This window comes from Pocillopora damicornis, chromosome 5, assembly GCF_964200805.1.
Source record: "Pocillopora damicornis chromosome 5, jaPocDami1.2, whole genome shotgun sequence".
In the NCBI taxonomy this organism is placed as follows: domain Eukaryota; kingdom Metazoa; phylum Cnidaria; class Anthozoa; order Scleractinia; family Pocilloporidae; genus Pocillopora; species Pocillopora damicornis.
Genome location: NC_142674.1, coordinates 11,156,624 through 11,220,457, shown reverse-complemented (window position 1 = coordinate 11,220,457; position 63,834 = coordinate 11,156,624). Strand labels below are relative to the sequence as shown.

General features: G+C 37.1%; 2 protein-coding genes, 2 long non-coding RNA genes and 1 pseudogene across 17 annotated transcripts; 2 read left to right on the top strand and 3 right to left on the bottom strand.

The window, feature by feature from the left end:
* Positions 1 to 3,098: 3,098 nt before the first annotated feature.
* On the bottom strand, positions 3,099 to 4,722 carry LOC149045213 (uncharacterized; annotated as a pseudogene).
* A 7,138-nt stretch (positions 4,723 to 11,860) lies between these two features.
* On the top strand, positions 11,861 to 12,847 carry LOC149045212 (uncharacterized). Its single transcript, XM_089205865.1, has 2 exons — positions 11,861 to 12,349; positions 12,451 to 12,847. The coding sequence occupies exons 1-2, from the start codon at positions 12,162 to 12,164 to the stop codon at positions 12,845 to 12,847; spliced, it is 585 nt and encodes a 194-aa protein (XP_089061991.1). The 5' UTR covers positions 11,861 to 12,161.
* A 3,361-nt stretch (positions 12,848 to 16,208) lies between these two features.
* LOC149045210 (uncharacterized) lies at positions 16,209 to 37,626 on the bottom strand. 14 transcript variants are annotated; one of them, XR_016187149.1, is made up of 5 exons: positions 36,511 to 37,626; positions 20,229 to 20,348; positions 20,023 to 20,058; positions 18,867 to 18,931; positions 18,370 to 18,465 (listed from the first exon to the last, which is right to left on the bottom strand). It is a non-coding gene; the product is annotated as an uncharacterized LOC149045210 (long non-coding RNA). The 14 variants fall into 14 exon arrangements; XR_016187141.1 differs by lacking the exon at positions 36,511 to 37,626 and adding an exon at positions 21,784 to 22,052 and having other exon boundaries at positions 20,229 to 21,201; XR_016187139.1 differs by lacking the exon at positions 36,511 to 37,626 and adding an exon at positions 21,784 to 22,032 and having other exon boundaries at positions 18,867 to 18,934.
* LOC149045211 (uncharacterized) lies at positions 26,022 to 28,476 on the top strand. Its single transcript, XR_016186836.1, has 3 exons — positions 26,022 to 26,351; positions 27,116 to 27,175; positions 27,341 to 28,476. It is a non-coding gene; the product is annotated as an uncharacterized LOC149045211 (long non-coding RNA).
* LOC113683033 (uncharacterized) lies at positions 30,090 to 31,521 on the bottom strand. The gene is made up of 2 exons (XM_027200226.2): positions 31,226 to 31,521; positions 30,090 to 30,919 (listed from the first exon to the last, which is right to left on the bottom strand). Exons 1-2 carry the CDS (start codon positions 31,499 to 31,501, stop codon positions 30,458 to 30,460), a joined length of 738 nt encoding a protein of 245 aa, XP_027056027.2. The 5' UTR covers positions 31,502 to 31,521; the 3' UTR covers positions 30,090 to 30,457.
* Positions 37,627 to 63,834: the final 26,208 nt, after the last annotated feature.

The window sequence follows — 63,834 nt, the reverse complement described above, 5'->3', positions numbered from 1 at the left end:
TCTGATGTCCTCTTATTGGCTCGCTTCAAAGTGAAGTCATAAACATTTAAAGAATATAGTAATTGGATTCTGAAATGCATTCTTATGCAAAATCCATGTCGTCCTCTTCCTTTTCATTTTTTGTTATCACGTAACGAGGTTTTATATTTAGCGCCTCTCCACTTTTTGGGAATGACCAATTTTTTTTAACAGAAGGAAACAGCTGAGAAAAGTATTATTATGATATCACTTGTTTTCTTCTGGTATTGTTCGGATCACTAAAACATGTTTCATTCTAGGCCTATTATTGTTTAATTCAATTGTCAAAGTGCGCTGTGTATAATCAATTTTCGTCGACGATCTTCACCCATTTTTTTTTATTCTGCCGATTGAATTTACCATGATGCACTTAGGTCAATTGCATCGTAGGGTTTTTAATTTTATCCGTTGTTGGTCGTTGAAAATGGCTAAACGCTTCTCAATTGCTTATAACTGCAAAAAAAAACAAAACAAAACAAAACACGAAATGAAAACGGTTACGCAAAAAAAAAAAAAAACAAAAAAAATACGAGAAACAAAACTCGACAGAAAAAAGATAAACTAAATATGAATCGTTCGTAAATTTGCTAAATCTCCAGAGTTTCTAAAGCACCAGTTTTGACAGCTATTGGTTACAACAGTCCAGTGACGCTAGTAAAACAATTATGTTATTTGTGACCGGATGGTTGCAAGCGTAAACGATCTCTTACTTGATTGGCTCATTTGAAATAATGATGATGCCCAAAGACAAGTTTTTTTTAGAGACGATTGTGGCAAATAAAAGCAAAATAAGTTTTCCATTAGCTTCGGCAGTGAGTTGAAATTAATTTACAATAAACTCAGAACTGTTTAGAAGGGAAACAGTTTAAATAAACTATTTTTAGTTAACACGCACTTAATTCTACACCAGATGGTTGCAATGAAACAATTTTGATGTCCTCTTATTGGCTCGCTTCAAAGCAAAGAAAATAGTCATTGTATTAAAAATGCATTCTTATGCAAAATCCATGTCCTCTTCCTTTTTATTGTTTATGTTACCACGTAACGAGTTTTTATAACTAGCAAATAACCACTTCGTTTCGAAATGATCAATTTTTCAACAGAAGGAAAAGTTGAAAAAGGTATTATTATCATATTATTTGTTTTCTTCTGCAAGTATCAAAACTCGACAGAAAAAGATAAACGAAATATTAAACTGGTCGTTATACTACAATCTCCAGAGTTTCTAAAAGGACCAACTTTGATAGCTATCGGTTTCAACAGTCTAATGACGCTGGTAAAATAATTATGCTTCTCGTCACCAGATGGTTGCAAGCGTTAACAATCTCTTACTTGATTGGCTTATTTGAAATAGTTATAATGCCTAAAGAATTTTTTTTTGGAGCACGATTACGGCAAATACATTCAACGGTAGTTTTATTTTGCGCATTAAAAATAAAGGAGATCTTAGGATTCAGCGGTGTCCCTGAAAGGTAATGATTAAAACAAAAAATAAGTTTTCCATTATCTTTGGCAGTGAGTTGAAACTGTTTAAATAAACTACTTTTCATTCTAGGCAATAGCTTTGGCAGTGAACTGAAATTTATTTACAAGTAGTTTAAAACTGTTTAGAGGGGAAAAACTGTTTAAATAAACTACTTTTAGTCAACACTAAATTCTACGCCAGATGGTTGCCATGGGACGATTTTACCGTCCTCTTATTGGCTCGCTTCGAAGTGAAGTCATAAACATTCCGAGAATATAGTTATTGGTTCTGAAATACATTCTTATGCAAAATATTCGTCATCTTCATCCTTTTTTTTTTTAATCTCCACTTTGTTTGGGAAGGCTTTTTAATTTTATATGTTGTTGGTCGCTAGAAATAAATGAACGCTCCTCAATTGCTGATAACTGCTGAAAAAACAGTCCAGTGACGTCAGTAAGCTAATCATGGTATTTGTTACCAGATGGTTGTACGCACTAAAGATGTATTACTTGATTGGCATTTTTTAACATAATAATGATGTCATAAGTTTAAATTGTGATGAACCGAAAGAATAATATGCTTTTTTGAAGATTGCTCGTCGAGCTAGGAAAAAATTAAAGCAACATGATTATTTAGATGTCTATAAATCATTACTATTTATATCATCCTCATAAATGATTTTTTTTCATTATTACCAATATCCTCATCATTATAATTATATAAATTCTCATGATCACCATTGTCTTTTCTATCTCAACAGAACAGTAACGGAGGATTTATTTTAGGAAATATGTAGCACCAGAGGTAAATGCTCATTTGAAACGCGTCTAACTTTTACATTGATGTTCAACGGTGCTTTATCAAGTTTCGTTATAAATTTCCCTGTTATTTTCGATATGATTTTTTATTTTTACACCGAACAAATTGGTTATAAAATTCCAGTGTAACTTGTCTAATTAGAATTTACTATAGATGGCTTTGACGAACAAATAACACTAATAATCAAAGCGTGACTAATTGAAGTCCTATCCTCAAGTGTTCCAGTTCCGTTTGAAAAACGCTCCGATTTCACCGTTAGCAATGTTTTTATTCTTGCAGATTGTGCAAGCGTTTTGAGTCACTGCTAAGGTGCAAGAAAGGTGAGGTGCTCCTTTTTCATTGCCACTTACATGTTTATCAGAAGTGCTACAATATCACCAGAGGTGGCCGTAAATTAGTGACAAATTAATAACCCAGTGTGCTAAAAAATTAAAGAGAGAGAGAAATTCGCACGCAGATCACACATTAAATTGATAAAGTTTCCAAAAATTTTGCGGATGTTCGAAATGTGTTTTTTGGTTCTTTTTCCTCTAAATTTGTAGCAAGAAAATTCAATCACATTGCATTGGGTTATTGAGCAAAGTGGTTTCGAATATATGGGAGTAGAAGAAGATAAACTTCTGATTCAGTACCCATTTCGTGTTATTAGGTGTGGTCCGAAAATATATCTTAGACACACCCAAAAAATTTAATAGCTTCCTTGGTGGTTGGGTGGTGATCGCCTATGTAGAGATATTGTAAATGCGGGTTTTGCCTACATAAAATCTCGACTAAAATGGGGGGGGGCGGGGGGCGGAGGGGGGGTTAGTTAGAAAAGAGGGATTCAGGCGGATTTTGAAAAAACCTTGATCTTTAAGACAACTCATGAGATTTAATCTTGATTTCAAGTCCACCTTGAAATCAACTTTGAATTCAAAAAACAGTTCTTGCATATTCTGGGGACAACCTCGATTTCAAGAAAATTCGAATTTTTCACCGGTGAATAATAATTCACAATGTCTCACTCGTGAGGTCTGAAGAGGATGTGAATATTATCATCTCGAATGATCCTCATGTCACGCCATCGGAGTGTCGGAGGGCGTTGATTGTTCGTGTGCAGATTTTCAAATATCAATGTTGTATCTTCTCGCAAAAATGTTGTGGCGTGCCTTGATTTGTTCTTCTGTTAAAATCGCGCCTCTGTAAATGAGAAGTTATTTCATTAATAAGTCACGCTTTCCAGCCCACGGTTAATGATGATGAGCTGAGCATCCGAGAGGATGAAGATATGACATTCAACATTCCCTGAACCCTATGCTTTCCTGTTAATTCCGAGCTCAACTTCTTTTTTATTCACCAATTTCAATCCACTTCCATGAAGATCCTTGTCTCTCATACTCCTGAGATCGATAAAAAGAGCGAATCTGTTTCTAGCGTAAAAGTCTGTTGCATTTATCGCGCTGTTTTCCTTACCAAATCTTCTGAAGACACTGATGCCCTCATTGATGATTGTGTCTAATCCCTTATCTGCTGAGATTGTCTTGAGTGACGTGCTCACGCATGAATCTCTTTCCGATTTTTGTGGTTAGACAAGGCCTCATCAGCGAGTTCTTGACTACGAATGACTTCATACTCAAGCTAATTTTATTCAATTCATAGGCAAGCTGCGTCTTGTCAGATCCTATTAGAACATTACTGGCAGGTGCAAGCCTGAGCTCGAAAAAAAGTTCACCAGAAAGAGCTCTTGGGAAGAATCCATGATCCTTCAGAATCTCACGATGGAATTCAATATTTGTTCTGATAAACGATTGAGCTTATTCTCATTGTCAACTCCTGATTTCTTCTTATCTTCAGCATTGCATCTGATCTTTCAAAGATCAAGAGACTGAATAACTTCTCTGAACATGTTCGCCCTCTCATCCTCAGTCAAGGAGGAGTCCTTATAGAGCTTGCATAGATCATAAACATCATTGTTCTGTGCGATTATTTCTGCGAATTTCACAGTCAATCTGTCAACAAGAGCTCTTGAAACATTGTTCACGATATAACTGTTTGCGTGACCACTAACTGCTGAGTCAAAGATAGGTTGAAAAGGTCCTGGCACGAGGACATCTCTGTTATTATGCTTTGGAACTGGGACTCTAAGGACTTCAGCTGAAGATGCCCTATTAGGGTTAAATGTTACTCTGTGAATTGCGCGGTCAGCCTTGAGGGTGTTTGACGTCTTTTTTATTTCAAAATTTGGGTTGGTTTTTTTCACTGACTTTCATTTTGAAATAATAGATATTTTACTTAAGAATGGATGAGTTTGGAGATACTGATCCTCTTTTAGAGCACAGTGACGGTGATGATGATGATGAGAGGTCCGACCCCAAGTTGTTTCCCTGGCGGTCTGCTGTCGAACAGGTCTCCCCTTGTGTTTCTTGATCGTTAGTATCCATGCTTCACAAATTTCGATTCCATTATCCTTGTTGATGTTATCAGGGAGAAGTCTCATGTGAATAGCTTCCTTGACTCTTCTGGTGTACCAGTGTGAGTCTCGATCAATAAATTTCCAAGTTGTTGGCGCGCGCAGAAACGGCGGAGGTCTGGGTACAGGCTAAACGTATATCCCTCTCGTGTTCTTTTCTCCTCACTTGCTTAGGTCTTCCCATTTCACCAATGTTTTGCCGCATTCACAGGGAATCGTGTAAACCACACTGTCCTACCTAGCTGGATTTACAATGTCCTTTGATCGTACTAAATGTAATTGGCGTCTCGGACTTGAAGACTGCGCAGATGCCTTGCTGTTTTAGGCAACGGCGAAGAGGCTCTGATACACCTTTTACATAGGGCAAAACGCTGAAGACTTGAACTACGTCACAGGCCCTCGGCTTAGGGAGGAGTTTCTTGTTTTCGTAATGTTCTGTACAAAGGAGGGAAAACCGTTAGAAACAAGAACTGATGATAAATGTCTCTGTTCCTTGATGACTGATGATTTTTTCGCGAGACACTTCGCCCGGTCATGCAAACACTTAACAATACCGCGTATTTCTTATTGAGGGTGGTGTGAATCATGCGCTAAGTACTGATTTGTGTGAGTTGGTTTTCTGTAGACACTGTTGGTCAGGCGTCTGTATGGTTCCCTCGTAACTCACGATTCGAGAAAGACAATCTTGTTGTCTTTCTCAGTTTCCATGGTGAATCGGATGGTAGGTTGTTGGCTGTTGAGATGCTGTAAGAGACAGCCGAGATAACTGCGATCTAGGATGGTGATGGTTTCATCAACGTAGTGCTTCCAGATCTTCGGTTTCTGTGTTGTGGATTCTATTGCTTGTTCTTCAAATACCTCCATGTAGAGGTTTGCAATAACTGCCGAAATCGGGCTCTGCGCCCATACTTCAGGTCAATATCCGGTAAAAGAGGTTATTGCTCATCGTGGTGGCAAGTAATAATAAACTGTTTAATAGTTTGTCTCTCGATGTAGTCACTTGAGATGTAGATGGCGACATTTCGATCGCCGTGATACAAATGGTAACGCGTGAGCAGTCAACCCCATCGCCTGATGAAGACCAGCAGGAAGCAGCCGAAACGTCGCGATCTACACCTCAAGCGATTACAACGTGAGACAAACGATTATTAAAATCAAGGTTTTTTCCAAATACGTCAGAATCCCCATTTTCTGTGTACGGGGGAGGGGGGGGAAGGGGGGGGGGAAGTGCTTATTTAAAGAAAGGCGCTTAATCGAGAGGGGCGCTTATTCAGTTTTTTTTTTCAACGTTATTGTAACTTTATATGGCTAAGTCTTAAATAGAAATACAACAAGAAGTATGCCACATAATCTACGAAGACGTTATGTCGATATCAACATCTTTCAAGGGGAAAGACTTATTTGCTTAAAAAAAGATGACAGATGATAATGTAACTGGAACTTACAAATTGAAGCAGTTTAAAGCCTGTTGGTCACATTTTGATTGAGCTATAATTCTTCATCAACTGTTTTATCTAAACGCATACCAATAACTTTATAAACGTAGAAGTTACTGATCCTCGAGAATGGTCTGGTTGTGCCTGGGAAGTTAAGACCATTTACTAAGAGCGGAGCAATAGAAAAAAATTCAAGCGCATAGATAATGCAAATAGACGAACTCTGGAAGAACACGGATATAGGGATAACTGGAGTGTAAAAGACACTATTATTCTTACTGTTACCGCTTTAAATGCGGGTTAAAAATAAATAAATTGGCAATAGAAAAAGCCTTTTTTTTTTGTATCCCTACTAATTAAGAAAGTGAGGAGGGGAGTGGGAGGGGCACATATTTGAGGGTAGGGGTCTTATTTGACATTTTGGCCCAAGAGTGGAGGCTTATTCGGGGGAGGGCTCTTACGCAAGAAAATATGGTACTTGAAAAATTCCAAAGAGTGTTGATCAAACATTACACCTTTGTAATCTTTAGTTCCTTTAATTACAAGGGAACTCGTGGGAGATGGTATTACCATGATCCTTAGAAACTGCCACAAATGTGTTTAAATTCGTTTTCAGGGAAAGAAAGTAGTGAAAAGATCTTTCTTTGAAAAGCTATAAGCTTTGTTTGAGTCCTTGTCAATTCCACACACTTTTGGTCCGTTCAGCTCATCACAAGATGGATTTTGAAAACGGAACAACATTCATTTCCTTTAAATAAATATGCTAATGTGGACAGTTTCAAACTGAAAATTGGAGTTTTCTGTCGGCCACATTTATCTAGATTTGAAGACGTGTTTTCTCGGTAACTGTTCGTTGGAAATTTGATTTCTCAAGGAAATAATATCACCTTCTCACTAAAAAAATTGAAATTACCCCAATAATTCTTTAATTTCAATCGTTTTTTATTACCAGTTTTTCTTTTTTGTTATCGGTAAGAATGATTGATTTGGTAACGCAACAGTCGGCGAATTACTTAATTTATTCCTTACCTAAACATGGAACGATTCGACACCCTACAATCCTTTTTTTTAATTACTTTCTTTATTACTTTTTGTTTCCATGGAGATTGTCATGAATCCTCAGGCTGTTCTATTGCTCACACTGGTAGCCGTTCCATGCACATCTGCGAGTATGTTACCCCGTTTTTTTGTATGTTAAATTACTACTTTAATCATTTCCAAGGAAATAAGTTTTTTAAGAAAACACAGTCTAACGGTGATGTTCTGCTTGGCTAAGGCATCATTAAACATAAAAGTCTCACTCCTGTTAGCGGCAAATTGACAGAACGCAAGCATTACAGTATACCACGGGGGATAGCTTTATTTAAAAACGTCATGGAAAATACATGTAGGTCAGTACATAAAGGGAAAAACATTTTGCAATAACGCAAAGTCAGGAGTATGATGTCATTAAGAACATATATCCGGCAAAGCCCACTCTAAACTTTCGTTGGAGCCTTCGAGAGAAAAGAAAGAAAACCATGGAAAACTATATCTCAATAAGAAGTTTATTTTATGAGAATTTAGTAAAATTAAAAGAATAAAAAGAAAAAAATCAACGAACGCCACTCCGTCGAAGTTAAAAAGTTAACAAACGTGATCTCTAATGAAATGTAACTGCACAGTTTCAATCACAAAAAAAAAACATAGAAATAAAAACTTTAAAAGTAAGCTGCGAACTGCCCTTTCATATCACAAGATTCTCAATACTAACAGCGCGAGCGTGAGGTGAGACGCAACCTTCACAGTCAATGTGATTGTGTAAAGACATATAGTTAGTGTAAACAATTGGTCACGATTCGTGTGATTCTTTTGATCATCTAGTAACTTGTAAAGACCATCAGTTTGCTTGTGCAAATCAAAAAAAGTGTATCCATGCGTCTCAACGCTGCGACACCCGCTGGGACTGTAGCGATAGATCAGACGAAGATTGCAGTGAGTATTGTACATTTTTCTTTTTACATTTGTTGTGGGCTGAGCCTATCACACTCCTAAAGTAATTTCAAAATAAGTTATTATTACAAATGATTTTCTGAAAAAAAAAAAAAAAAAAAAAAAGAGAGAGAGAGAGAGAGAGAGAGAGAGAGAGAGAGAGACAAAAGAATTGTTTACCGAGAAACCCACATTTACAATAACATCTCCAGAACAGAGAAATATAAATATAAACTTTGACGCACGTTACATGCAATGAATTTTGCATCCGTCCATCTTTGGATAGAGAGCTTCGATGTTATGGACAAGATTCTTGTGATGGCTACAATCACTTTAACAACGAATGAAGTAAACCGAAATTTGTTGAATGAGGCAGTATTAATTTATGTGATGTATTGAGCTATTTCATCGTTGATGTATTACTTTGAAATTAATAATTTTAGAAATCATCCATTGACATTGCCTTAATCGACTATCAAAATTAATCATAATACTAGTAGACCATTTCAATAAGTTTTCGTTTTCTTTCATGTTTCACCTGGACGAATCAGTTAACCGTAAGTACTTTAAATTCAGATTGTGATCTATTTACGTGTCATCTCAATATGTACTGATACAATGACAGCATGAACCAACTGTCGTATAAGTGGTTTTTAGTCTTTTTAAGTGCTTCACATGTAGCCATCAGGGACAATTAAACATGACTGAAGTATGAAAAAGGGTTTTTTTTAGAGGAATAATGAAAAAGAATGAGGCATCATCATCATCATCAGGTCGAGTTTGCTCGGTATTCCATGACACGCTCCCTCCACCTTTCTCTGTCTTCCATTGCAATTGCTAGTTGTTCAATTCTGCATCCTGTGTCATCCATCAATTGGTCAATGTAGGTCTTTTTTTGGGCGTCTTCTCGGCTGATGTCCATTTCTTGGCTTCCAGAGTGATGCCTCACCTGCTAGTTCTTGTTTACTGTGGCATAACAAAAGAAAATTTAGCTGCTGTCCTCCTGCTTGATAGGGAGGATAAAAACAAGAAAATTAAATCCAACTAGTTTTTCTTCAATTTCATTTTTTTTTATCATTATTTCCTTTGCCTTATTCAAGAAAGCTGATCGAAATTCATGGAAACTCTTTTGAAAGTAGTGTGGTGTCCCTTCCTTTTTCCTTATCAACCCTCTTTTAATTCCCAAATGCCCTTTTTTAAACTTCTTGCCTTTTCCTAACAAATGTTATGATTGTAAGCCCTTAAACCTACGTAAAAGTTCATCCATTATTAAACAAAAAAAAAATAGAAAATAAAAAAAAGAGGCAAGGCTAAGGGTAAGCAGCAGCCTTCTACTTTCTGAAGACAATGTGGGTTAAATTTTACAAGGTGGCACCGCTGTAACAACAGTAATTTGATAACAATAAACAGATATGTCGTAGAATAGGCTATTAGTAGTGGTAAATAACACTTCAAAGGGGAATATAATTGTTTGTCTCACGATGTGGTCACTTCGGTGTGGATCGCGACGTTGTGACTGCATTTTGCCAGTTTTCTTCAGGAGATGAGGTCGATTGAGTACGCTTCACCTATGTGCTGTTGACCGCAGCAAAACTATTTAACGGATAAAAAACTCAGTAGCCTCTATCCGAAACAATATGATAATCTATTTGTCCCTGGACATCGTTGTTCTTAGAATCTCACATTTTTCGAACTTTGCTTTCAGAAATCTGTTTATTCTCGAACAAACCATGTCCGCGGACTAATATCCAAGACTATTTTAGCACCAAAAGGAGGCTAATGGTTATTAATAATTGGAGAGTCAAACTGAACGTTGCATTGTGCACCACCATGTCTTGACTTTCAGTTTTTGGTTCTTCATTTCCTTTGTCTTACGAGCAGAGGCTCAATGTTGCATGTCTTTCAATAAGCAATCATTGGGTGAGCTTGAGCAGGATAAAATAAATTATGAAAACGAAAACCCGTCGAGGTCTGAGTTATTAACACAGACACAAGGTTTGATGATTTATGATCTCATGCGAAAACCAAATAACCCATTTCAGAATCGTTGAGTGCCTGCATCGAATTCTCGCGTGAGAGCGAGGCTAGGTGCTCACTTAGCGGCGCGAAAATATAAGTGTTCTTTAGAATTTCTAGAAGTTGTAACGCAAAAAATAAGAAAAAAAATGACTAAGCACAATATGGTTTGTTGCTCAGAAGCTTTGTATCGGTAAAGTAATCGTAACCTGGAAGACCTGTCTTTCTTCGATTTCCTATGGACAAACGATTTTCTGTGTTTTTTAAGTTGAAATTCTGCCGTAGAGCTAATAGCAAGTTAGAAGAAGAGCAAAGAGAGGAAATAACTGGCGAGGAACATAACTTAAGGAATTATAACGAGTACTCTGCTGATGACTCTCACTGAAAACACTCAACGGTTGACGTGTCTTAAACGGTTATGCAACACCAGCAACATTTCAAATCTACGAAAAAACTGAAAAAAGAATGAAAGTTGAGATAAAGGTACTGAAAAACCATCCTGGCCGAAAGGTCCTATGTCAAATAAAAAAAAAATTAACAAAAATGTAAAGCACAGCCATTGGTAAACTATGCCAGCTGGTCTCATGAGCAGATCAAGCTCTGACGAAATTTGACAGTTTTGAAGTTTTAAGCGGATGCAAAAATCGAGACAAAAATTCGTCATGACACAATTTGTCCTTTGATTTTTTCAAGAGAATTCTGGTTTTGTCTGCTATTTCAGATAGCCCAGATAGGCACTTACGAACCAATTTTTAGTTAAATAATAGCCTTCACTCTCGAGAAATTGCAAATATATTACTCATGTGATACGAATGCAACTTAAATTCCGAAAACTTAAAAAACATCTCCAGTCAGTCTAACTTTCTTTTACTGCCTCACATTTTCCCTTGTGCTGTGGCTGTGAACAAGCTCTTTCATCGCATTTCTAATGCTTCTTAAAGTGTTCAGAACATACCACTAACTGTTATATCTTTTTCCATATCGTGGTCAAACTGACCGTAACGAAACAAAATTAACTTGTAATCGAGGATTTCGCTGGATAGCTGGTAGTACTTCAAATAACTCGATACGTCGTCCCAGGAGAGAAATCAGGGCTTAAATATCCAAAGCCACCCCAATCTTTGCTTTCTACGAATCAAGTAAACCTTTTTAAAAGTTAAAATTCTCATTAAAATGTAATTCAGTCCATTTTAATAACTTTCGATTCTAATTTGTTACACTAACGGCCATATGGCAAGGGGAAAGATTTGCACAATCACGTCACGCAATATATCAAGCTGGGTTTGTCCAGTTGATTTTGATGGTCGCAGAGAAATGTCGAGTTTCTCGCTCAAAAACGTTGCGGTCCATAAGAGCGTAACATCATTAGTGATGGAACAAATCTGCGGAAAGGAGGGTTAGTTCATCGGGTTCCGTATACTAAATCTCGGGAGAAAACTGCAGGAATTATTTCAGAGTGTATGCGTGTTGTTTTGTAAATATAAACACTGCAACCTATTTTAACTCGTTTTTGTGTCCTTTCAAGCCGCGCGATATGTCTGTTATGGCCAGAGTGCCAATTTTATTCTTTAATTTTGATCTTCTCCACGCTGTGCACAGTTCATGGCCTGATATTTCAACGTATATTATCGGGAAGGCGCCTTCCGATCACCTTTGTCTACTTTGTATGTCGCGCAAGCGCGCAAGCGTTATGACCGATCACGTTTACGCAACGTTTTAGGACAGCTCGGCATCTAATCTCCATTCAGTTGCTGTGAAAACCTAAAATCCTCAACGTAGAAGATAAACGAACGAAGTTTGAACTGTCAAAAGGAGATCTTGGTCAATTCCAAGAATCATGCAAATGATCTTTGACACGAGCGCAATAGCTCTTATCGGAGTTGAGCACGCCACCCAAACAATCCAGCGGTATTCTTGTGAGTAAACATCAAAGCGAGGCTATCGGGTCAACATCGATCAGATTGGTGTGAGAAAGTGAGGAAAACTTATGGAGTGTTCCACAAATCTTCCACAAGCGGCCTTTTTTTCCGCTGAGGAGAAAGTGCAGTTGATAAGTGGTAATTGCCCACGGCATATTACTAAAGAAAGACTCAAAGAATGGTTGTCATTCCGCAAAGGGACGGCTAAAGATGGTAGTGCACGGTCTGAAGCAACGAAGGCTGAGTTATCTCAAAGGTACACAGATTGCAATATTTTTTGTCCCTTATGATTATTGCCATTGCTTGAAGGGAATATCGAAGCATAAGTTCTATATCGATTTGTTTTACCTGCCGCAGGGTCATCAGTTATATAAAAAATGGTTGGGAGAATAATTTTACGGAGAAGTGGCAACACTTGGCGGCAAGTAAACCACTGGAGCAAACGGCGACCGTCAATTGTGATTTCCCTGGATCTGCACAATGGGTTTCGCTGGTTGACGCGAAGGACGATGTCCCTTCATTTAATATTCAGAACATCGTGTCTTACTTTATTGAAAGAAAAGCTAACGACAATGAATCCAACAAAGATTTCAAGAATGTCAGTAGCAAAGCTTTCGGTTTGTTTCGACATGGTCATATCCAAAAACTGTCACCATACAGGGTTGAAACAAATGAAATCCCCCCTTTTGGTACAATACCAACCAAGGCTTTCAGGGTGTTACTTTTTTTGTATATAGAAAATGTTACTTGTTGAGCCTCTGGGTTGTTTGGCTTTTCGATGTATATCTCTGTAGCATCAATTAATAGAGTAGTTGTTGAATACTTTTTGCAAAAAACATTCAGGCAGGTGTAATTTAACAATCTCTTTGGAAGGAAATACATCAAGTTCTTTGAATCTGAAATAAATAAACTTGATCCAGGTATTAATAATTTGGGAAACCACACTTTGGGAAACTCCAACTTGGAGATTGAATCTGAGTGATAAGTCTTCTTCAAGCAACCCCACTTTCAAATGACAAAGTACCAGAAAAAATTCATTTTCGATATTCAAAGCCCTACTTGGCCCAGGTTTATATTTGTGCTTGATTTCTCTTAAATTTTCCGTGTTTTGGTAGTCCAAGCTGTCTCCCTCCCCAGAAAGTCAAGAACCATTGAAAACACTTCATAGTTTTCAAATCCAGTGTAAAATCTTAATAATTTATCATTTTCCTTTACAGTTTCGATGCTGAAGGCTTTCTTCTTGATTAATAATTCCAGCTCCTTTCTGGCACTTCTTTCTTCTTCAAGTTGATTCTCCAGCTCTTGTATTTTTTTGTTCAGTTCGCGCTCCTTAGTTTGCCATTTCTCAAGTAAACATGAGATTTCGTCATTCTTTAACTGAAGTTGATGTTCCCAGTTTTCATCTACAATTTGAAATAAACCTTCACTTTCGAGATGTTCAGTTTCCATACCATCTGAAACAGATTTAAAATCGGTGTTTTCAATGTTTATCGGTTCGGGGGCTGAATGCTGCTGCGATTTCTCTATTTTTGTTTTCTTTGTGTTCATCGTTGCTCGATCAGCGGGCTCTTTCCTCTTTGGTTTTTCAACAGTAAATATAAACTTTGTCGGTAAGGAATCTGGCTTCAAGCGAATTCTTTGTCCTCCCATTGGTTTTATGAAGCAATTAGCTTCAAAATGCTGACTACAGACATAAGAGTTTTTGTTTACCGGAGTGTTCTCTCGGCGCAGTTTCACGAGCCATTGTGCCAGCAAATTCTTGTTTGATGCTATGATAAGTCCTTGCATTCCGCTTTGGAACTTCGGTTTTGAATCCCAAAACCTATGCAATATTTCACCATGGATAAAGAAACTAAAAACTCGAGAAAATATTATGTAAATACCAAGCTACTACTAATTTCCCTCTCTGCTTCCTTGTACTTTAGAGCGAGCTAGACCCGATAGCCTCGTTTTGGCGTAAGCTCATCCGGAGACCGCTGATTTCGCGTGCTCAATTCCGATAAGAGCTATTGAGCAAACACATGGATTTGCGCTGTTTTTAAGAAGTTGGTGGATGGAAGCTAGAGATATACACCCGCGAGTTTGAGGCAATCCGTGACCTCATTGGTGTATAAACTATGCACTGATATGCTTTTTCGGCCCGATTAACGCCTGCATTTTGAGAATTCTTTCGTACAAAGTAATGAATTTTTGATATGCAAATTAAGGTCGAAGAGCAGGGTCTCCTCTGATCACGCTGGCATGAAAAATGTTTCAGCTGAAGTTTCCATATTTTGTTTGTGAACTAACTGAATACACCTTGTAACTTGCAGCAAGATAGAATTCCGTGAGCTACATTATTGCAGTCGCTGCGCGCTAGACAAAATCTTTGAAATTGATACTTTCGAGCGCTGTTCACAGGGGTGGCCTGGCCAAAAATGATTTTTGGTTTGTGGCAACGCAAAAAAAGAGAATTGGAAAACAACTAAAATATTTTTGAAACATGGGTCCTAAACCCTTTTCATGGGCAAAAAATAAAAGAAAACTTTTTTCCGACGGGAAGTCGAGAGGACCGCTCTTTGCGAGAGTGGCACTTAAATGTTCTGAGGTTCTCGACTGAGTGGTCATCTTTCCCAACTAAGTTGTCATACAAATGTGAACTCTGGTATTTTGAAAAATTTTTGAGACCAAGAACCCAAAAAAAAAAAGGGATGAGGAGGTTGCCCCTCGTTTGTGTGGAGCTTTTTCTCTAACTTCCACTCAAAAGATTCCACGACCTCTTCGATTTTTTACACATTTTTACACAACTTTAAAACTTTCAGCCCTTCTCTCTTCTCTTATCACTCATCTGAATTCCCCGATCGGAAAGATATTTTCTCAGTTTATCTACCGTAATCGCGGAGAAGTTCGAAGTTTCTCCGGACGGTATTGCTATGTTCACCAAGCCTCTTTGGGATGTGATAAATTCGGTACCAGTTACACGCCCTTAACAATTCGGAAATGAGTTATTTAATAATTGCTGTATTACATGCATTTTTCGGATCAATATTTGTTTCTGGGCAACCGAGCTCGATATCGTACTCGATTATCATTCCGGATCACTCACGGTTTCTGGGAAACCACTCGATTTTTGGATCACTAACGGTTTCTGGGAAACCACTCGATTTTTAATCGTCACTATTTATGAGTCACTCGATAAACGATTTTCAACGAGACTCGTTTGTTCGAGAGAATCGAAGCGAGTCAAAGCGAGGCTCGTTTCACGAAACGAGACTCGTTTGACACAACGAGACTCATTTGACGAAACGAGACTCGTTTGAAGAAACGAGACTCGTTTGACGAAACGAGACTCGTTTGACGAAACGAGATTTGTTCGGCAAACGTCGGCTCTCGGCGCATGCGTAGATGTCTAATTTTTTTTTTTCCCAAGGTTGTTGTAGGGTCGGAAGGTTATCGCTGAGATATTCGTACAATTTTCTATGTCTTGGTATGGTAAACGGGTAGGGAAGGCCTTAACCAATATTATTATATGGCTGGCAGCATATATTTCAGCACATAGAAAAAAGCATTGAATATATGTATCGAATAAAGTTCAAAGCTTCCAGGCCCAATGCTAAAGTTATTTCATTCCTCCACAACGAGGGATGGCAGAAATTATAACCATCTCAAAGATATAAATTTTGAAAAATAAAGGTCAAATGTTCCTGAAACTTCATGTGTCATAATGCAAGGAATATTTTATCATACTGTGCTGTTTTAGTTTTTTTTCTCTTTAATGAAGACTGTATTCATAGGATATTCGATTTTAAAGACATGAAGGATAATTTCTTTCTTAAAATGAGTTTTTCCTCGTAAACCATCTTTTTATCTCAGGGATATAATCAAAATAAATACAGATTAAAATGAGAAATCTAACTTCGCTACAAAAAATTTTCCAGATTATTACAGAGATGAGATTGCTTCGGTTGGTCTTGGATCACCAATCTTTCTATCACGACGCAGAAAAAAGGATAGTTTTAGAAAGAGAGCTTTGATTTATAAAATGATTTTGTTAGAGTTTTTAAGAAACAAATAATGAGGGGAATATATTTGGTTAATGACCATGATGACCAAAACAAAAATTGTTATTATCTGTAGCATATTTATTATAGCTCAATGATATCTTTGCCTCTGGAAAATGTTGTCAAATATACCATACAACTAATACAAGTTGGAAAACTTGATATCATTTATTCTCATCATATTTACAAAGAAAACTTTATGACAGGAATGAAAAGAAAACTTAAGGCTAAGTACAAGGCACTGCACAGTCACTAAAGGCTAATTGTTGCTCTCATTTACAAGTTCTACTCTTTCATTAGTTTCTTTGTTGCCTTCTTGCAGAGATGCAATATTTTTCTTCTTTCTTCTCTTCCGTGTCTTCTTCTTTTTCTTCTTTTCTAGTTCTGTGGGTATAGTAAGAAGAAATTGTTGTGGTGAGTTGTTTATAGGGTTTTGCTATTGGTCATCTGGGAGTGGAATTTCCCATTTTGGAATGCTTTGAGCAAATTAGAAAGCTGAAGAAATTCACTAGCCACGACACTTAATAAATTGTGTTTGTCAAATCGTACCCTCACTTAAAGTCTTGTTCTCCTCAACCTTATCTCTGTGCTCTCCCTTGTCCTTGTCATCTTTAAAGGTAAAGAAAACGGCCTTGATTTTTTTTAATGTTGCAGTTCACAGGCAAATTTCCTTTATGCTTATGAGTCTAGAAAAATATAACTTTATAGGGGGTTTCTTGTTACTTTATTTCAAGTTTGCTATATTTAGAAATGCAGAAACAAACTTGGCAAAGAAAGAATTTGTCAATCTTGCAAGTATAGCATCTCCTAAACAAAGGGTGAGACAAGATGAGACGACCGTTTTAAACATTTGCCGGGATTCGTTAATATCCGAGCTGTCTCGGGAAAAAAAAAGGAAAACGAAATGGAAAATGAAGAAGTGACAAGGGAATCATACATCCTTTCGAACTACACTTAATTTACATTTTATCAATCGAAAACGGGGCGTCAACCGTAGCCCACCTGCGCGGTGCCTGTCGTTCACGAGGAACAAATTACGAGCAGATGATCACTAAAGCGCTTATGTTGAGGCTGTTTTGGTTTTCGTTTCGTTTTGTTTCTTTTGTGTGTGTTTGTTTTATTTTCCTAAATCAAACATATCAAGTTGGAGATAAATAAGATTGATTTTAACTGACCATAATTATGGTTATATTGCTTAGCTTCTTAGTCGCATTTTAGAGGATAATGTTCTCTCGCGTACAAGTCTCCATCGACTTCGTCAAAATTAATCTTTTACCGGAATACTACAAAACGAAGACTAAAATATTTGAGGCCTCAACACTTGATCTATAATCACTTTCATGCGAAATCTAGTGGACAAATTCTCCTCCCTACCATCGAAATCCGTCCACGTGGGCATCGTTTCGTTGAACCATTATCATGTCTTGGTTGCACACGCCGCAGTGCAATGGATTGGCCAATAATCCCCGGTTTTGAAACCATCGGATTATCCTTGAAGGGTTCGCGCGCTTTAAATTACTAAAATAGAGGAGATCCATGTTGCACACGAAATAACAAAATCAATCAGCCAAGGAGCGCGATAACAGACTATCAACCGCTATATTCGAACATGTCTACTACACCTTTGTTTGTCGTCATTGGTCGATTTGGTGCACTGTCATTCGTGCGTTTCGCTCCTCATTATTTTTCCAACTAGTACATGTTGTTTCCTCTTAAGTTCTCTTTGTTGTTGACCGGCCGTTATGTTGTCAACCGCTATCCCTATTGATGTTATTGGATGGAGTCTAATATGGATGGCCTCCTTGACCCTACGGGTCAATAACCTTAACCTGGTTCCAAACAAGAACGTGTCCTGTTTCATTAGCGTGTTGTGTATCTTCTGAGTTTTGAGTGTGAGTAAGCCGCGTCTCTTTTATGTGCTCTTTATGGCTCAGTTATTGCTCTTCCTGTTTTCCAGATCGAGTTTCCCTTCCTCGATACGTCATTAAATTGGGACGCCAGAGGTTTCATTACCACTAATGCATACAGAAAGGATACTCGCACGGGCCAATACTTGGCCTTTGACCCACATCATCCTTAGTCAGTAAAGCGTGTTTTTGTCTAGTGTCTACACGATAATTTTGTTCTGACATAGGCGAAAGCGGGTCTGCCACAGCAATTACATTACGAGGGTTGTTATTATCTCCCCATAAGATTTCCCCCATGCTACCATGACTAATTTTGGTTAGTCAGCCAGTATATTTGAACGACTTTTATTAATATTCAAGATTCATTTGACACATGATAAATATCAATGGACTGCATTTCTGTGAATTCCCATTCCAGTCATTAACTGTGGAAGAGAAACAAATACAAAGAGTGAGGTGTGAAGTTTGAGGGAAAGTCAATTTCAGATGACAGGGGTGGGTAATAGGAAGATGAACCACTCTTAACAGTAAAAAAAAAAGCCTTTTAGATGGATGATGTGACTTCCAACAGACAAGGAGGAACTCTAGGTCGAGAATGATAAATAAGTTAAACCCAGAAATGGCAGTGATTATGGCCATGTCAAGGAAGAGAAATATAAGCCATGGATAGGAAATTATAAACTAAATTAAGTGCCAAAAATCAACTAACTTGTAAGAGACAGGGCTGACAACTTGGCATTTAGTATTCTGGTAATCTTTTTGTGGAGGAAAGGTGGGGGATGTTACTTTAAAGTTCAAATGGGAGACAAAAATCATTCACACCTACCACTTCTATTCATGCACAGCTTCATTGTTACACAGCACACATCCATCACTTGTCCTTAGACAGTTCTACTAGGAAAAAAGGAGGAAAAACAAGTGGGAGTATGTCTTTCTCGTGACAGAAAGACATACTCCCACTATAACTAACCCTATTTCAGAATTGTTGGTGAAAATAATTTTTTATTATAGCAATACAAAAATATTTCACATATTTTGTGGTTTAAAACTAACACTTCTGACTAAAATGATCAATCAATTTCATTTTCTTCCTTTGCACTTTACACTGATAAGTAGAGAAAAATAAGATTGAGACAATGCTCTTAGTCTTAAGCCAGACTTATTCCCAGTGAGCCAACCAGACTTTTTCTCAGCGAGCCAACCAGACTTGTTCTCAGCGAGCCAACTAGACTTATTCTCAGCGAGCCAACTAGACCAATTCTCAGCGAGCCAACCAGAACTGTTCTCAGCGAGCCAACCAGACCTTTTCTCAGCGAGCCAACCAGACCTATTCTCAGCGAGCCAACCAGACATATTCCCAGCGAGCCAACCAGACCTATTCTCAGCGAGTCAACCAGACCTATTCTCAGCGAGTCAACCAGACCTTTTCTCAGCGAGCCAACCAGACCTATTCTCAGCGAGTCAACCAGACTTATTCTCAGTGAGCCAGACTTAGAGTCCAGTATCCTCATTGAGTCACAGCCCATTATCCTCAGCGAGTCAAAGTCCAATATCCTCAGCAAGTCAAAGTCCAGTATCCTCTGCGAGTCAGAGTCTGAAATCCTCAGCGAGTCAAAGACCAGTATCCTCAGCAGGTCAAAGTCCAGTATCCTCAGCGAGTCAAAGCCCAGTATCCTCAGCAAGTCAAAGTCCAGTATCCTCAGCAAGTCAAAGACCAGTATTCTCAGCGAGTCAAAGTCCAGTATCCTCAGCAAGTCAAAGACCAGTATCCTCAGCAAGTCAAAGCCTGGTGTCCTCAGCGAGTCCAAGACCAGTATCCTCAGAGAGTCAAAGAGCAAGCATGTTGAGCAAGTCTAGGCCTAGAATCCTCTGCAAGTGATAGCCTTGGATTTGCAGAAAATTTAATTCCAATATACCCTACGAGTCTTAGTATCATAAGCAAGTTTAATTCTTGACACAAATTACTGGACACACATACTAACCTTTGCAATCAAGCTCCAGGGGAATTGTTTGAATTTCTGCAAAAGAACAAATATGTTAGCCAAAACACTGTTACCAATGAAACATGAAAAAGTCTATAAGAGAGTGAAAAGGAACCTTTGAGTGCTGTAGAATTTTTTAAATATCACCCTCAACTTAAATCAAGTGGAAACCATTTCAATAAGTTGATTCTGTCTGTTTTACTTGCCTTTCATAACTCGTAGCTGTTGAGGATGGGGTGCATAAATACTCCTTTTCTGAATTTTAACCTTGATTCCAATGTTTCTCATCAGCTGAGATAGCCATATCATGATAGATAGTCTTCTTCCTATTTAAAAATGTATAAATTAATTATTAACAGATTTCCACCAAAGCTTGTGATAATTCCACTATTTAATTGCTTTGGCACTCAGTGAATTGGTGAATTACCTGGTTTCAGAAAGTAATACATTTTTTATTTAGCCCAGCCATCTCCTTACTCTCCCAGGCTGGTGTGCTAAATTGAAAATCCTCTCCCACACGCCTAATTTTCAAGCTCTTTTCCTCAATAACTTGGTTATGCAATATGGTTTTACTATAAGTCTCAAAAAATTCTGTGCCTTTTCTCCTGAGTGAATAAATACAAAATGGAAAATACAGAACATATCTAAACTTCTTGGCTCTTTTAAAATTCCTTATAATGCATGAGATAAATGAATGAAAATCCAACAGAATCATAACCACCATGCATTGTGGCTAATGTGGCATTACATTTCAATGTTTCTTTCCTTTTACTTCATCTGGTAATTTGTCTTTCACAACATAAAATTCAGTTTCTTTGACCAGAACTTTTTCAAATGAGTGTTTGATAACAATTTTCTAACTAGAACTTTTCGTAGACTGACTAACTAATCCAATTGGGTCTAACAAAACGATAAAGTTCACTGGCTGAGATTCTGAACTTGCACCATTGTTTTTATATAAGAACAAATAGAATTCTTGGACATCAAAATAAATTACAATAACTTATACACAATATTTGGCACATGAAAAGGTCAACTTTTGAATGAACTGTATACGTAGACCACTGAACTTAATTCTTGCCTTGACAAAAATTACGTGTCACCCTCACACTCATTTTTCAAATGAATACCATGCAACCATTGGAACTATATTTCTTTGTTTGACTTCTGAAATTTTGCCTTGAAACAGGGACAAATGAGATAATCAACCTCAAAATGCATAAAGCGCAACATATATCAAAAGCCTTTCACTTACAATGCACCACCAGTATTCTCAAGAGTAAACAATTCAGAAGTGAAACCGGAAACTGTCATTTTATATCATTCCACTCATTCTCGAGCATAATTTGTTTTTTTTGAGAATTTTTAGCGTGTAACAAGTAGAACCACATCTAAAACACATACAAAACATACAAGATAATATACAGGTCTATCTATATACAACTATCGGTTTGAAATAAAGGATTTGTTTTGATTTAGTTCGGACGCGCACTGCGTCATGCGATCGATCTGTCATCGGCTGATAATTTAGGTGGTTGCGTTGTCAAATTCCATTGAAGATTATTTACTCTGTCGCTCCAAAATCATGTTTAATCACAATATATATTGCTTTACATTCACAAATATACATCTACAGGTCTATCTCAAGGCAAAAAACAAGGATTCGAGCGAGAAAAGTAAAAGTAAATTTAATTTTACGCTGTTTCAACATCACGTGCGTCACGCATTTAAATATCGCAAGAATGTTTATAGATTACTTACCTCGATTCTTCGCTAGGATTTTCCAGTTTTCTGTCTATTTCAGATTCCTCACCACTAGACATACCACCATGCTCACTTCCATCGTCAAAAATGATGTCTAAAGCCTCAGCTACGCTGTATCTCTGGCGCTTCGCACCAGACGCCATTATCGCAGATTGAAGTCGTACGAAAATGATTTCCGGAAAGGGCTCCAAAGGTCAATTTTGATAGTTCGGAGCTAAAATTTGCTATGTGATTGGCTTAGAATGTTTACTCGCCACAGTCGGAATTTTAGAGCGATGAAGGCCCTACACGTGCTTCGTTTTCGCTCATGACTTTGTATTAGGCGTAAGATAGTGCTTTTTTTTTTTTTTTTTTTGTTGCTTACATTACAGACTCCACAACATTTTTGCGATGCCTCCTTTTCACAGATGGCCGATTACAACTACAACATAGTAACACCTCCACGAAATCTGTCAAAAGGAGGATTTTAAAACACCGGAAATGGAGAGGAAAGATAAATGATACGGTCGATTGACTCCCAGACAATTGAATGGTCCAAACTAGCAAAGGCGGGAAATTTGTTATCGTGCGAGATATCAAAGTATCTGTTTGCTCACTCAATTCGTATTCAGCGTTCGGCCGTATTCCAATCGATAATTTCGCTTTCTGAACAAAATTTCCAATTCTATGATGGCACGTAAATTAACTTGTCAAGAAGTGAGTTCATTGTTTGAGAGAAAGTTGTCTGAAAGGTGAGGTCTCTCCTGAAGTCTACTATGAAAAAGAATTCGCGCAGGATGAAAAAAAAGAAAGTAGACTATAAAAGGCTGCCAGTATCTCAGAAGAAAAATCCTTTCACTGGACGTGTAGGGGAAAGAGGAAACAACATGAAAAGGGGGTATAACGTCAGCTTAAACGATATAGAACGCCAGCCTGCCAAACAGCCGAAACTCGCACACATCAAGAATGCCAACTCAAGCGCCGAGGCTCAAATAAACATAAACCCATAAAAAAATTCAAACGCCAATCAAACTGTAAAGGCAAGCACCCCTTACACACCAAACACGACCACATGCATCACCAACACCTCAAACGCAAACACCATCTCCTCCATTAACACAACCTCGAGCACGACCAGCACTGCAAACACATGCATCATCCTTACAGTAAACGCGACAACGAACACAAACCTGGCCCAGCAAAATAAAAAAGATGGTGAAGTAGAATTTGTAAAGACCTCTCACAGAAGCGCCTCAAAGGCCGGTAAATTCCATCTCTCGGAACAGGACATTAGCACCACTTCAACTGGAGACTGGCTCACCGACCATATTGTAGGTGCAGCTCAGTCTGTTCTGAGGGAACAGTTCCCTCACGCAAGAGGATTGGAAAATACAACTTTGGGGCCTATTTTTAATTTTTCTGTTCAAAAAGGCCAATTTTCATAAATCCTGAATACTGGCAGCCATCATTGGGTGTTGGTATCTACTGTAGGATGCTACACTCCTTCTGTAGTTCGTTCCCTGTACTATTCCTTAGCCTTATAACGTCCAGTTCCTCTCGTAACTTAACACCAAGTCACACAACGCGTGACGCGTTCATGAATTAATCGTTGGCTTTTTCTCGAGACGTGAGCTTGGGCCGCTTGTGACAAGACAATTGCGTAAACAATATTTAACATAACAACATTATACACAAAAAAACACAGGGTTTTGGATCACGTATTTATTAAAAAAGAATATCCATACAACTACAATGAAAACAAACGTAAGATTCACCTTTCTGATCGTGAAATTAATACCATTCGTACTGTTATCGTAGCTACGTTCCTTGCCATCAAGTGAATCCAACATGTCGTCTTTCTTCACAAGCAGTTTGCATCCCATATAGTTATGTTTTTCAGTCTCGCGGTAGTAGCGTTGTTCAATAGATTGCATAGAGTATATGCAGTTTGATTTCAGATTTCAGATTTTGCTTTTTACAACAAGTGAACGTTTTTCGACTACGATATTGGCATACTTAGCATACAAAGCATTCAAGGCTTTCATGGCTTTCAAGCGTTCGCGACTCAATCCGTTCCGAAATTACCGCTCAATAACATCTTTCAGTGTGGATCAGCCGCGATTAATACGACTTGTATATGCGTCTGTAAGTATTTTGCGCGTTCGCGCCATAATGCTCGCAATCCAAATACGTTGAAATACAAAATAATTGACGAAAGAGATTTTATAAGCAAAAATCACGTGATTCGTCATGTGACCCGGCCCTGTCCGTGTATGACAACGTCAATCATCATCAAGATAACACGCGTGATCAGCATGTGAACACCTCATTGGATCACAGTTAGTTGTCATGTCATGGTGTTGAGGGCCCAATGACCTCTGGGTACTATTGCGCAATTTTTCCATTTTGTGGCGGAGGAAAAAAAAAAAAAAAAAAAAAAAAAAAAAGACGACAAAAAAACAAAGGCATTTTATGACTGGGCTACCACAGGTATCCCAGTAAAAATTTTGTCTTTTAACAATATTACATTTACAACTTGTTTTGTGATTAACATTTTTTTTTCACAACCACATTATACTTGTGCGTCATTCAAAATTCCATGTCGAAATTTTTGTCCAATTTACTTTAATTTTGCAGCTTATTAAAGAAATGGAAGGAAGAGCTGCTGACTTGATGCCATGGCCTCTGTAACTGTGCCTGTTGCAAAAGAAGATGAAGTCAAGTGCCTCCAGTGTGTGATATATGGTTAAATGATGAATACCCAGAGCTGGAAAAAAAAACTCATGACTATCATCCGTCATGTTGAACACTCCAATTGTAAGATGCATATCATTTTACTAACTAAAGGCAATTTCTAAAAAATACGACTTGAGCTCAAAGTTGTTACAGAATGAAAGAAATGCCATTTTTACTTCATTTTTTTTAGTGAAGCAAAATCAAAATCTTGAAACAACATCAGCTTAAAAATTTCACAATGTGAACCTTCCATATTTGTCTTTTATCCGAAAAAAAATCGCTACCTTGATTTAGCAAACTGAATCATGTTCAGTGTGAAATCCTTCGATTGAAATACACCATAGCACGCGTGTTGTGCACGCAACAAGAATATTCCATGGGCCAGAGAATGTTCTCATTACCTCTCAGGGGTAGAAAATGCGAGTGTTACCTGATGAAAGATTATGTGAAAGACTTATCAAATTCACTCGATAGCAACCGTGAAAGAGTAACTCTCGCCATTTTCTTGCGTACTCCTTTATTGAAAAAGATGCTGCTTTAACGTGGAAACGAGGCTGACAATAAAACGATTATTTCAAATGACTTCTTCGTTTTTTCTTTAAAGAAGATAAATCAGTATCTTCAACATAAAACATGATTTCAAAATAATTTTGGGCTAAAAGCCACAATTTTACGATTTCATTTAAAAGAAAACTAGTTCAAAACATAGATTGAACTCGAAAGGCATCATGAATAATTTCCAAGATGGCAGCATCGCTGCCTGGTAAGTGCGTTGAAGTTCTTGTGTAACCTTGACGATTTATGAGGCATTTTGCCCAAAATGTAGAGAGATTAGGCTTCTAAAAGTCAAAAATTATTAACAAAGGAAACAAAAATAAAAGACTAAGTATTATTTTCTGCTCGTTAACTTAAATACTTGCAAACGTTCGAAAGCTGGTGATCGAATATTAAGAAGTTATTTTTACATCGCAAAGCTTTGAACAATTGTTTGAGTTTCTTCGATCACATGTATTGGAAAATCCAAGGCTTATCAGGTGGTTGACCTGAGAGAAGTTGACGTCTTACATGCGATCAATGTACGCTAATGAAATACTCAAATCCACACTGAAAATTTTTGGAGAAAGTTGGAAACACGCTTTACTGACTAAGGATGATGTGGGTCAAAGGCCAAGTATTGGCCCGTGCGAGTATCCTTTCTGTATGCATTAGTGGTAATGAAACCTCTGGCGTCCCAATTTAATGACGTATCGAGGAAGGGAAACTCGATCTGGAAAACAGGAAGAGCAATAACTGAGCCATAAAGAGCACATAAAAGAGACGCGGCTTACTCACACTCAAAACTCAGAAGATACACAACACGCTAATGAAACAGGACACGTTCTTGTTTGGAACCAGGTTAAGGTTATTGACCCGTAGGGTCAAGGAGGCCATCCATATTAGACTCCATCCAATAACATCAATAGGGATAGCGGTTGACAACATAACGGCCGGTCAACAACAAAGAGAACTTAAGAGGAAACAACATGTACTAGTTGGAAAAATAATGAGGAGCGAAACGCACGAATGACAGTGCACCAAATCGACCAATGACGACAAACAAAGGTGTAGTAGACATGTTCGAATATAGCGGTTGATAGTCTGTTATCGCGCTCCTTGGCTGATTGATTTTGTTATTTCGTGTGCAACATGGATCTCCTCTATTTTAGTAATTTAAAGCGCGCGAACCCTTCAAGGATAATCCGATGGTTTCAAAACCGGGGATTATTGGCCAATCCATTGCACTGCGGCGTGTGCAACCAAGACATGATAATGGTTCAACGAAACGATGCCCACGTGGACGGATTTCGATGGTAGGGAGGAGAATTTGTCCACTAGATTTCGCATGAAAGTGATTATAGATCAAGTGTTGAGGCCTCAAATATTTTAGTCTTCGTTTTGTAGTATTCCGGTAAAAGATTAATTTTGACGAAGTCGATGGAGACTTGTACGCGAGAGAACATTATCCTCTAAAATGCGACTAAGAAGCTAAGCAATATAACCATAATTATGGTCAGTTAAAATCAATCTTATTTATCTCCAACTTGATATGTTTGATTTAGGAAAATAAAACAAACACACACAAAAGAAACAAAACGAAACGAAAACCAAAACAGCCTCAACATAAGCGCTTTAGTGATCATCTGCTCGTAATTTGTTCCTCGTGAACGACAGGCACCGCGCAGGTGGGCTACGGTTGACGCCCCGTTTTCGATTGATAAAATGTAAATTAAGTGTAGTTCGAAAGGATGTATGATTCCCTTGTCACTTCTTCATTTTCCATTTCGTTTTCCTTTTTTTTTCCCGAGACAGCTCGGATATTAACGAATCCCGGCAAATGTTTAAAACGGTCGTCTCATCTTGTCTCACCCTTTGTTTAGGAGATGCTATACTTGCAAGATTGACAAATTCTTTCTTTGCCAAGTTTGTTTCTGCATTTCTAAATATAGCAAACTTGAAATAAAGTAACAAGAAACCCCCTATAAAGTTATATTTTTTTAGACTCATAAGCATAGAGGAAATTTGCCTGTGAACTGCAACATTAAAAAAATCAAGGCCTTTTTCTTTACCTTTAAAGATGACAAGGACAAGGGAGAGCACAGAGATAAGGTTGAGGAGAACAAGACTTTAAGTGAGGGTACGATTTGACAAACACAATTTATTAAGTGTCATGGCTAGTGAATTTCTTCAGCTTTCTAATTTGCTCAAAGCATTCCAAAATGGGAAATTCCACTCCCAGATGACCAATAGCAAAACCCTATAAACAACTCACCACAACAATTTCTTCTTACTATACCCACAGAACTAGAAAAGAAGAAAAAGAAGAAGACACGGAAGAGAAGAAAGAAGAAAAAATATTGCATCTCTGCAAGAAGGCAACAAAGAAACTAATGAAAGAGTAGAACTTGTAAATGAGAGCAACAATTAGCCTTTAGTGACTGTGCAGTGCCTTGTACTTAGCCTTAAGTTTTCTTTTCATTCCTGTCATAAAGTTTTCTTTGTAAATATGATGAGAATAAATGATATCAAGTTTTCCAACATGTATTAGTTGTTTGGTATATTTGACAACATTTTCCAGAGGCAAAGAGATCATTGAGCTATAATAAATATGCTACAGATAATAACAATTTTTGTTTTGGTCATCATGGTCATTAACCAAATATATTCCCCTCATTATTTGTTTCTTAAAAACTCTAACAAAATCATTTTATAAATCAAAGCTCTCTTTCTAAAACTATCCTTTTTTCTGCGTCGTGATAGAAAGATTGGTGATCCAAGACCAACCGAAGCAATCTCATCTCTGTAATAATCTGGAAAATTTTCTGAAACATTAACATGTAAGAACATTTTTTTGTAGCGAAGTTAGATTTCTCATTTTAATTTGTATTTATTTTGATTATATCCCTGAGATAAAAAGATGGTTTACGAGGAAAAACTCATTTTAAGAAAGAAATTATCATTCATGTCTTTAAGATCGAATATCCTATAAATACAGTCTTCATTAAAGAAAAAAAAAACTAAAACAGCACAGTATGATAAAATATTCCTTGCATTGACACATGAAATTTCAGGAACATTTGACCTTTATTTTTCAAAATTTATATCTTTGAGATGGTTATAATTTCTGCCATCCCTCGTTGTGGAGGAATGAAGTAACTTTAGGGAAGTGGAAGCTTTGAACTTTATTCGATAAACATATTCACTGCTTTTTTCTATGTGCTGAAATATATGCTACCAGCCATATAATAATATTGTTTAAGGCCTTCCCTACCCGTTTACCATACCAAGACATAGAAAATAGAACTTACCTTAACGTATTGTACGAATATCTCAGCGCTAACCTTCCGACCCTACAACAACCTTGGGAAAAAAAAATTAGACATCTACGCATGCGCCGAGAGCCGACGTTTGCCGAACGAATCTCGTTTCGTCAAACGAGTCTCGTTTCTTCAAACGAGTCTCGTTTCGTCAAATGAGTCTCGTTTCGTCAAACGAGTCTCGTTGTGTCAAACGAGTCTCGTTTCGTGAAACGAGCCTCGCTTTGACTCCTTTCGATTCTCTCGAACAAACGAGTCTCGTTGAAAATCGTTTATCGAGTGACTCATTAATCGTGACGATTAAAAATCGAGTGGTTTCCCAGAAACCGTGAGTGATCCCGATTTTTAATCGTCACGATTTGTGAGTCACTCGATAAACGATTTTCAACGAGACTCGTTTGTTCGAGAGAATCGAAGCGAGTCAAAGCGAGGCTCGTTTCACGAAACGAGACTCGTTTGACACAACGAGACTCATTTGACGAAACGAGACTCATTTGACGAAACGAGACTCGTTTGAAGAAACGAGACTCGTTTGACGAAACGAGACTCGTTTGACGAAACGAGATTTGTTCGGCAAACGTCGGCTCTCGGCGCATGCGTAGATGTCTAATTTTTTTTTCCCAAGGTTGTTGTAGGGTCGGAAGGTTATCGCTGAGATATTCGTACAATACGTAAAGGTAAGGTCTATTTTCTATGTCTTGGTATGGTAAACGGGTAGGGAAGGCCTTAACCAATATTATTATATGGCTGGTAGCATATATTTCAGCACATAGAAAAAAGCATTGAATATATGTATCGAATAAAGTTCAAAGCTTCCAGGCCCAATGCTAAAGTTACTTCATTCCTCCACAACGAGGGATGGCAGAAATTATAACCATCTCAAAAATATAAATTTTGAAAAATAAAGGTCAAATGTTCCTGAAACTTCATATGTCATAATGCAAGGAATATTTTATCATACTGTGCTGTTTTAGTTTTTTTTCTCTTTAATGAAGACTGTATTCATAGGATATTCGATTTTAAAGACATGAAGGATAATTTCTTTCTTAAAATGAGTTTTTCCTCGTAAACCATCTTTTTATCTCAGGGATATAATCAAAATAAATACAGATTAAAATGAGAAATCTAACTTCGCTACAAAAAATTTTCCAGATTATTACAGAGATGAGATTGCTTCGGTTGGTCTTGGATCACCAATCTTTCTATCACGACGCAGAAAAAAGGATAGTTTTAGAAAGAGAGCTTTGATTTATAAAATGATTTTGTTAGAGTTTTTAAGAAACAAATAATGAGGGGAATATATTTGGTTAATGACCATGATGACCAAAACAAAAATTGTTATTATCTGTAGCATATTTATTATAGCTCAATGATATCTTTGCCTCTGGAAAATGTTGTCAAATATACCATACAACTAATACAAGTTGGAAAACTTGATATCATTTATTCTCATCATATTTACAAAGAAAACTTTATGACAGGAATGAAAAGAAAACTTAAGGCTAAGTACAAGGCTAATTGTTGCTCTCATTTACAAGTTCTACTCTTTCATTAGTTTCTTTGTTGCCTTCTTGCAGAGATGCAATATTTTTCTTCTTTCTTCTCTTCCGTGTCTTCTTCTTTTTCTTCTTTTCTAGTTCTGTGGGTATAGTAAGAAGAAATTGTTGTGGTGAGTTGTTTATAGGGTTTTGCTATTGGTCATCTGGGAGTGGAATTTCCCATTTTGACCTCAGCTTGTTTCTTTGTTTAGTTCAAGTACATTTCTTAAGTACACGGGTAATGAACTTGAAAATAAAAGGAATTTAATTGTGAAAAAGCAGGCTTCAGAGCAATTCTCACAGAAAATGATGCCGACATGTTCATTTCCTGGGGCCGCATAATTAAAGGAGTGACAGAATATTCGACACAGCAGTGAAATTTGCTGGAATTGAAAGGTGAACAATGACGCACCTACGTTGATGTAAGAGTTGAAAGGAAGTAATAAAAGAGAAAGTGAATATTCACTGGAGAACACAACTTCATCTTTCATTTTAATCTTTGGAGGACTTCATTTTAATAATTGAAGGACTCGATCGATAATTCACTTGACTGCAAAAATAAGTCTACTGTACTGTGCAGTTGGTGTATTGCGAGGCCAGCACAGGCAAGAAATTAGCAATTATGTCGTCAAGACCTCGCCACTGCCTCCACATTCTATCATCAAGGTAGGCCTGGAGGTCATCGCGGGATATTCCTCGCCGTGCTTTAAGAGGCATTTTCAAGTTGGCCCACGCCGACTCAGCTTCTTGTGTATGGATACCAGTTGCGGGATCCACAAAATTTTCCGAGTGAACGACAACCCGATGACGGGCAACTCGGTTTGGCAAGTGTCTTTGTAAGTTGCGATATGCTCCCCAGTCGTCTGTGTACACTGTGCTTCCCGGTTGCAAGCACTTGGCCAAAATTGGCAAAAGAGTTGCCCGATCCCTACGCCTAACTACCTGGTAGAAGCCTTTGGCTGGACTTGAGGCTGTGTATAGAACGCCAAACACCCATAAGTCAGGGGCTCGTCTTCCTCTGTTGTACTAATAGAGAAGATATCGTCATAACTTTTTCTATGTAACTGCTTCGATCATCGTAAAATGTTTTAACAAAGATTGTTGGCTAATGCAGTCTGCAATCCACAGTCAGAAAACTGATTTGTCCAGCACAGTCTATTTTAGACTATCAATTTTAGTAAAACACTTTCAATAAAGTTTTTTTAGATCTTGTTGCTAATTGTGTACTTTGAGTAATATTTTAAAGAGTTTTTATGAATAAGACCATATCAGCTTGGGTGGAATTTATTTGATTAAATGCTGCTACTTAAACTTAGCAAGCTTTGAATTTACCTTTGCTTTATGGTTAAATTTACTCTCGTCACATTTCACAACAGCCGCTCCTCCGACCGGAAACGGGAGAAATGGATTCGTCGCCAAGTCCATGGAACAAATATCCTCTAAGGCACGAAATACTTTGCAAACCAGGTTGTTGGCGATGGCCAACATCCGCGACGTCTTCTTGCGGCTCAGGTCCACCGACCAGAAGTATATTAGCATAATGAGCTGTCCTAGAGGTAGCTTCGGAAACTTGGCAAAGAAAGAATTTGTCCTAATGCTACGTTTCATCTTGCAAGTATAGCATCTCCTAAACAAAGGGTGAGACAAGATGAGACGACCGTTTTAAACATTTGCCGGGATTCGTTAATATCCGAGCTGTCTCGGAAAAAAAAAAAGGAAAACGAAATGGAAAATGAAGAAGTGACAAGGGAATCATACATCCTCTCGAACTACACTTAATTTACATTTTATCAATTGAAAACGGGGCGTCAACCGTGGCCCACCTGCGCGGTGCCTGTCGTTCACGAGGAACAAATTACGAGCAGATGATCACTAAAGCGCTTATGTTGAGGCTGTTTTGGTTTTCGTTTCGTTTTGTTTCTTTTTTGTGTGTTTGTTTTATTTTCCTAAATCAAACATATCAAGTTGGAGATTGAATAAGATTGATTTTAACTGACCATAATTATGGTTATATTGCTGAGCTTCTTAGTCGCATTTTAGAGGATAATGTTCTCTCGCGTAAAAGTCTCCATCGACTTCGTCAAAATTAATCTTTTACCGGAATACTACAAAACGAAGACTAAAATATTTGAGGCCTCAACACTTGATCTATAATTACTTTCATGCGAAATCTAGTAGACAAATTCTCCTCCCTACCATCGAAATCCGTCCACGTGGGCATCGGTTCGTTGAACCATTATCATGTCTTGGTTGCACACGCTGCAGTGCAATGGATTGGCCAATAATCCCCGGTTTTGAAACCATCGGATTATCCTTGAAGGGTTCGCGCGCTTTAAATTACTAAAATAGAGGAGATCCATGTTGCACACGAAATAACAAAATCAATGAGCCAAGGAGCGCGATAACAGACTATCAACCGCTATATTCGAAAATGTCTACTACACCTTTGTTTGTCGTCATTGGTCGATTTGGTGCACTGTCATTCGTGCGTTTCGCTCCTCATTATTTTTCCGACTAGTACATGTTGTTTCCGCTTAAGTCCTCTTTGTTGTTGACCGGCTGTTATGTTGTCAACCGCTATCCCTATTGATGTTATTGGATGGAGTCTAATATGGATGGCTTCCTTGACCCTACGGGTCAATAACCTTAACCTGGTTCCAAACAAGAACGTGTCCTGTTTCATTAACGTGTTGTGTATCTTCTGAGTTTTGAGTGTGAGCAAGCCGCGTCTCTTTTAAGTGCTCTTTATGGCTCAGTTATTGCTATTCCTGTTTTCCCCTCCTCGATACGTCATTAAATTGGGACGCCAGAAGTTTCATTACCACTAATGCATACAGAAAGGATACTCGCACGGGCCAATACTTGGCCTTTGACCCACATCATCCTTAGTCAGTAAAGCGTGTTTTTGTCTAGTGTCTACACGATAATTTTGTTCTGACATAGGCGAAAGCGGGTCTGCCACAGCAATTACATTAAGAGGGTTGTTATTATCTCCCCATAAGATTTCCCCCATCCTACCATGACTAATTTTGGTTAGTCAGCCAGTATATTTGAACGACTTTTATTAATATTCAAGATTCATTTGACACATGATAAATATCATTGGACTGCATTTCTGTGAATTCCCATTCCAGTCATTAACTGTGGAAGAGAAACAAATACAAAGAGTGAGGTGTGAAGTTTGAGGGAAAGTCAATTTCAGATGACAGGGGTGGGTAATAGGAAGATGAACCACTCTTAACAGTAAAAAAAAAGCCTTTTAGATGGATGATGTGACTTCCAACAGACAAGGAGGAACTCTAGGTTGAGAATGATAAATAAGTTAAACCCAGAAATGGCAGTGATTATGGCCATGTCAAGGAAGAGAAATATAAGCCATGGATAGGAAATTATAAACTAAATTAAGTGCCAAAAATCAACTAACTTGTAAGAGACAGGGCTGACAACTTGGCATTTAGTATTCTGGTAATCTTTTTGTGGAGGAAAGGTGGGGGATGTTACTTTAAAGTTCAAATGTGAGACAAAAATCATTCACACCTACCACTTCTATTCATGCACAGCTACATTGTTACACAGCACACATCCATCACTTGTCCTTAGACAGTTCTACTAGGAAAAAAGGAGGAAAAACAAGTGGGAGTATGTCTTTCTCGTGACAGAAAGACATACTCCCACTATAACTAACCCTATTTCAGAATTGTTGGTGAAAATAATTTTTTATTATAGCAATACAAAAATATTTCACATATTTTGTGGTTTAAAACTGACACTTCTGACTAAAATGATCAATCAATTTCATTTTCTTCCTTTGCACTTTACTCTGATAAGTAGAGAAAAATAAGATTGAGACAATGCTCTAAGTCTTAAGCCAGACTTATTCCCAGTGAGCCAACCAGACTTTTTCTCAGCGAGCCAACCAGACTTGTTCTCAGCGAGCCAACTAGACTTATTCTCAGCGAGCCAACTAGACCCATTCTCAGTGAGCCAACCAGAATTGTTCTCAGCGAGCCAACCAGACCTTTTCTCAGCGAGCCAACCAGACCTATTCTCAGCGAGCCAACCAGACATATTCCCAGCGAGCCAACCAGACCTATTCTCAGCGAGTCAACCAGACCTATTCTCAGCGAGTCAACCAGACCTTTTCTCAGCGAGCCAACCAGACCTATTCTCAGCGAGTCAACCAGACTTATTCTCAGTGAGCCAGACTTAGAGTCCAGTATCCTCATTGAGTCAAAGCCCATTATCCTCAGCGAGTCAAAGTCCAATATCCTCAGCAAGTCAAAGTCCAGTATCCTCTGCGAGTCAGAGTCTGAAATCCTCAGCGAGTCAAAGACCAGTATCCTCAGCAGGTCAAAGTCCAGTATCCTCAGCGAGTCAAAGCCCAGTATCCTCAGCAAGTCAAAGTCCAGTATCCTCAGCAAGTCAAAGACCAGTATCCTCAGCGAGTCAAAGTCCAGTATCCTCAGCAAGTCAAAGACCAGTATCCTCAGCAAGTCAAAGCCTGGTGTCCTCAGCGAGTCCAAGACCAGTATCCTCAGAGAGTCAAAGAGCAAGCATGTTCAGCAAGTCTAGGCCTAGAATCCTCTGCAAGTGATAGCCTTGGATTTGCAGAAAATTTAATTCCAATATACCCTTCGAGTTTTAGTATCATAAGCAAGTTTAATTCTTGACACAAATTACTGGACACACATACTAACCTTTGCAATCAAGCTTCAGGGGAATTGTTTGAATTTCTGCAAAAGAACAAATATGTTAGCCAAAACACTGTTACCAATGAAACATGAAAAAGTTTATAAGAGAGTGAAAAGGAACCTTTGAGTGCTGTAGAATTGTTTAAATATCACCCTCAACTTTAATCAAGTGGAAACCATTTCAATAAGTTGATTCTGTCTGTTTTACTTGCCTTTCGTAACTCGTAGCTGTTGAGGATGGGGTGCATAAATACTCCTTTTCTGAATTTTAACCTTGATTCCAATGTTTCTCATCAGCTGAGACAGCCATATCATGATAGATAGTCTTCTTCCTATTTAAAAATGTATAAATTAATTATTAATAGATTTCCACCAAAGCTTGTGATAATTCCACTATTTAATTGCTTTGACACTCAGTGAATTGGTGAATTACCTGGTTTCAGAAAGTAATACATTTTTTATTTAGCCTAGCCATCTCCTTACTCTCCCAGGCTGGTGTGCTAAATTGAAAATCCTCTCCCACAAGCCTAATTTTGAAGCTCTTTTCCTCAATAACTTGGTTATGCAATATGGTTTTACTATAAGTCTCAAAAAATTCTGTGCCTTTTCTCCTGAGTGAATAAATACAAAATGGAAAATACAGAACATATCTAAACTTCTTGGTTCTTTTAAAATTCCTTATAATGCATGAGATAAATGAATGAAAATCCAACAGAATCATAACCACCATGCATTGTGGCTAATGTGGCATTACATTTCAATGTTTCTTTCCTTTTACTTCATCTGGTAATTTGTCTTTCACAACATAAAATTCAGTTTCTTTGACCAGAACTTTTTCAAATGAGTGTTTGATAACAATTTTTCTAACTAGAACTTTTCGTAGACTGACTTACTCATCCAATTAGGTCTAACAAAACGATAAAGTTCACTGGCTGAGATTCTGAACTTGCATCTATTGTTTTTATATAAGAACAAATAGAATTCTTGGACATCAAAATAAATTACAATAACTTATACACAATATTTGGCACATGAAAAGGTCAACTTTTGAATTGAAGTAGTTTCACCGTGGAATTGTATACGTAGACCACTGAACTTAATTCTTGCCTTGACAAAAATTACGTGTCACCCTCACACTCATTTTTCAAATGAATACTCCTTTCACAGGCACTAAACAAGCCCTACCGGCTAAGATTGACCTAATATTATGGACTCAACAAAAAAAAAGGTCACGACCCCGTTAAGAGTTTCTTATTTTTCCAATTGCTCATTGAATAAGAAGTTTGGAGCCAAATCATACCGCAAACAATGCGTATTGATAGTTGCTTGGTCACGTCCGTTACGCATTTACTTATTGACATTATTTTTAATTTTTAATCCAAGAAAAAGGCTAACTTCGGAACGAACGAACATGATAGATTTAAAAATCGATCTTTTGATGCACTTGGTTAAAGGAGTTGATTCGCTTCTCCGTGTCCTAGAAAAGTTCTTCGTTTAAGCTAGGCCAGAGTTCAAAATCAAGGTAAATTAAAACCGTATTCTCGTTAACAAGCGAACTCGGTTCATAGTAAGATATGGATCATCTTTACTTTCGGAACGTAGTAATACTGATTTTACAGGGAATTTTATCGGAAAACTTTCCTAAGTCCTCATGGGAGCTGCGTTCGATTTTGATGCATCTCAAGACTCTAGTAAACAAGCTTGAATGGAAATAGTTATTGAATAATGCAACACTGTGGCCAAATTAATTCAAACATGGAATTGTTTCGCGTAATTCCGCTCAAAACCCTTCCTGCCATTGGAGGGTAATTAAAACCTTTGCTAGGCATGTACGATATTGTAAAAGGGCTACGTGGCACTAGCTTACTTGTAACATAAGTTAACTGTGAACTTGTACAATTTAGCTGAATTTAGACACGTACTTACCTGGCTCTCGACTCTTTCATTGTGCACGAAGTATCAACCGGTATCATTTCAAAAGCATAGATGTGTCATCATGTCACAGACATGGATTGTTTACGCGATGTATTCCATTCCATTCCCGTTAAGCAACTTCCAAAACGACTGCCATTCTCGACAAACGCGTGCCATTGAGGCTGTAGGCGGACCTCTGGTTTCTTTTCAGAGCTGTCACACCAAGTTGGCACACGCTGTGCTTGTTAAAAATTAAAAGGAAAAATACATCAGAGAGAAAAAAAGGCGTGCGCGGAGTCCGTTAATCAAAGATGTAAATTACGACCTTGATGGCAACGACTCAAGAAACGGTTTGAGTAGTTTTAAATTGTGTGATATTCACGCAAAGTTTGTGGAAAAGTTCTGTTTTTTATCAAAGTTTGACTGTTGTTGTGGTCTGATTCGTTTGAAGACAACGGCTCTATTGTCTGTTAACCTCAAGGACCTTTCGTGGGATAGTTCAATCTCGAACCCAGGGTTATCTTGGCTTCTTGTCAGCGGTATGGTCGCTAAAAAATGACCTCAGGGAGAGTGAATCAATCAATTTTTGGATTGGTTGATAGGAAGAACGATGGACTCCACACAGAAAGTGTGATTTTCAGAAGGGATCGATCGATGTTTTAACTATTGGGTTTTTTGTTTTGTTTTTGTTTTTGCCTAAAAGTTTTCAATTGTAAACTTCCAGTCGATGCGTGGGAAACATCCAACCAAAGCCGCTGCATGCTGCAATGGCGAGAAGATGTTTTTCATAGAACGATGGATTACTGTTGTTCCTGCCAAAGACGTACAAGTAGAAATAAATCATATTATTAAGTTGTTAGGAGTAAAAAGCAGAAAAGAAGGCATTGAAGAGGCCGTGCAAGCGATCGGATATGTAATTGTAGAAAAGTACAATATCAGAATAGCATAAAATAAAAAATTAAAAAAAAAATTGTCAGGCATGCTCGCTACAATCTTGTATTCAATATCAAAGAAGAAATCGAGAAGTTTTCCTTGACATGCAAAGAAGATCGCGAAGAAAGGGTTCTGTATTTGAAAACACGGAAATGAGGTCTGTCGCCATTCAAAGCCCTTCTCAGGCCACAGTTTCACTATCTGCTTTGCATCAAGAAAACCGTTATAAAAATCCATTATACTCACGTCTAAGGTACTCCGAGAAGACACTTCAGATTTTAAAACAGAGGTTTTCCTTTCATATTCATATATGAATCTCAGCTTGTGATACATTAAATTGTCCCTTTTTTACCGCCTATACCTTTACTTAAATTGGCAGAGAACTTTAATTTCCAGATGGGCGCCGCAGCAGTCTGCTCTTGTTAATGTATTATTTTATAATTTAAAAGAATATCTTTTATGTTCCTTAAAATACAAATAAGATTATCATTGATCCAAAACCGCAACTTTTCTATACAGCTACAGGAAATCGATTGAATGTATGGACTGAAAGCGGCACGATTATGTTTTTCCTATAGCCACCTTCTCTGAACCCGGAAAGTCTACAGTTTTAAGATTTTGAAGAGACAACCAAGGAATCAATAGGGATTGAAATACTTGGGAAGGCTGGCCATAGAAATCCTGAGGTCCTTTAGTATGAAGGTTTTACATATTGTCACTCGATCTGTTCACTTGACTCTGTCTTTAATTCTCTTTTATTACACAGCGGGGACTAGCTCTGATCTTTGGAGGAAAGTGTGCGTCACCGCTTATAAAGGTGACCCTTACTGAGCTGTCAATCTCTAACCTTCGTCATGCTTTTACACTAGCGAATTACGTCAAGCTACGCAGAGCGGAGTACGCATACTAAGTAGGTACCTTCCAGATGTTTACGCTGTACAAAATGATTTTCTACCTTAAATTTCTTAGTCATACAGTCAAGTTCGGGCAAAACAGAAACAAGGTTGACAATGTAAAAATTATAATTCCTCGAAGAAAAAACAGAAAATTCAGAGAAGAAAGGGCGTACCCAAGGTACCGCCTCCAAGAGAGCTAAGTGCTATTTGTATAAGTCCCCTGATTATATTACCTTAAATTTCTCAGTCATACAGTCAAGTTCGGGCAAACCAGAAACAAGATTGACCATGTAAAAATTATAATTAACCTACTAACATAATTCAAATCATAGTCGAGGAGATACCCTAAGAGAAAATAGTCCTCGAAGACTGCTACATAACGACAGAATAAACAGAAAATTCAGAGAAGAAAGGGCGTATGAAAAGTACTACATGTTTACACCCCAGGTCACCTCTAAGAAAAAGAGGTGTCGAACGTGTTAACATAAGACCGCCAAAAGGAATAAGAAATGATCAACTGGCTTATTATAATTTTTACTGACTGGCTTATGGTAATATATCATTTCCATTTTCAACGTTTAAATAAGTCAAAAAACACCTATAATGATCAACAGGCTTATTATAATTTTTACTGACTGGCTTATGGTAATATATCATTTCCATTTTCAACGTTTAAATAAGTCGAAAAACACCTATAATGAAAATTCTTGCTAGAAAGTCAATTTTGTCTTTTAACAATATTACATTTACAGCTTGTTTTGTGATTAACATTTTTTTTCACAACCACATTATACTTGTGCGTCATTCAAAATTCCATGTCGAAATTTTTGTCCAACCACATTATACTTGTGCGTCATTCAAAATTCCATGTCGAAATTTTTGTCCAATTTACCATGATTAAAAACATTCTAGAGAGTTTCACTCAAAGTGAAAATAGTTACCAATATTAGGAAAATTACATTCTGTTTTATATTTAGTTGACGGAACATGCAAATGCTAAATTTAAAAAAAAGGATGAAGTATATAAGCTATGGCTTGCATCGCAGACAAGCATTCCAGCTGCAGCAGTAAAGACTATCATGTTGCTACCTTGTGTCAGATTACAGTTTTTAGAGGAGATTGATGAAAAGTGTGCAGAAGCCTGGAACTGCTAGCCTCTATGTCATACATGTAACAAGGAATAGTACCACTTTAGTCTTCCCTTGAAGATTTCACTTGGAGCAGCTTATTAAAGAAATGGAAGGAAGAGCTCCTGACTTGCTTGATGCCATGGCCACTGTGACTGTGCCTGTTTCAAAAGAAGAAGAAGTCAAGTGCCTCCAGTGTGTGTGATATGTGGTTAAATGATGAGTACCCAGTGCTGGAAAAAAAAAACTCATGACTATCATCCGTTGTGTTGAACACTCCAATTGTAAGATGCATATCATTTTACTGACTAAAGGCAATTTCTAAAAAATACGACTTGAGCTCAAAGTTGTTACAGAATGAAAGAAATGCCATTTTTACTTCATTCTTTTTAGTGAAGCAAAATCAAAATCTTGAAACAACATCAGCTTAAAAATTTCACAATGTGAACCTTCCATATTTGTCTTTTATCCGAAAAAAAAAATCGCTAGCTTGATTTAGCAAACTGAATCATGTTCAGTGTGAAATCCTTCGATTGAAATACACCATAGCACGCGTGTTGTGCACGCAACAAGAATAGTCCATGGGCCAGAGAAGGTTCTCATTACCTCTCAAGGGTAGAAAATGCGAGTGTTACCTGATGAAAGATTATGTGAAAGACTTATCAAATTCGCTCGATAGCAACCGTGAAAGAGTAACTCTCGCCATTTTCTTGCGTACTCCTTTATTGAAAAAGATGCTGCTTTAACGTGGAAATGAGGCTGACAATAAAACGATTATTTCAAATGACTTCTTCGTTTTTTCTTTAAAGAAGATAAATCAGTATCTTCAACATAAAACATGATTTCAAAATAATTTTCGGCTAAAAGCCACAATTTTACGATTTTATTTAAAAGAAAACTAGTTCATAATATAGATTGAACTCGAAAGGCATCATGAATAATTTCCAAGATGGCAGCATCGCTGCCTGGTAAGTGCGTTGAAGTTCTTGTGTAACCTTGACGATTTATGACGCATTTTGCCCAAAACGTAGAAAGATTAGGCTTCTAAAAGTCAAAAATTATTAACAAAGGAAACAAAAATAAAAGACTAAGTATTATTTTCTGCTCGTTAACTTAAATACTTGCAAACATTCGAAAGCTGGTGATCGAATATTAAGAAGTTATTTTTACATCGCAAAGCTTTGAAAAATTGTTTGAGTTTCTTCGATCACATGTATTGGAAAATCCAAGGCTTATCAGGTGGTTGACCTGAGAGAAGTTGACGTCTTACATGCGATCAATGTACGCTAATGAAATACTCAAATCCACACTGAAAATTTTTGGAGAAAGTTGGAAACAGAATTGGGTGACTTATTGCAATTTGAAGATCTCCTGGATAATAGAAAGCTTTTGTTCTACCCCAAAATCTGTGCATCTCAAATCAAGGAAATTCAGCAAGCTGGCCTGTACTTCCATGATGCACTTCTCCCAAATATTAGTACGATATCATGGCCTCCGAAACATGTTGAGCTATGTGAAAGTGCAGTCAAACTAGAACTAGATGCGTTTCTATACACTCTCTTAACTGGGAACACACATATCCCAGCAGAATATATATTAATTAATATCCCGATCGCCTCCGCGCTTTGTTGATTCTTTTGGCCAGGACATCATTTACGGAGTTACTCCAGGACTACAAAAACTACTCAAGCAAATACTGTTACCGTATGCCAAACAATGTTCAACTTATCCAGATGCCACACCGATGTGGGTATGGGATCGTTCCTTTGCCTGAAACTATCAAGCCATATATCAACACAACACTCGCGTGGGACAATATCGATAGATTGGAGGAAACTCTTTCTGGCGGGGTAGCCAAAAAGCCAATGGCTAGACTGGATTTAACATTTCTGTCCGTAATGAGGTTCAAGTCTCACTGGATGTCATCAGATATCTCCCGAAAATCGATGTACCTGCTACTGAAATGGCTACTCTTCACGAGGTTCTAGTGCAGTCCCTCAAGAAAAAGAATACGCTCAAGTTAAAGAACATCGTCGTCGTCTTTGACTAAACACTGTATGCAAAGGCAAGCGAGAGACAATGGAAACAAAGCGCGAAATTTAAAGATATGGTGATGAAAATGGAAGTATTCCACACAACATGCACCATGTTGTCCATCACTGGCAAGCGCTTCAAAGATACTGGCTTGCAGGACCTGTGTGTAGAGTCTGGTGTGATAGCAGAAGGTTCTGTTGCAGAAGTTCTACAAGGACGCAGGTTAAATAGTTGTGTTAGACTCCACAAACTCGTGCATGAAGCCCCTATGAGACTGGCGTGGCGAGGATTTAGGCCCTGGATAGAAGAGAATTATAAGCAGTCCAAGAGTATCGTTGATGGCTTATTTGGTGAGATTGGTGATTTGTATGATGATATCTGCAAAAGGTTGTTCCAGAAGTATATGACCAGTGCTTGTAGTGTCAATTCTGTCCATCTTTTTGACAAGTACATGGCGTTTCTTCGTTGCGAGTGCGGAGTGCACGAACTATTGACGGAATAACAATGGTTCAGAAGATACGAGGCGACCAAAAAACATTTGCAGAGGTGGCTGATAGAATGATGTCAATAGTTTTGCATGAAGTAACAGAAAACTAGTGTATTGGCGTAGTCTTTGATGTTAAACGAGATAGCTCAGTAAAGAATGCTGAGAGAGATAGAGCAGAGAGGCTCAGAAAGCGGTCATGGATTCAGAAACATCAGGGTAGACAACAAAACATTACAGTGGCGGAAATTCCTTTCCACTTCTAAGAATAAGTTGCTCCTAATTCCTCTCAGAATAGTGCGAAAATGAGATACATAAAGACTCGCTGGAAAGAAAATCTTTGTAACAGCCGAGGATCGATGCTATGAAGGAAGCTAAGGTCTACGCAAGAAGAAGCAAATACTAGAGTGTTACTCCGTGTAGCTATTTTTTTAATCAAGCCTCGTTTCGACAAACGAGTCTCGTTTCGACAAACGAGTCTCGTTTCGACTAACGAGTCTCGTTTCGACTAACGAGTCTCGTTTCGACGAACGAGTCTCGTTTCGACAAACGAGTCCCGAGTCTCTATTCTCGAACAAACGAGTCTCGTTGAAAATCGTTTATCGAGTGACTTATAAATCGTGACGATTTAAAATCGAGTGGTTTCCCAGAAACCGTGAGTGATCCATCATTCCTGCTCGATAAGCAAACGACGTTTGATAATCGAGCTCGATAACTACAAGTCGAGCTCGATTAGTAATCGTACTATTGATCCCATTTTTCGAATAATCTGCAAAAAGAGGATATTTCTCTCTAAGTTTGCAGAAAATTTGAGAACACTAAACGGACGAAGGTCTAGGAAACTAGGCAGTATGTAATATCCTGATTGGAATATCCGTTGCAGAGATTGCAATTATTATGCCAAATAAGCACGCTATCGTATATTGATTGAGTTAGCTCTCGACCAATCAGACTTTTCATAGTAATTCTAATGTATAATTATTGACGTTACTCGCATATCTATACAGGAAAGTGTGAGAACTATGAGTTCACCTGTGGAAATGGAAAGTGTCTCATCAAACATCGTTATTGTAATCGGGTAAATGACTGTGGTGATAATTCAGATGAACAACAGTGCCGTAAGTGTGTTTTTACGAACAATTCTGTCTTTTATTGCAATCACCTTTCCACTGGGCTGATGGCTAACAGTACTTTTATTCAAGTCAGCCTGTACTTACCATGTCAAGATACAAGCAGACAGTCCTTTTCAATCTCTCCCTTTTTTTTTCCCATATCAACGAAATTATAACAGCAACTTTAATATGGACCAAACAGGAAAAATGATTTTTGTTCTTATTGTTGTTACTACTGACTACATAATATGCCTTGGTCCACTTTCCATTTGAGATGTTCTTTGTTTTGTTTTGTTTTGTTTTCCTTTCCCTTTTTTTTTTTTTTTAATTTTGTGTGTGTTTATTTTTAACTGCAATTGCAATGACCAAGTCCTGGTCACTCAATGTTGTATTAATTTGTGACTGTTTTCTTCTTTTCTCAATTTTCAAAACATTTACACGGAAACATTAGCTCCGTGTAAGTATCTTTTGGATATTTCATTAACTTCCTCTCCTTAGAGACCGGTCATTTTACTTGCCATGTAGGGGAAGGGGAAAGGAGAGGGGGTAGGGTGTGGATAATTTTGTTTTTGTCATTTCAAATTCAGTTTTAATTTACAATTTTCATTTTACCTTTCCCGTAGTGGTTTGTCCAAATACCAAAAATCTTTGCAGGTGTTGAGGGTCCCCAGTAGGTTTCCCGGGATCCGGGATTGGGCTTATTTGCAGGTGCGAGATGCGGGATTGTCACTATGAACGGCACATGAGGATCGGCAATTTTGAGGGGCGGGATTCGGGAAACAATAACTTAAACGCACCGAGAACCGGGCCATCCGTTGACGAGAATTTATAAAGAGATTGTTCTACGTCAAAGTCCTAAAAAGCCTGGCTTCCCACGCAGCCGTTTTTATGAGATCGTGTTTCACTTCTTTCCACAAACGCGTTTATAACCTGGCGAGTCCTACGACAATAGAAGAGGAGAGTGCTCACTCAGTTGTGCATTTATTACAAAGATCCACTTCGATCGGTGTTAATTTACGCAAGAAACTTTGAAAATGCAGCCAAAGAAGCCTTAAAGAGGACAACCCAGTGGGTGGTGTATTATTTTTACAAATTCAAAGTCTTTGTATCCTGTACCCGAACTTGCCATGATCCTGTCGGCCACACCGGTATTCAAATGATATCACCTGTACCAATAGCACCATAGAATATGCAGAACATGAAGGACTGGGCGCAAACATTTTGGTGTTGCGGTGTGTCAGATGGCAAAAGCTGGAACTCTCCCGTCGTACCTCGATTAGAGAGAAATCCAGCCAGGTCAACCGCTCAGCTTCGAACTGTCTGACCTCGAGGAGCAGCAAAAAAAAAAAAAAAAAAGGCAGACGAAGAGGAAAATGAGATATTAGAATACGATTCCCCAGCAGTGATAAAGAATCGAATAAGCCATTTCTGGACGACGAGACCAGATGTGATGATGGTCACTCTATCTTTGGAACGAGAGACTCATTATCTCCACAGAAGATTTTTCCCGCTTTGGAGGAAGTATTCGCTTCAACAGCAAAATTGTGTTCAGTTGACTTTTCGTTGATTCCCTTGTTACGGAAGCAATGGGATTGCCGTCACCTTTTTTTTTTTTTGTTTTATGCACTTGTTGACATTTTTATTCGTTTCCTTGATACTGACCTGTCTTTACTTATATGTTTATCCGAGATCGAAGTTAGAACGGAAGGAAATCGTCTCCGTGACTGGCGCAAGTTATTCGTGAAAAACTTTGAAAACTTCTAAAATGAATGGTATCGTTTGGTTGAAAAGAGTTAAACTTACGCCTCGCGGTGAGCAAAGACATCAACAGATCAGTGCTGGTAGAGAAGATCATCACCCATCGTAGAAGGCCCTTTCAAGTTGAGCGAATGGACGAAGAACAAAAATTTATGATCGGGATCAGGATTGGCCGGTATAAACCGTCGGGATTACGGGACTTAAGTCGGGATCGAGCGACTAAAGAACCCTACTGGGGACCCTTGGTGTTTGTTCATGATATGTAAATCAGAATTCGAAGTACTAAAGTTTGACATTAAGCATAACATCAAGTTCATTTTAAAACTGAACTTATTCAAGTGAGATTTTAGCTTTAATTACATGTTTTGCATCAATGCAATAAATACTTTGACCCTTTTAGAGAACTGTAATGTGCATAGCCAGGTTCCCAAAAGAACGAAGGAAAGAAGGGAAGAAGGGGGAGAGGGAGGGGGGAGGGGGGAGGGGGGAGAGGGAGGGGGGAGGGGGAAGTGGAGATGGGATAAATGAAAAACTCAAATTTCAACAGTCCCTTCTTTCATCTCCGTTATTGACGACTGACCCTTCCTACGTTCTCCATGACAAAACCATGTGAAACCCCCAGAATTCTCCCCTCATCCCTCTTTCCCCACAGATGAGTGATGGTGACTGGTCCCTGATGTGTGGTTACCGGTAAACTCGCCCCAAAAAACCCCTATGTGTTCACTTAGTTAATCATTTATTCATTGTTTGTCCTTCATACTTTCCTGTAACTTTTTCGGGACAAAGTCTAATTATTGAAAGAATAAAAAGTAAACCGCTTTACGAAACGCTTGCGCAATACACTAAAATAAACAAACTATGACCTCTCGCGAAGCTTCTAAAAGGTCATACTGTCACGCACTACAATTTTTCGTAACACATTTTTGTTTCCTTTTACATCATTAATTAATAAAATAGTCTTAGAGCATCGAATTGATGTGTTTGATCAGTTTATTTAATCGAGTAATTCATTTTTTGCTCACTTATTATCAATACTTTTATTTTTTTTTTTTAATTTACTCTCCCTGAATTAATTTTCATTATTTTCTTTCTCTATTCATGCACTGCCTTTGTCAAATTAAACAGTCTGTAAGTGATGAACTCAATTTAATGAGGCAACTGAATTAAATAACTTACTTGTTCAGAATTGTTTCTGACTCACTTGTTAGAACAAAGTAATACAACACAAACGTGTATAGTAAGCAGAACACTGTGACTGATATAATATATGTGACCCTCCATGGGATTCGGGGAATAAGATGAACGCACGCACACGGTACGCTCGCACGTTAAAAGAAAAGAACTAGCTTTTAACACGTTAGCAGCGTGTTAGTTACTTGCCTCAGTAACTTCGCAGCCATTGTCTGCTTCGCACGGTAGAAACAAAGGAACGTGGTAAGATCTTGCTCGCAACTTTGCACGAGACAACACAGTAACCGTGCCAATTTTAGAACACGCCTCTTAAAAGTTAACGTTGCTTTTTTTCTACCTGGAGCCAGAAATGTGTTGCTAAAGGATTCACAAAGATTCGTCACTGAGCTTATTCACCCTTTAACTCACAGATGTTATTAACATGAAACTTCTCCCTATAATACCCATACATTATTCAGCAAACAGGTAATGAGAATATTCGAGCTTATCAGGTAGAAGCGGCTATCTTGATCTAGCACCACGTTCTCATAACTAATTTACAAGGAAATGCGTAGCAGCTACAGGGGAGAATTAACAATAAGATCTTGGGAGTTATAGGGTTAACTGTGGGAAGCGATAAGGATTTATATTTTACAAGGTAAGAATTAAGTTTTAAAAAAGTAACTCATGTGTTCAAACTGAGCTCCTCCGGACCTTGTGAAACACGTCGTGCTCACTGAATTCCTTGTGAAAATTCTGAGGGAAAGAGCCATGATTTGCCGGGAATGTTTCATCTTTTATTACAACTTTCGGATAGAACAGAAGATCTTCTGCATTTCCGCTTATATTCTCTAAGTAATGTACTTTACAAATACCATTCTCACAATTAAGAAGCTGACAAACACAAGTAACAAAGTGAGCTGGGTTGTACAAGATAGGCTAGCGTGTTAAGGAAACAGAGGAACTTAGCGTGTTAAGAAAAAAAAATCTAGCGTGTTATAGAAACAAAGCCCTACAGTGTTAGCCAGATATGAACAATGCCTACGGACACACTTTCCAAAATCAATTGTTTTTGTGCGCATATCTGCACGGTAAGCTTGTCATACCTTTAGCGTGCGAGCGTGTTATAACGTGCCGTGTGCGTGCTTTCACCTTATTCTCTGAAACCCCGTGGAGGGTCACATATGGGATGAGAGTTTGACTTTCTAATATCAGTCGTTCTATCATATCTATATACAATAGCATCATTGAAGAACGAGGGCCAGTTTTCAGTCTGTAGTGATGATCAGTAGGAAGCTTCTTAATACTACTTTGATTTACTGAATTTTGAACCGATCAAGTGTTTTAACGCCTGAACTCTACTTATCCAAATCTTTTTCTCTGCTTTCTATGTCAACCATGATGGATGAAATAATCACATCAGGTGGTAAGTGAAAACGTAAAAATAACTGTTTGTAGAATCATAATGATACATCGAGTCCTCCTTGGTATTTACTATGTTTTCTACGTTGTTCTCTCTCTCTAAGCTAGGATTCTGACAGACAATTTTTGGACGGGAAACTCATGTTGTTTTCGTCCTTTTACTTTTTGTTGATAACGATGACTGTTAACAGGAAGTACTCATCGATTAAAGAATTGGATGCATATGCAAATTTACTTATGTAGGAAGGTGATAAACTCTAAGTTATTGATTCAATTTCGTAACTTGGAATAGAATAGAATAGATTGTCTGATCTTGAAAATACGTTAGCGAGGTGACCATCAGTTCGGTATCATTAAGTAGTTTTGAGAGAAGGATTTAAATTTGCAGCCAAATGCAAATCAACTTTAGATATAGCCTCGCTTGAATGCGCCCCTCTAAAGGCATTGGTTTCGTGAAACTAACATATTGAAACAAGTGTCAACGAGATTTTCTGATGAAACGATTTGTTATTAAACTCTAGAATTCGTAGATGTTTGAATTACAAGTGAGGGTTAATGTTGGGTTAGGGGAGGGGTAGGTGGGCAGTTGCCCAGATGCTGATATTGATCCAATCATTTCTTAGGCACGAACTCTTTCAACAGAAAACAAGAATGGCAACCGAGCGCCATGTTCATTTAAACACTGAATAGAAATGATCGTGTGTTAAAGTTTATGATGAGATTATGACGGTTATTATTATGATTATCATTCCTGGATAACTATGAAGTTTACTTACTTGAACACATGCTGAAGTAACATGACGTCAGTTAAGATGACTTAACACGCCAACCCTACATGATTATCGCTGGTCACCATTATTTTATTTCTTTGATCTGTCCGTCAAAGTTCTCGTCTTAGAACCAGTTTCATGGCTGGCAGTGAAAAACATAGGTAGCTTACATCGTGCGGTAGATTTGTCTGTTTTGTGTATTGCGATAACCGGTGAAATTTGACGTAATCGCTGCTCTTAAGTCCACGAACAGTCACAAATATGTTATTCATCGATCATACGTAAATTTCTGACATATAAAAGTATCATCATCGATTGCTATAGGTCAATTGGTTTTCATAATAACCATTCGCGAACTTAACAGAACTGGAAAACTGATTTATTCGCTGTAAAAACCCCGTTTACAATTCACAGTGGAGTAAAACAGTCACGTTAAAGTCGCGCACCGGAAAAAAGCTAAAGTTAGCAATTGCTATCAATTGATTGAATCAAATTGGTTTCCGTAATAACCAGTCGGGAATGATTTATTCGCTGTCGGTGACCATTGACAAACTTCAATGAACGCCTCAGAACCACTGTTGTGGAATATTTTGTAAGGAGCAGAAAAGAATGCAGGGTCGAGGTTGATTTGATGTAAATTATCTCGGAAAATTCTCACTGCTTTGTTGCAACTTTAAACAAGTTCATTGAAACAACATAATGTCCGTATGTAGAAGATAAATATACATGTCTAAATATCGCGTGACATGGCTCGTTTATTTAGTATTATCATTGATTTTATTATCATTTTTTCTATCATAATCATTAGAATTATTAATTTTTATCACAGTTATTATTGTCTTTTTTCGTGATCGAGGATAGTATCGTACGTTGATGCAAAAAATAATTTCGGTATGTCAAGAAAATTAAAGTTTGTTAGGCAACAATATGTTTTAGTAAACAAGTTATATGTACATGTTAGGCATCAATGTTTGAAGTTTAAGGTGGACTAGTTTTGTAAATAATCCTCTTTATGTAAGTTATGTCATTAGGTATGTTATTAACTTTTTAATGTGTTTTTGATTGCCGTTCATTGATCTCTAGCCCAATAATCTAAAATAAAGGGGAATGTTTCAATGCCTGAAACAATTTCTTAGGTGATGAACTTAACCAAGTTTCATTAATTTGTATTTGACATAATTTTCTATTTTTTTTCCCCCTTTGCTGCTCCATACAGGATGTGAGTACTGTTTTAATAATCTAATCGAGTTGGAAAAATATTGAATAATTACAATTTTCAAATCAATTTAGTTCATTTCCTCATCATTATCTATTTATCCTTTTATTGTCTTTCCAATTGTTCCTCATTACCTTCCTGACCCTGTTACAATCAGGCTGTAAGTAACCATTATTTTTTATTATCCATCTTGGGTATTTTAGCTTAGATTGTTTATAAAAGTTGACTTGGACAATGTTATTACCAGTTATTTTTTTAATCGAAGTATTTGATTCGATTTAATCTCAGATCCTGATCACACACAATTAAGACAGGTTATGGTGCAGAAGATCATCTGTTGGAAAATGAAATGATTTGACCAATTAAAGAACGGTTTTTTTTTCCATAATGCGTGCGTAGCACCATTCGGTTGTGACTTTTACAGATTTCTTGGAGACTAAGTCAATATTTCGCATTATTTTTTTTTAGAGGGCACGGTAACGAATCCTGCAATCTAATTGGTTCTTTACCCGGTCAGTATTTTCCTACCTCTGCCCACAGGCCACGGTAACGCTTTCGTGAGTCGCCGAGTACATCCCAACTTTTGTTGCCATTTTTCATAAATATATTTCGTTTTTGCGGCTGGGCAGTACTTTTAAGCAAACGCGTCGGTCACTACCTCAAGCCGATAAATACTCATGAATCCTCTCTTTTCTCTCTCTCAAATCAATTTGGTTTACAGAAAAATATTGGTTTCAGAACGAATTTTTATAAGTCATAGTGTCAGTACGGTGGTTGACAAGGGTCTAAAATCCGTCTGCAATTGATTTTAATCGTTCACAAAAAGTATCTAGAAAGTTAAAACGTGAGGTATTTGGTTACAGTCAGACTAAACGATGGAACTTTCATTCATTTAATGTCTGAATTTTTTCAAACAATTTGTGCGTAGTGAAAGAGCGCGTGAGTCTTTCCAAGTCCGTTGAATTTGGACATTTGTACCGTAAATTACACAACAGAAACTGAAGGAATTCAATGAGAGAAGGCCGCATTAAATCCCCTTGTGTCTCGTTGGAGTGTATCATTCAAATTTAGTTTTTGTGGAGGAAAGACCAATTTACACACGCCATTGCAGCAAACAAACGAGCAGACTCACACAACTTCAAAATAATAAATATTTACTTACAATTACTTTCCTCGCCGTTTGCCTACTGAACAGAGGTAAATCTTCGCACATGAATTAATCGTCGGTGAGAGTGAATAATACTTTCCGTTCGATCATCGACTGTTTTTGAAGAAAATATTGTCGTGACAGTCCTTGCCAAACTAGTTTCGTTGTTTTTTAAAAGTGTACATGCGCTCTTTTTTTCTCTTACGCACTCTCCAATTGACAGGTGTCAGATTGTGACAGATACTTGTAAAAATAATGTTTCAAAGTTTGTTTGGAAGCCTTTTAAATCACCTTTATCGTTACGCAAATGAAAATGTTTCGGTGAAGCAATTTGCATGACCTCTATTTTAACTAACCTTTATTCGCCTAAAAATTGTTCAGTTTATCTTGCCGTAAAGATAAACCCTCTCAGCCCTAAATCATCCGGGTTCTTTCGGAAAGAATTTCCTTAAGTTTAAGAAATATATATATACATACATATGTTATTTATCGACCAAGGGTCGGTCCGTATGGTGAAAAACTGTGACCTATGGCCTCGGGCAGCATTTTCAACACCTCAGAAGTCATTTTCAACACCTCGGTCACAGTTTTTCACCATACGGACCGACCCTTAGCCGACAAATAACATATATTTATTCAGGTTACAATCAAACTCATTAGGGCGTTATAACTTATTCATTTTAGAGCGTTTGTTTGGTTGTTACTGTTTAATCTCAACCCACTTGAATTTACCAAGGCCTCTGAATCGTATTTTCTTCCATTTCAATTCGTATATATCTGGTATAACACCATTACTCCGTTCCTTTCTTCTGATCACATAGGGTCAGGCTGAAGAATATTGCGCATGATGCTTGATATTTTTTTGTTAATCCATGAAAGACCCCCTATTAATTTAGTTCTGAAAGCTCCTGTGCTAACGAAATAAGCCACAATGTATTTTAAGGAATTAACTAATAAACAACGCGGGATGTTGGGAGAACACGCCGGCCAGATGAACGAAGACTGCAATTAATTTACAGCTGAATAAAAGTAACGGCAGTGAAATTGTGCAGAAATTGTAAAGAAAACTAACGGGACACAGCCATATGCAAGCTAAGGACACAAACAATAACGTCCAGTGATGAATATTTCAATTTGGTCATCGAAAACGCGATCTTTGCCGCAAGAATTTTCCTACAAATGCGATTGCGATCTGATAATTTTTACGGAAAAACTTCAAGGTTTGCAAGGCTAAGAAGCAGTTTTTTATATATTACCCGAAGCTTTCTCAGTGAATAAAGGTCGTTGGTAGAATTTTAACTTGTGAAATAAATTCCTCAGAGAGGAGTTAACTTACTTAACTCCCATAACTAAAGTGGAAAATAAAAAGACAATGACATCGATCGAGTCGTGAGCACTGAATCAAATTCCATCCTGGTTTCGTTCTCTTTTTTTTTTTTTTTTTTTAACACACGGTACACTATTTTACCATAAGCGAATTTGTGTCTATTGCCTCAGCTTACATTAAAGCTTTCCTCGAGTCCTCGTTAAAATTAACAGAAAGTGCTTAAAACACTTAGACTTGGCAAAACTATAAAATGAAACCTGAAATAGCGGACAACAAACGGAATTACTATAAAATCTTGAGTGCACATGCACTTTTGCGAGTAGTTTTTGTTCTTATGCAAAAAGTCCGATTAGTTTGTTGTTAAAATTTTCTTGAAGCAAAAACATGCCAACTTCTCCTTCTCTATGAGCAGGTTAGAGAATTCTAGTCGAGAACCACGCAGCGGAAATTAGGGCATAAAAAGGGAGCAGCCAGTTGGTAAACTGCATTTTAAATAAATAATTGATAAGTTTCAATTAATAAAATCTTTCTCATTATTAAAATCCGCGAGTTCGCCCCTTGAGGCGCCATTCTATAGGAAAGGAAGATGATTTAGTTTTCAATGGGTACACAGGCAAATATACAATAGTTTTTTGACCAATCAAAGCGCGCTTTTTGTATCAGTTAAGCTTTGACATAGTTTCCTTAAAGTAGGAAGAACTGTCTGCCTCATTCAATCATTACTTAAATGAAAGTACCAAGTGTCTTTCAAGAGCCAAATGAACTTTAATTCGACTAGGTTTGGACTTGTGCACCATAACTTAAATGTAGTAGTTTTTGTTGTTGTTTTTTTTTTTTCAATTTTGTTTAATTTTTTTTCAACTGTACTCAATATTTTGATATAGAGGTTTGTCACAGCACTTTTCAAGTGGCAAATTAGGAAGCCCGGTTGTAGCCCAATCAGATCAGATCAGCAGAACGCGCAAACCGTAACTTCCTTGGCCTCCTTACCGAGAGTAAAATTAGTTATGATTTCCCCAATAATATCGCTAACTAAGAGTGATCGGAACACATGTTACTTTCTTTCTTTCTTTTATCACCCATCATGATAACAACCAAACAATTGTGTTCTCTGCGTAGTTTTCTAATTTTTTTTCACGGAATCAATCAAAAATAATATTTGTGAAATAAAGTGGTTGAGAGTAATCTACTTTAATCAAAAGGGAACAAACAAACCCTAAATGGCCTCCTTTGCAAGAGTAACATGGTCAAAACTTTCCAGTCTACCATTCTTGAGTGATGGTGCGCTTATAAGTGCTGTTTTCTTTCTTTTTTAACACACCTGCTGGTAACAAACAAACTCGTTAGGGTGTAAGTACTTGCATACTTTGCTACGTATCTATTTGCAGAATTTGTTTTAATAAAACGACATACATATAGGTCATTAACGTTGAAGTTGTGAGAAAATAGATCGCGATTGAGTTTTTTTCACGTAATCAATCCAAAGTGATATTTGTGAGATAAAATGGTTGAGAGTAATCTAATTTAATCAAAAGGGAACGAACAAACCCTAACTGGCCTCCTTTCCAAGAGTAACATGGTCAAAACTCTCCAGTCTACCATTCTTGAGTGATGGTGCGCTTATAAGTGTTGTTTTCTTTCTTTTTTAACACACCTGCTGGTAACAAACAAACTCGTTAGGGAGTAAGTACTTACATACTTTACTACGTATCTATTTGCAAAATTTGTTTTAATAAAACGACATACATATAGGTCATTAACGTTGAAGTTGTGAGAAAATAGATCACGATTGAGTTTTTTTCACGTAATCAGTCCAAAGTAATATTTGTGATATAAAGTGGTTGAGAGTAATCTTATTTAATCAAAAGGGAACGAACAAACCCTAACTGGCCTCCTTTCCAAGAGTAACATGATTAAAAACTTCCAGTCTACCATTCTTGAGTGATGGTGCGCTTATAAGTGTTGTTTTCTTTCTTTTTTAACACACCTGCTGGTAACAAACAAACTCGTTAGGGAGTAAGTACTTACATACTTTGCTACGTATCTATTTGCAAAATTTGTTTAATACTGACGACATACATATAGGTCATTAACGTTGAAGTTGTGAGAAAATAGATCGCGATTGAGTTTTTTTCACGTAATCAGTCCAAAGTAATATTTGTGAGATAAAGTGGTTGAGAGTAATCTAATTTAATCAAAAGGGAACGAACAAACCCTAACTGGCCTCCTTTCCAAGAGTAACATGATTAAAAACTTCCAGTCTACCATTCTTGAGTGATGGTGCGCTAATAAGTGTTGTTTTCTTTCTTTTTTAACATATCTGCTGATAACAAACAAACTCGTTAGAGGGTAAGTACTTACATACTTTGCTACGTATCTATTTGCAAAATTTGTTTTAATAAAACGACATACATATAGGTCATTAACGTTGAAGTTGTGAGAAAATAGATCGCAATTGAGTTTTTTTCACGTATTTAGTCCAAAGTAACATTTGTGAGATAAAGTGATTGAGAGTAATCTAATTTAATCAAAAGGGAACAGACAAATCCTAACTGGCCTACTTTCCAACAGTGACATGATTAAAAATTTCCAGTCTACCATTCTTGAGTGATGGTAATAATAATAATAATAATAATAATAATAATAATAAACTTTATTTACGTGTCAAATAAGATAGCAGTTTCCCACTAAGTAAGGACACCTAAACTAAACTAATCTAATCTATATAAAACTATGCATTAAAAATTTATTGGAATATGATAAAAGAGCTCTTCCCATATAAAACTACCCTACCCCGAAATAGTAGACCCCATGTTTATAATACCCTACCCTGTATAATAAGATAATAACCTTAATATAATGAGATAATAAGATAATAATAATTACAATAATATGATCTTGATAATATTTAAAATATTTAAGATTTACATAAAATACAGTTCTTGCAATTATTCGAAGAGATTAAACTTTGTATATCTACTTTATGTAAAGCGTTTTTAAATTCTTGCAGCGTTCTTAGTGCTCTTATTTTTCCATCTAGCTTAGACCAGATTACTGGACCTAAGTACCTAAGAGAGTGCTTACCATAGCGCGTAGTACTAAATCTAGGGATAATGAAATCATTGTTTCTTAAATTATATTTGTTGTTATTAATAACAAACAGGTTCTTGATATTATTAGGGCACAGATCATTTTTAACTTTAAACATTAACACAGCTATGTCATGTAATCGCCTATTACGTAAGGTTTTTAAATTAGCCCTCTTAAGGAGGTCGCTATATGATGATATGCTATCACAATAAACAGCTCTAAGGGCTCGTTCTTGTACCCTCTCTAATTTTCTAGAATCACTAGCTTTGCAACAATTCCATACAATACTACAGTAAGTTAAATAAGGCAGAATAGCAGCTTTAAATAGTTGTAATTTTGCCTTGGCTGGGATTAACTTCCTTAATCTATTAATTACACCCACCCTTTAACTGCTTTTTTTACAGATGTTACTTATGTGATCAGAAAAATTTAAATTATCATCAATATGGTGTGCTTATAAGTGTTGTTTTCTTTCTTTTTTAACACACCTGCTGGTAACAAACAAACTTGTTAGGGAGTAAGTACTTACATACTTTGCTACGTATCTATTTGCAAAATTTGTTTTAATAAAACGACATACATATAGGTCATTAACGTTGAAGTTGTGAGAAAATAGATCGCGATTGAGTTTTTTTCACGTAATCAATCCAAAGTGATATTTGTGAGATAAAATGGTTGAGAGTAATCTAATTTAATCAGAAGGGAACGAACAAACCCTAACTGGCCTCCTTTCCAAGAGTAACATGATTAAAAATTTCCAGTCTACTATTCTTGAGTGATGGTGCGCTTATAAGTGTTGTTTTCTTTCTTTTTTAACACACCTGCTGGTAACAAACAAACTCGTTAGGGAGTAAGTACTTACATACTTTGCTACGTATCTATTTGCAAAATTTGTTTTAATAAAACGACATACATATAGGTCATTAACGTTGAAGTTGTGAGAAAATAGATCGCGATTGAGTTTTTTTCACGTAATCAGTCCAAAGTAATATTTGTGAGATAAAGTGGTTGAGAGTAATCTAATTTAATCAAAAGGGAACGAACAAACCCTAAATGGCCTCCTATCCAAGAGTAACATGATTAAAAATTTCCAGTCTACCATTCTTGAGTGTTGGTGCGCTTATAAGTGTTGTTTTCTTTCTTTTTTAACACACCTGCTGGTAACAAACAAACTCGTTAGAGGGTAAGTACTTACATACTTTGCTACGTATCTATTTGCAAAATTTGTTTTAATAAAACGACATACATATAGGTCATTAACGTTGAAGTTGTGAGGAAATAGATCACGATTGAGTTTTTTTCACGTAATCAATCCATAGTAACATTTGTGAGATAAAGTGGTTGAGAGTAATCTAATTTAATCAAAAGGGAACGAACAAACCCTAACTGGCCTCCTTTCCAAGAGTAACATGATTAAAAATTTCCAGTCTACCATTCTTGAGTGATGGTGCGCTTATAAGTGTTGTTTTCTTTCTTTTTTAACACACCTGCTGGTAACAAACAAACTCGTTAGGGTGTAAGTACTTACATACTTTGCTACGTATCTATTTGCAAAATTTGTTTTATTGAAACGACATACATATAGGTCATTAACGTTGAAGTTGTGAGAAAATAGATCGTGATTGAGTTTTTTTCACGTAATCAGTCCAAAGTAATATTTGTGAGATAAAAGTGGTTGAGAGTAATCTAATTTAATCAAAAGGGAACGAACAAACCCTAACTGGCCTCCTTTCCAAGAGTAACGTGATTAAAAATTTCCAGTCTACTATTCTTGAGTGATGGTGCGCTTATAAGTGTTGTTTTCTTTCTTTTTTAACACACCTGCTGGTAACAAACAAACTCGTTAGACCGTAAGTACTTACATACTTTGCTACGTATCTATTTGCAGAATTTGTTTTATTAAACGACATACATATAGGTCATTAACATTGAAGTTGTGAGAAAATAGATCACGATTGAGTTTTTTTTCACGTAATCAGTCCAAAGTGATACTTGTGAGATAAAGTGGTTGAGAGTAATCTAATTTAATCAAAAGGGAACTAACAAACCCTAACTGGCCTCCTTTCCAAGAGTAACATGATTAAAAATATTCAGTCTACCATTCTTGAGTGATGGTGCGCTTATAAATGTTGTTTTCTTTCTTTTTTAACACACCTGCTGGTAACAAACAAACTCGTTAGCCTTTAAGTACTTACCATTCAACTTACCATTCTTGAGTGATGGTGTTGTTTTTATTTCAACGTTCCTGGCCTCCTTTCCAATATAAACATGATTACTTTTTTTATTATCTTATTGATTGTTATCATCCTTTTATCACACATGATGGTAACAAATTAACTCATCAGGTGGTATTTTGCTTCGTATTTATTTCCATAATTTTCCAGAAGAAAAGCAAATCGAAGTATGATCTTGTACATTTAGAAGACAGATAACGATTAATTAATTTATTTATTAGTTTGTTTGTTTACTACACTTTATGATAAACTGAAGAGAATTGTTTGACCGCTGTATTTTACCATAGTATCAAAATAATATGGATTCTTTTGTGTGTTATTAAACTATGGATCAGCAGACCGTGGAACCTCCGAAACCTCCGGAACCTGCAGAACCTGCGGAACCTCCGAAACCCATATGTTTTCTTAAAAGAAAAATCATCAGCTGAAAGAAAACTAAAATGACCTGAACGCTGTCGGAAAGTTCGTTTTGGGGTATAAAAAAGAAAACTTTAAAAGATAAATATTTTTTAATTGTGCTGGACCTTCAACTTAAATTGTGACGACATTTACAGTACTAGTACAAGGGTGTGTAATGTCATCAGGAGTGATCAGCAGTCACCTACCTGAGCTCTAACGGTTTTGTACCGCCATATCCGAATATCGCATCATCTGAAGGCTCTCAGCAAACCTTTAGGCTGGAATTCATTGTCCATTGCGCATGAAAAATTATTCCTTACTCAAAAATAGTCCAGAACTTTTTAAGGTTGAGAGTGCGACTGTTTATTGCCATGCAAATCCCTATATCTCACTCATTGCGCAACGTGAACATATTTGTATATTCACAAATGCTCACTTATGAGTTTGGGTTTCCTGTGTTGGAAGTCAAGGTAGATAAAAAAAATCATATTTCTCTTTTAACGTCACCTTCTTTATACCCGAAATCGAAATCTCGAACAGTATTCAGGTATTTTTAGTTTTAATTTCATTTCCTTACTATTTTTATGTACAAAAAAGTGATGGTTCCATAGGTTCCGTTGGTTCCGCAGGTTCCAAAGGTTCCACCAGTTCTATTGGTTCTGAAGTGTAGCAAATCTCTTTCGTTTCCAAATTTCATGAAACAATTTTCCTCTTCCTCTCCTTCCTCTGTATTTTTTGTATTCACGCACAGCGCGCAGTATTTCAAAAATTAGCCAATCATGTCAAAGAACTCTAACCTTGACATTGGAAAAATGACATTTTTCGCGTACTTTTTATTCTATTTTATTCAATTAAATCAGATTCGAGCTTAGCACCTTCACCGAGAATAAGGATCAATTAATCCCACGCTCTTATCCTTATTAGGAGAACATTGAAAAACAAACAAACAAACAAACAAACAAAAACCAAAGGCAGACCAAATTGGAAAAGAAAACTGTAACTTAGCTTTCCTGGCCATTCTTTCTTTCTTGTCTGGTCTTTCTTTCTTGTCTGAAAATGAAGATTAACGATATCCACGCTAACATCCTTTAGGAAAAGTGCACTAATTAATCTTGTTTACTTCCTTTTATCACTCCGGATGGTAACAAACAAACCTATCAGAATGTAAGTACCCAATTGTTTTAATAACTTAATTTCGATAAAGATTATCCATTAAAAAAGTAACAAAAAGGCGGAACAGAAAGTGAATAGGATTACGTTGGACGCTAGTCACATCATTCTTGGGCAGTTGAATACTGTCGCAATAGCGTGGAATTTCTCGAAAGAAATGTTCTACCTGTATTTTAAAAGATTTTTAGTAACATGTGCACACAGCCGTCGTTCCAAGTCGTTGCGCTGGCAGTGCCCGTGGGCAATCTGAAGCCCTTGGTTCTGATTGGTTACCCGAGCGGGCAAGATAGGCCCATCTTGCTCCCTTGGGATTGCCCGACTAATAAAGCTCGTAAATTTTTAGACAATGTTGGTGATGGAGTCGCAAAAAGTGGCAGAACGAAATCAACAAAGGAAGTAAAAACGGCTGTAGTTTGTTTATTGTGCTGCAAACACAGTTGGCTTCCTTTCCCACCTCTCGAAATCAACGAGTTATTCTTGATTTTTAGTAGACCCAAAGTTATCACAAAAAAAAATGTGGAGCCATTTGAGCATGGGTGCACTGGATAAGTTTCGAATTATTTTTGTATCCCTATGTCTGGTAACAAACAAACTTATCATTCTAAACGTACCCATTTATTGTGCTATTTATTTTTATAACTTCTTGGTCTACTTGGTATTTCTGTAAGCTGAGCCCATCCAGCTAAACTTATCTTAACTTTGGGTTGTATTTTTTTAAATTTAAAATTGAATTTCATTGACTATTCGTTCAGTTTATAACTTGACACATTACATTCGGTCAAGCTAAAGAATGTTATATGACATACCAATGGCATATTACATAGGTTTAACTATATCACAATAATGTTCCACTGATAAGTCGTTGAGCTATGTCATGATTAATAGATGCTCTATATCACCCAAATTTGCATCAGTACTGAATAAGTTGCAAAAGTTATTTGAATCAATTACGGTACTGGCAGCCTTACTGGAGCAACACAGAGAGTTGGTAAAATGCGGAGACTTAAGCAACTCTAAGAAGAGACTGTGTAGTTCTATATTGAACGCTAGAATCGAATTAGATGATGATCAAAACGTCCATATGTTGAAAATTGGATAAAAGGGCAATGTGCTTTAACAGTCGATTTTCTTTTTCAACACTTATAACAAATCTTTGTTTTTCTTTTTCTTTTACCGGCATTTTTCAAAATCAATCGATCTCCAGGCTGTAAGTAACATTCAATGTATTTAGTTACACATATGGCAGAAATTTTATGTATTTACAGGCCAAAATGTGTTTTGAATTGAGCTATAACTTTAAAATCGTTAATTTCTTACTTCTTTTAACTTTTTTTTCCTCATTTGTTACCGGATAAATCAGATGGTAAGTTTTTACTTTCATTATCCAAACGAGCTTTTATCGATAGCTCTTTTTACTCATTTACTCAGGCGCTCAAGGTTGGTGTCGGCTCAGTTCCAAATCGCCGTCAGAGCTCATAAGCATATGCGTAGGGCAAGCTTTTCATATATTTCACATAGAGGCTTAAAGAGCTAGTCATAAGCCATGTGAAAATGCTTTCTTAGATAGCTAGCAGTGCCCATGGGTGAGATGGAATCCTGTCAGTTGACAATGGAATCATAAAATAAAGAGCGATAGTGACCAGTCAAAACCAAGAAAACTTAATCGAGCACGCGCCATTATTGTTGGCATTCTTGATTCTTGTTGAAGTGAATACATTTTCTTTAAAATAAATACTTTATTGACCAAGCTTGTTCAGTAATGATGGATGGATATTAACCTAGTTCTTGGCCTTATAAGCCCTGATGTCCTCCCACTAGGTCAATAAAACATGTGTGGAGTGGATAACATTTTTGCGTGCCTTACAACTGCCTCTCATTTTCTCCATGTAATCCATATGTTAAATAGACTATACTTAAGGTCCATTCGTTGTTCGCCAGGAGGAGTTTACACTTGCTTAAAAATAAATTTTTCGGAGAAGGTGGGGGGGGGGGGGTAAATTTTGAAAAAGAAAAAGATTGAATCATAAAATCGTTCTCTAAAGTAACAGCAACGATTTACGAATCGTTGTGCTCTTCTTTGCATATTATCATTAATGTCTTTAATACCATATCTGGTAAAATAATTAAGCAAGCAGTAGTATCAACAGTAATGTTAAGCGAAAATTAACATTTTTTCCTTTGATCTTTGTTTCTCTAAAAAATCTGCGATGGATTAAAGAGCGTAAGTATTTTATCTTCTTTTTCATGTAGTCTTGCCCTATTTTGAGTATTTCTGTCAGAAAGTCCAGCTCATTACTCGCCCACCAGCCTTCTCCTACGGCCTTCCATGCCTGGTGTGGGAGTGGAATGGTTTAAGGTGTAGAGGAAAATTCGGTTGATCTTTATCACAATTTCTTTTAGCTGTATACACCTTAGCTTTGTCTTTTTATCTATGTTTGCCAACGCCTTATGGGCGGTAATTTCCCTGCACGCGGTGAAGATATCATATTTTTGATCCCCTTACTGCGCTTATGAATTCAGCTGGCTTGCTTCTGTCAGTTGTTCCCGGCTCAAAAGGGACAAAATGAATGATCTTATTAAACTTCTGTACGCCTGTCTGTGACTCCATCGCACAGCAATCACCACGATAAACAATAATGTTGAATGTGCAGCCTTCAAGCTTGTCAGTTTGTAGAGAAAAAAATAAAATGTTGAGTTTATCGGCGCAATAAACCACTCAGTATGTTGGGAGAACACGACAATAGTTTATAAACCATAAGCCAGAGAAAAATAACAAATTATTTCAAAGTTTTGACGTAAGAGAAAAAAAATAAAATATTAAGATACATTCTTGTTACATTGTAAGTAAGAACTGTGTCTTAAGAGTTAATGGTAGTTTGTGTGTTAATCCATTCGCTTTTTTTCTCTTTTCAATTTTCTTTTAATCTGTTGCACTGATCCACATTTGACAAATCAGGGAGTAAGTAACGTTTTCTTTGCATAATAGCGATCAAATCACACTTTCTATTGGTTAATCGGCCTATTAAACCACTTAGTATGTTGGGAAAACACGAGAGTAGTTTGTAAACCATAAGCCAGAGAAAAGTAACAAATCATTTCAACGTTTTGACTTAAGAGAAAAAATTAAAATGTTAAGTTACATTCTTCTTGCGTTGTAAATGAGAACTGTGTCTTATGAGTTAATGGTAGTTTGTGTGTTAATCCATTTTCTTTTTTTCTCTTTTCAATTTTCTTTTAATCTGCTGCACTGACCCACATTTGACAAATCAGCATGTAAGTAACGTTTTCTTTGCTCAATAGCGATCAAACCACACTTTCTATCGGTTAATCGGCGTATTAAACCACTTAGTTTGTTGGAGAACACGACAGCAGTTTGTAAACCATAAGCCAGAGAAAAGTAACAAATCATTTCAACGTTTTGACGTAAGAGAAAAAATTAAAATGTTAAGTTACATTCTTCTGCGTTGTAAATGAGAACTGTGTCTTATGAGTTAATGGTAGTTTGTGTGTTAATCCTTTTGTTTTTTATCTTTTTTCAATTTTCTTTTAATCTGTTGCACTGACCCACATTTGACAAATCAGTGAGTAAGTAACGTTTTCTTTGCATAATAGCGATCAAACCACACTTTCTATCGGTTAATCGGCGTATTAAACCACTTAGTTTGTTGGAGAACACGACAGCAGTTTGTAAACCATAAGCCAGAGAAAAGTAACAAATCATTTCAACGTTTTGACGTAAGAGAAAAAATTAAAATGTTAAGTTACATTCTTCTTGCGTTGTAAATGAGAACTGTTTCTAATGAGTTAAAGGTAGTTTGTGTGTTGATCCATTTGCTTTTTTTCTCTTTTTAATTTTCTTTTAAACTGTTGCACTGACCCACATTTGGCAAATCAGCACGTAAGTAACGTTTTCTTTGCTTAATAGCGATCAAACCACACTTTCTATCGGTTAATTGGCGTATTTAACCACTTAGTATGTTGGGAGAACACGACAGTAGTTTGTAAACCATAAGCCAGAGAAAAGTAACAAATCATTTCAACGTTTTGACGTAAGAGAAAAAATTAAAATGTTAAGTTACATTCTTCTTGCGTTGTAAATGAGAACTGTGTCTTATGAGTTAATGGTAGTTTGTGTGTTAATCCATTTTCTTTTTTTCTCTTTTCAATTTTCTTTTAATCTGTTGCGCTGACCCACATTTGACAAATCAGCATGTAAGTAACGTTTTCTTTGCATAATAGCGATCAAACCACACTTTCTATCAGTTGATCGGCGTATTAAACCACTTAGTTTGTTGGAGAACGCGACAGCAGTTTGTAAACCATAAGCCAGAGAAAAGTAACAAATCATTTCAACGTTTTGACGAAAGACAAAAAATTAAAATGTTAAGTTACATTCTTCTTGCGTTGTAAATGAGAACTGTGTCTTATGAGTTAATGGTAGTTTGTGTGCTAATCCATTCGCTTTTTTTCTCTTTTCAATTTTCTTTTAATCTGTTGCACTGACCCACATTTGACAAATCAGTGAGTAAGTAACGTTTTCTTTGCATAATAGCGATCAAACCACACTTTCTATCGGTTAATCAGCGTATTAAACCACTTAGTTTGTTGGAGAACACGACAGCAGTTTGTAAACCATAAGCCAGAGAAAAGTAACAAATCATTTCAACGTTTTGACGTAAGAGAAAAAATTAAAATGTTAAGTTACATTCTTCTTCCGTTGTAAATGAGAACTGTGTCTTATGAGTTAATGGTAGTTTGTGTGTTAATCCATTCGCTTTTTTTCTCTTTTCAATTTTCTTTTAATCTGTTGCACTGACCCACATTTGACAAATCAGCATGTAAGTAACGTTTTCTCTGCATAATAGCGATCAAACCACACTTTCTATCGGTTAATCGGCGTATTAAACCACTTAGTTTGTTGGAGAACGCGACAGCAGTTTGTAAACCATAAGCCAGAGAAAAGTAACAAATCATTTCAACGTTTTGATGCAAGAGAAAAAATTAAAATGTTAAGTTACATTCTTCTTCCGTTGTAAATGAGAACTGT

Coding starts and splice junctions, on each gene's coding strand:
- LOC149045212 (XM_089205865.1), top strand. CDS start 12,162: ATGGAGTGTTCCACAAATCTTCCACAAGCGGCCTTTTTTTCCGCTGAG. Junction 12,350..12,450: donor AAGGCTGAGTTATCTCAAAG/GTACACAGATTG, acceptor TACCTGCCGCAG/GGTCATCAGTTATATAAAAA.
- LOC113683033 (XM_027200226.2), bottom strand. CDS start 31,501: ATGAAACGTAGCATTAGGACAAATTCTTTCTTTGCCAAGTTTCCGAAG. Junction 30,920..31,225: donor AATTTAACCATAAAGCAAAG/GTAAATTCAAAG, acceptor CTTCTCTATTAG/TACAACAGAGGAAGACGAGC.